Source organism: Zea mays, chromosome 4 (assembly GCF_902167145.1).
Source record: "Zea mays cultivar B73 chromosome 4, Zm-B73-REFERENCE-NAM-5.0, whole genome shotgun sequence".
NCBI classification, from domain to species: domain Eukaryota; kingdom Viridiplantae; phylum Streptophyta; class Magnoliopsida; order Poales; family Poaceae; genus Zea; species Zea mays.
This window is the reverse complement of record NC_050099.1, coordinates 43,833,169-43,904,802: the sequence shown is the minus strand read 5'-3', so window position 1 is coordinate 43,904,802 and position 71,634 is coordinate 43,833,169. Positions and strand designations below refer to the sequence as shown.

Here is a 71,634-nt window from a genome sequence, read left to right as displayed (position 1 = left end):
TGGTGTGTGCTTCTAGTTGGATACGCGGGTCTCGAAGTTCACCTATTCTTGTAACTGTAAGTGTATGGTGGCAATACTTGTAACTTCTAAGTGTTTACTTGGCATTTCAGTATCTGAATATGTGACACTCACTTTGTACATATTTTGTAGGGAGAAGGTGATGATGGTGACATCGAGTCCGTGGAATTTCCAAAGTGTGTGGTTGCAAGTAATTGTAAGTGTTGCTGATTTGTATTGTATGAGTTATATACTTATATCATTATATGAATGTGTTGACGTTTATGAGTTATATCATTATATGACATGTAGATGTAGTCATGTTTGTAGAAAAACATGGTGTTGTCCCTGATTTATAAGTGGTTTTGATTTATGTGTTGCTGATTTTCTGATGACTTGTAGAGGCACATGGTCACATACTCACATGGAGGAGATGGAGGAGAGGGAGACATAGGACCTGGGAGAGGAGACATGAGAGGCACATGGTCATTACATTTTGTTGGCTGTAACTGTAAGGCTGTAACTGTAAGCCTGTAATTATTGGTTGCAACTTGTAAGTTGCAACTGTTGGCTGTTGCTAACCTGACATATTTTGTTGGCTCCCTACAACTTTGTCCTAAACTCCTGAACTCCTGTAAGGCTGCATCACTGATTCACTGCATGTATTTTGGTTCTAGAATTAAAACTATGAAAGTATGGAATTATGGATTATGGAATGGAACTATTATTAACTATAAGTCTATAATTGGTTGCTGCATGTATTATACAATTATTTTTTGTTTGTTTAAGTGAATGAGATGGCTGTTATTTTGTAAATAGTTGTATCTGATATTATATATGTATGGTTGTTGGCTTTATGGCTTATGTCAATTTTGATAACGAGCTGGCTCACGAGTTAATTGAGTCAGACCGAGTTACCAAACGAGCCGAGCCGAGCAGCTTCTCCAGCTCGTTATCATAACAAGTCGAGTCGAGCTAACTCGTTATCATAACGAGCCAACTCGAGTCGAACCGAGCCGAGTCGAGCCAGCTCGATATCTAGCCCTACGCGTCGCGCGCGGCTGCTTCGAGCCAAGCTTTTCCAATTGAATTTTCTCAGATTCTAGCACTTAGACAAACATGTTAGTACACAAAAACCAATGTACTAAGTCTAGAATCATACCTTTATATTGATTTGCACCTTATCCACAATTTGGCATAGTTTATCACTTAAGCACTTGTGTTGGACACCAAATCACCAAAACACTTAGAAATGGCCCAAGGGCACATTTCCCTTTCAATCTCCCCCTTTTTGGTGATTTATGCCAACACAACAAAAAACAACTAAAGGAAGTGCAACATCAATGCAAATGAAAACACAAATTTGTTTTGTCTCAAATTTGGCATATTTGGATCATCCTTTGCCACCACTTGGTTTGTTAAACTCAATTCCCTATCTCTAAGTCAAATTCACTTGTTGAAGCATAGAGAAAGATATTCCAAGAGAAATTGATCACTGATTCAGAAACTCCCCCTATTTCCCATAATCAACCATTCTCCCCACAAGAGACCAACTTTTGATAATAAGAGACAAACAAGAGTATTTTGAAAAACAAAAACTCTAACTTTACTTTTTCAAAATTCTCAAGTGGTAGCTGATCCATTTGTTGCTTTGGCCCTTAATTTCTCCCCCTTTGGCATCAAGCACCAAAACGGGATCATTTTTGGCCCTCTAACCCCATTGCCTCACCAAAATCTTCAACTAAGAGTAAAAAGGCAATAAGAGTACAAAGATGAACTTGGAGTCAGTTACTCTTTCATCGGAGTGCAGTGGAAGTCTTGCATGGTCCAAGTCCACCTTTTCCCTTTCAAACCTCCTTTGAGACTAAATTAAGCAAACTCAAGCACACAGTTAGTCTCAAAGGGTCAAGTTGTAGCGCATCTCCCCCTAAATATGTGCTACACTTGCAAATGGACTTGTGAGGTCCGGGGAGTGCTTGTACAACTTGAGCACCATAAATAAACAACAAAATGCATTAAGGAACTACGCAGCTTGCAAAAGATCGACTCATCTAGAGGCTTGGTAAAGATATCGGCTAGCTGGTTCTCGGCGCTAACATAAAACACTTCGATATCTCCCTTTTGCTGGTGGTCTCTCAAAAAGTGATGTCGGATGTCTATGTGCTTTGTGCGGCTGTGTTCGACAGTGTCGGCGTTTCGAGACCGGGGGGTCCCTGGGCTGACGAGTGAAATGTCGCCGCGTGCCCCAGCCCAGATGGGTCGGCGCGAGGCTGAGCGCGAAGGGGGGAGAAAAGGCAGCCGGAGACGGGCATGAGAGAGGTGGAAACCCCGCGGCCTTCGTGTTCGTCCCGCGCCCAGGTCGGGTGCGCTTGCAGTAGGGGGTTACAAGCGTCCACGCGGGAGAGGGAGCGAGCGGCCTCACGCGAGCGCCTGTCCTGTCCTCGTCCCCGCGCGGCCAACCCTCCGTAAGAGGGCCCTGGTCCTTCCTTTTATAGGCGTAAGGAGAGAATCCAGGTGTACAATGGGGGTGTAGCAGAGTGCTATCGTGTCTAGCGGAGGAGAGCTAGCGCCCTAAGTACATGCCATCGTGGCAGCCGGAGAGGTTTTGGCACCCGGTTTGTGTGGTGTCGTGGCCATCGGAGGAGCGCTGGAGCCTGGCGGAAGGATAGCTGTCGGAGCTGTCGAGTCCTTGCTGACGTCCTCTTGCTTCCGTAAGGGGGCTGAGAGCCGCCGTCGTCACAGAGCGTGCGGGGCGCCATCATTGCTTATCTGGCGGAGCGAGCCAGATGGGACGCCGGTCTTGTTCCCCGTAGCCTGAGTCAGCTTGGGGTAGGGTAATGATGGCGCCTCCTGCTGACGAGGTCGGTCCGCGCCCTAGGTTGGGCGATGTGGAGGCTCCTCCGAGGTCGAGGTCGAGTCCGTCTTCCGTGGCCGAGATCGAGTCCGAGCCCCTAGGTCTGGCGAGGCGGAGACCGTCGGCTGAAGCCAGGGCTGAGTCCGAGCCCTGGGGTCGGGCGAAGCGGAGTTCGTCGTCTTCAGGGGCTGAGCCCGAGTCTGAGCCCTGGGTCGGGCGGAGCGGAGTTCGTCGTCTTCAGGGGCTGAGCCCGAGTCCGAGCCCTGGGTCGGGCGGAGCGGAGTTCGTCGTCTTCAGGGGCTGAGCCCGAGTCCGAGCCCTGGGTCGGGCGGAGCGGAGTTCGCCGTCTTCCGGGGCTGAGCCCGAGTCCGAGCCCTAGGTCGGGCGGAGCGGAGTTCGCCGTCTTCCGGGGCTTAGCCCGAGTCCGAGCCCTGGGTCGGGCGGAGCAAAGTTCGCCGTCTTCCGGGGCTGAGCCCGAGTCCGAGCCCTAGGTCGGGCGGAGCGGAGTTTCCTATGGTGCCTGAGGCCGGGCCTGACTGCCTATCAGCCTCACTCTGTCGAGTGGCACAGCAGTCGGAGCGGCGCAGGCGGCGCTGCCCTTCTGTCAGGCTGGTCAGTGGAGCGACGAAGTGACTACGGTCACTTCGGCTCTGTCGACTGAAGGGCGCGTGTCAGGATAAAGGTGTCAGGCCACCTTTGCATTAAATGCCCCTGCGATTTGGTCGGTTGGCGTGGCGATCTGGCCAGGGTTGCTTCTTGGCGAAGACTGGGCCTCGGGCGAGCCGGAAGTATGTTCGTCGCGGGAGGGGGGCCTCGGGCGAGACGGAGATCCTCCGGGGTCGGCTGCCCTTGTCCGAGGCTGAGCTCGGGCGAGGCGTAATCGAGTCCCTCGAATGGACCGATCCCTGACTTAGTTGCACCCATCAGGCCTTTGCAGCTTTGTGCTGATGGGGGTTACCAGCTGAGAATTAGGAGCCTTGAGGGTACCCCTAATTATGGTCCTCGACATTAGCCCCCGAGCCTCGAAGGGAGTGTTAACACACGCTTGGAGGCTTTTGTCGCACTTTTTTGCAAGGGGACCAGCCTTTCTCGGTTGCATTTTGTTCCGGTGGGTGCGCGCGAGCGCACCCGCCGGGTGTAGCCCCCGAGGCCTCGGAGGAGTGGTTTGACTCCTCCGAGGTCTTAATGCCTCGCGCAATGCTTCGGCTGGTCTGGTCGTTCCCTCATGCGAGCTGGCCGTAGCCCGGGTGCTCGGTCGGGTCCCAAGTTCTCGGGCTGGTATGTTGACGCTGTCAACGGTTTGGCTGGAGCCGGGTTTGCGAGAGCAGCCCCCGAGCCTCTGCACAGGGCGATAGGACGGTCAGGGACAGACTCGACTTTTTTACATACGCCCCTGCGTCGCCTTTCCGCAAGGAGGAGGGGGGGAAAGCGCCATGTTGCCCTCGGAGGGCGCCGAACATGGTGTCTCCGGTGAGCTGCTGGCGGGTAATCCGAGCGGACGTCCGTGCCCCATTTGCTAGGGGTCGGCTAGAGGCCCGGAGGCGCGCCCAAAAGTACCTGCGGGTGATCTGCCGGACCCGGTCCCCTGTCGACGGGGTCCGAGGGCTCGATGCCTCCCTCTGATGGGATTTCGTTACAAGATCGTTCCCGCTGGTCTCGGAAAGGTCCTAGGGTACCTCGAGAGCGTAGCCCGAGCCTCGGTTATGTATCGAACGTACCCAGGGTCATCCCTCGCTCTATGTCTGAGGCGGCTGTGAACCCTTCGAGGGCCAGCCTTCGAACCCTTGATCAGTAGTGGGCGCGGAGCCCGAGTGGCCTGAGGCGGCCGTTGAACCCTTCCGAGGGGCCGGCCTTCGAACCTCTGACCAGTAGTGGGTGTGGAGCCCACGCGCTCTGAGGCGGCTGTGAAACCCCTCTGAGGGGCCAGCCTTCGAACCTCTGATCAGTAGGGAGGCTCGGAGCCTGTTTCCTTCACGGAGAAGGGTCCTTTTCGAGGTATCCCCCTTTCCCGGTCCTTGTTGTAAGAGAGAAAGAGGAAAAGGAAAAGGACACGAAATCGAATGACGTGGCGTACCTTTTTTTTGATGCGGTCATTATGGCGAAGGCGAAGCGTCGCTCGCTTCCCCTGCCAGAGGCGCCGCTTGTCCCACCGTGGAGTTAATGCGACGGGGCGTGCGGTTCGTGGGGCGGCCGTTGCGCGTGCGCGAGCCATTCGAGGAACGGCCGTTTCGCTTCGGGTTTTTGAATCCCGCGGCAGGTCTGGGCGAAACGTTGAACGGCTCTCGCCTAGGTCTTTATATACTCGGAGGAGGGTCTGGCGACGGTTCTTTGCTCCGCTTCTCGCCTCCCCCTTAGGTTTTCGCAACCCGAGAGGTTTAGCCAGAGAAAAGGAAACCGCTTACCCAGTCCTTTCCGCCGCCACCCCTTTTGCTCGGTGATGGCCGACCAGGTGACCATCATCTCGCCGCGCGATCCATGGCCTTTCTCCACGGTCACGGCGGGTGATCTGGAGGATCTTGTTGCTGAGGGTTTACTTCGCCCTCTCTCTGATGAGAGGCGGCCGGAGTGGATTCCCCCTGCGAGCGGAGCCGCTCCGTCCCCGCCGCCGAGGTACGTCGTGAGCTTCGTCTCCTTCCACGAGCGGGGATTCGGTGTGCCGGCGAGCCGCTTTATGCGGGCGATCCTGCACAACTATGGGGTGGAGTTGCACAACCTTAGCCCCAACTCCATCTCGCAAGCTGCCATCTTCGTAGCGGTGTGCGAAGGGTATTTGGGGATCGCCCCCCACTGGGACTTGTGGACTCATCTCTTTTCCGCGGAGCTCTTTGCTTCGCCGACGGGGGAGAGAAGGGTCCGCGCGGCAGTGCGGGCCGGCAGCTGCATCCTCCAGCTGAGGCAGTCGCGGGCGTCGCTGTACATTCCCGCCATCCTTGCGTCCTCGAATAAAGGGTGGCAGCGCCGGTGGTTCTACCTCCGGAACGACGGCGAGATGCTCCCACTGTTTTCCCAGCGAGTGGTCACCGTCGCCGCCGATGCTTGGCGCCACGGGACCCCGCACGACAGACAGAAGAACCTCGAGCCCCTTCTCAAGGCCCTGGAGGCGCTGCGGAAAGGGGGACTCACCGCCGCGGGAGTGATTGCCGCCATCCACCGCCGGAGGGTGCTTCCCTTGGCGGAGCGGCGGTTGCCGCTTTGGGAGATGACGCCGGAGGCTGACTTGGAGGGCTCGCGGATGTCCTCGGATCCTCTTCCCATCGACGTTCTCCACGGGCGGGTGGCCGTCGCGTTGGGAAAACCGGACGCTAGCGCCTTCTCCCAGCCCTTGATGCGCCCCGACCAAGGGTGCGTGACCCTGGTGAGCGTCCGCTCCTTCCTTCTCCTTGCGTCGGGTTGCCCCTGGTTCTTACGATCGGGATTTCCATCCGTCTCCAGGAGGTAGGGTGGCACAAGCCTTCCCGACCACGGGTCCCGGAGGATGCGGTGGACCGAGCAGCGCGGCGGGTTGCCGCGGAGGAGAAGAAGAAAAAGAAGGACGCGGAGAAGGCCCGGGCCCGCGAGCCCGCGAGCGGATGCGGGCCCGAGACGCCTTGGAAAAGCTCCGTCGTCGGCAGGAGAGGGAGGGGCTCCCGAGGGAGCCGTCGCCGGAAACGCCTGACGACGACGACGATGAAGAAGATGATGACGAGGATGACGACATGGCTGCCCGCCTCGGCTTCAGCCCGGGCTTGAGGCTAGGCCAGGAGTCGTCAAGCCAGCCCCCGAGTGGGCTGGCGCCATCAGTCCCCGGAGTCGGGACGCGGAGGTCCCGGCCTGAAGAGCGAGGGCAGACCGAGACGGTACTTGACCCCTCGGCCGGGGAAGTTGAGGTGACCCCGGGGAGTCAGGCTGAGGCGTCTGTTCCCCGAGAGCTACCGCCCACGCCGGCAGCGCAGGAGAGCGACCCTCAGGTTGCCGTGGCAGCGCCTGGGCAGTCCGTCTCCCGGGCGTTCAAGGTGCCCAAGGCGAGGGTGGCGCCGAAGCTGGCGGCGAGGCGGACCTCGGCGGTGCCTTTGGGGGTCGAGATCCGAGAGACCTCTCCTCAGGCACGGTTGATCATGGCCCAGAGCGGGTAAGTATCTTGGAACGTCTTCGTCCTGGCTTCTCATTCGTATGTCCCGACCACGACTTTTCTTTCCTCCTCAGCAAGCGAAGCCATGGCCTGACCGATCTGGCTCCCCGGAAGGCCCTTAAGACGGCGTCGGCTTCCGCAGCCGGTGCCGCACCGGGCCTCGCTGTTCAGCTGACCTTCTCGCAAGGCGCTCCACAGCGGGGGGCTCAGGCGGCACCAGTCGCCGTGGAGCGAGTTCCCGAGGCTGGCTCTTCTGCCGAGGCGGCCATCGTGCTGGAGGAGGCGGCTGGCGCGGACATGGCCTCGGGCCCACCGGACATGCCACCGGTGCTGGCACCTGTTACTGCTGAAGCCGCTGCCGTCCCAGTCGGGGAGCGACCTGTTGCTGCCGACGCTGAAATGGCCGAGGCGTCGGCGCTTGGTGCCTCGGAGGAGGGGGCGTGGAAACGCGATCCGTCCCGCCGAGCGGCAGCCTTGTCCCTGCGCGGCGGAGCTCCGAGGGGCGGCGCCAGTTGCTCCGGTTCCGGAACCGTGAGGCCTCGGATCCCTTCTTCGTTCTTGACGATGAGCGGGAGGAGCAGTCTTGGGACGAGCTCCGCGAGTGTGCCAAAGCAACGGTGGGGTCGCTCCGGTCGTCGCTGGAGGTCTTCTACAGGGACGTCCCCAAAATCCTCCAGGTAATGGTTTCAGGCATACCTTTTTTTGTGACCAAGGCGTCTTTTGTGACGCCCCGCTTCCTTCCCTCAGGATCTGACGGATCTGAGCGCCGCCAAGTCGTCGTTCATCCGCCACGAGGTCGACATCTGGGGCTCGCTGCGATCCCTGAGGACCTCGCTCGCCGGGGCTACTGCGCGCCTCTCTCAGCAGGGCGCCGAGGTGGCGGACCTTTAGTTGCTCTGCGCCGATCTGAGAGCCGAGGCGGCAGCGGCACGCGCAGAGGCGGCAGCGGCACGCGCAGAGGTGCAACGACGGCAGTCGGAGTTCGACCAGGTCGCCAATGAGCGAGACCAATCTCGGGGCCGGGCTGCCGAGGCCGAAAGCCGGGCTGGAGCCCTTGCAGCAGACCTAGCCGTAGCCCAGGCCGCAGCCTCGGAGCAGCGTGCCCGAGCCGGAGGTATGTCCCGGCCATTTTCGGTTTTCGTTTCAGCTTGTTTCCTCCGCTTGTGTTTGAGGCCTTGCGTTCTGGCTATTCGCAGAGCTCGAGTCCGCCCTTGATGAGTCCACCAGGGCGCTTGCCGGGGCGGCCGAGCAGAGGGAGGCCGACCATGCGGCCATGTCCGAGGTCGTCTCGGACTTCTGTCGGGTCTTTGGCTTCGGTGATGTCCCCTCAGGGAGCTCCCCTCAAAGTCGCCTGCAGGCCTTGGGCGATCACGTGCGCGGCAGACTCCGCGAGGCGCTACACCACGGCGTCAGGCGGGCCTTCGCCGTGCTTGCTTCCCACTACGTCGTGGATCTGGAGCGGGTCAGCGAGGGATATTGTCTTCCTGACGAAGATGAAGCTGCCCTGGCTGAAGTCCAGAGGCTCGACGCGGCCGCCGCGGGCCCGAGCACGGTGCTAGCGACCACCTTCGAGGCAGAGATCCTCCCGCCTGCGCCGTCGTCCGAAGCCGGGGTGGACTTTTGCCGAGGGTGGGGACGAAGCCGAAGGCGCGGCTCCTTCCCCGGGCGGCGCCTAACTCTGTCGGGGCAGTTTCCTTTGAATGCACGTGTGTCTTTTGCGGCCGCTGAGGCTTGAACACTTTATTATCGTAGTATAAAGTCGTGCCCCTTTTCCTTTTCATTTTGCGTGTCCGGCTCCGCTCGTCAGTAGCAGGGTGGCTTGCCCAAGTAGGAGTCATTTTTCGTGGTAGGTGACGAGTGAGGTATCCGTAACCTAGAGGCATAGGAGTCCCTTGGCTCAGTCAACCTTGCCACTTACATGCACCCGCGTTCGCTTCTTGGGGTCCTGCTACCGACATAGCCGGGGGAACGTGGAAGCCTTTTTTGAAAATTTTGACGTGGAGGGGTTTCCCCCTTTTTAGCCCCCAAGGGAGGGTCGGGCTTTGCCGAGGCAAGGCTGACCCTTCCTTGATGACCAAATTTTGCGTGAGAACGAGGTATACGAACAACTTGAAAACGTCTTAAGGGTAGAAGCGACGTAGCTGTTGGATGTTCCAAGTGTTGGTGTAGACCTCGCCCTGACTGTTGGCCAGCTTGTTCGTTCCGGGCTTCGGAACTTTGGCAATGGCGAACAGCCCTTTCCATGGGTGTGTGTAGCCCCCGGGTGCCTTCTACAAGGGGCCGACGAGGTCCAGACCCCACACAGCAAAAGGCCAGGTGATGGGTATCGTCTGTAGAGCCTGAGCGGGCAGGTGGGTCTGCCTCGCGTAGAACTGACACCCTTCGCAGGTGCGGACAATTCTAGTGGCGTCGGCCACCGCCGTCGGCCAGTAAAACCTTGTCGGAAGGCGTTTCCTACAAGGGCTCGAGGCGCTGCGTGACGGCCGCAAGCCCCCGAGTGTATCTCTTGTAGGAGCTCCTGGCCTTCGGCGATGGAGATGCATCGCTGGAGGATGCCTGAGGGGCTGCGATGGTAGAGCTCCTTCCCATCTCCCAGCAAGACGAATGACTTGGCGCGCCGCGCCAACCGCCGAGCTTCGGCTCGGTCGAGGGGTAGCTCTCCTCGGTGGAGATATTGCAGGTACGGGGTCTGCCAGTTTTGATTAGGCGTGACCCCGCTTCGCTCCTCCTCGACGCGTAGTGCCTCACCCTCGGGGGCCGAGGGTACCTCGGGCTGAACCGAGGATGCCTCGGGCCGAGCTGAGGGTGCCTCGGGCCGAGCCGAGGGTGCCTCAGACTGAGCTGAGGGTACCTCGGGCTAGGCCAAGGGTGCCTCGGGCTTGGGCGAGTCATCGATCTTGACGGAGGGTTGATGCAGGTCTCGGGAGAAGACGTCTGGGGGAACCGTTGTTCGCCCCGAGGCTATTTTAGCCAGCTCGTCCGCAGTCTCGTTGTAGCGCCGGGCGATGTGGTTGAGCTCGAGCCCGTAGAACTTGTCTTCCAGGCGCCGAACCTCATCGCAGTAGTGAGAGCACCTAGAGGGGGGGGGGGGTGAATAGGTGATCCTGTAAAAGTTCAAAACTTAAGCCACAAAAACTTGTTAAGGGTTAGCACAAGTATGGCCAAGTGGCTAGAGAGAACTCAAAACACGATAACCACAAGAAAGCAATCACAGAGTTGACACGGTGGTTATCCCGTGGTTCGGCCAAGTACAAAACTTGCCTACTCCACGTTGTGGCGTCCCAACGGACGAGAGTTGCACTCAACTCCTCTCAAGTGATCCAATGATCAACTTGAATACCACGGTGTTTTTCTTTCCTTTGATCTTTTCCCGTTTGCGAGGAATCTCCACAACTTGGAGTCTCTCGCCCTTACAATTGAGTTCACAAAGAAATACGGAGTAAGGTGGGAATGAGCAACGCACACAAGACTCGAAAATCAGAGCAACAACACGCACACAAGTCGCAACAAGAGCTCGCAACGCAACACAAAGAGTTCACAACTCCACAAGAGCTCTATATGCTATCACAATGAAACGAATGCGTGAGATTGATGTCTTGGTGCTTAGAAGAGTTGTAGGAATGCTTGGTGTACTCCTCCATGCGCCTAGGGGTCCCTTTTATAGCCCCAAGGCAGCTAGGAGCCGTTGAGAACACATCTGGAAGGCTATCTTTGCCTTCTGTCGTCGGGCGCACCGGACAGTCCGGTGCACACCGGACACTGTCCGGTGCCCGATTTGTTTCCATAAACAGCGCATCCGACCGTTGCTGTCTGAGTCAGATCTGCGCACCGTTGGCGCACCGGACATGTCCGGTGCACACCGGACAGTCCGGTGTACCTTCCCGACCGTTGGCTCGGCCACGTGTCGCGCGCCGATCGCGCGCCCGACCGTTGGCTCGGCCGACCGTTGGCTCACCGGACAGTCCGGTGCACACCGGACAGTCCGGTGAATTTTAGCCGAAGTCGCCGGAGAAAAACCCGAGAGCGGCCTCTTCGGCCGAGGCGGCCTGGCGCACCGGACACTGTCCGGTGCACCACCGGACACTGTCCGGTGCACCACCGGACAGTCCGGTGCCCCAGACCGAAGCAGCCCCTTGGCTACACACAGCCAAGTCTTCTCTTCTCTTCTTCTTTCTGTTTCTAACACTTAGACAAATATATTAGTACACAAAACCAATGTACTAAGACTTAGAAACATACCTTTGCTCTAGATTTGCACTTTGTTCATCCATTGCATAAATTCACATTTAAGCACTTGAGTTGGCACTCAATCACCAAAATACTTAGAAATGGCCCAAGGGCACATTTCCCTTTCAATCTCCCCCTTTTTGGTGATTTATGCCAACACAACATAAAGCAACTAGAACAAGTACAAAATCACTTCAAATGAAAACTCAAATTGGTTTTGATTCAATTTTGGCATATATGGATCATCCTTTGCCACCACTTGGTTTGTTTTTGCAAATCAAACTCAAATCTCTATTTCTATGTCAAACACACATGTTGAGGCATAAAGAGAGTCATTCCAAAAGAGATTGATCAAAGATTTCAAAAACTCCCCCTATTTCCCATAATCAACACTTCTCCCCACAAGAAACCAACTTTTGACAATAGAGACAATAAAAGCTTTTGACACAACAAAAACTCTATTCTACTATTTTCAAAATCTCTCAAGTGGTAGCTGATCCATTTATTGCTTTGGCCTTTATTTTCTCCCCCTTTGGCATCAAGCACCAAAACGGGATCAATTGTGGCCCTTTAACCCCATTGCCTCACCAAAATCTTCAATTAAGAGTACACAGGCAATAAGATCATAGAGATGAACTTGGAATAAATTACCCTCTCATCGGAGTGCAGTGGAAGTCTTGCATGGACCAAGTTCACCTTTCCCCTTTCAATCCACCTTCGAGACTAAATCAAGCAAACTCAAGCAAATGGTTAGTCTCAAAGGGTCAAGTTGTAACACATCTCCCCCTAAACATGTGCATCACTTTGCAACGGACTTGTGAGGTCCAGGGAGTGTTTGTACAACTTGAGCACCACAGTAAGCAACAAAATGCAGAATGAACATGATCAAAGGCATAAACACATGTATGCTACAATTCAATCCAAGTTCCGCGAATCTAAGACATTGAGCTCACTACGCAACCTGCAAAAGGTCTTCTCATCTAGAGGCTTAGTGAAGATATCGGCTAGCTGGTTCTCGGTGCTAACATGAAACACTTCGATATCTCCCTTTTGCTGGTGGTCTCTCAAAAAGTGATGCCGGATGTCTATGTGCTTTGTGCGGCTGTGCTCAACAGGATTTTCCGCCATGCGGATAGCACTCTCATTATCACATAGGAGTGGGACTTTGCTCAGATTGTAGCCAAAGTCCCGGAGGGTTTGCCTCATCCAAAGTAGTTGCGCGCAACACTGTCCTGCGGCAACATACTCGGCCTCAGCGGTGGATAGGGCAACGGAAGTTTGTTTCTTAGAATTCCATGACACCAGGGACCTTCCTAAGAATTGGCACGTCCCTGATGTACTCTTCCTATCGACCTTACATCCAGCATAGTCGGAATCTGAGTATCCAACTAAGTCAAAGGTAGACCCCTTTGGATACCAGAGCCCGAAGCAAGGCGTAGCAACCAAATATCTAAGAATTCGCTTCACCGCCACTAAGTGACACTCCTTAGGATCGGATTGAAATCTAGCACACATGCATACGCTAAGCATAATATCCGGTCTACTAGCACATAAGTAAAGTAATGACCCTATCATTGACCGGTATGCTTTTTGATCAACGGACTTACCTCCTTTATTGAGGTCGGTGTGTCCGTCGGTTCCCATCGGAGTCTTTGCGGGCTTGGCATCCTTCATCCCAAACCGCTTTAGCAGATCTTGCGTGTACTTCGTTTGGGAGATGAAGGTGCCGTCCTTGAGTTGCTTCACTTGGAACCCAAGGAAGTAGTTCAACTCGCCCATCATCGACATCTCGAATTTCTGCGTCATCACCCTGCTAAACTCTTCACAAGACTTTTGGTTAGTAGAACCAAATATTATGTCATCGACATAAATTTGGCACACAAACAAATCACCATCACATGTCTTTGTAAAAAGAGTTGGATCGGCTTTCCCAACCTTGAAAGCATTAGCAAGTAGAAAGTCTCTAAGGCATTCATACCATGCTCTTGGGGCTTGCTTAAGTCCATAGAGCGCCTTAGAGAGCTTACACACATGGTCGGGGTACCGTTCATCCTCGAAGCCAGGGGGTTGCTCTACGTACACCTCCTCCTTGATTGGCCCGTTGAGGAAAGCGCTCTTCACATCCATTTGGTACAACCTGAAAGAATGGTGAGCGGCATATGCTAGCAAGATACGAATTGACTCTAGCCTAGCTACAGGAGCAAAAGTCTCCTCAAAGTCCAAACCTGCGACTTGGGCATAACCTTTTGCCACAAGTCGAGCCTTGTTCCTCGTCACCACCCCGTGCTCGTCCTGTTTGTTGCGAAACACCCACTTGGTTCCCACAACATTTTGCTTCGGACGAGGCACCAGTGTCCAAACTTCATTGCGCTTGAAGTTGTTGAGTTCTTCCTGCATGGCCAATACCCAGTCCGGATCTAGCAAGGCCTCCTCTACCCTGAAAGGCTCAATAGAAGAGACAAAGGAGTAATGCTCACAAAAATTAACTAATCGAGATCGAGTAGTTACTCCCTTGCTAATATCACCCAGAATTTGGTCGACGGGATGATCCCTTTGAATCATCGCTCGAACTTGGGTTGGAGGTGCCGGTTGCGCTTCTTCCTCCATCACTCGATCACCTTGTGCTCCCCCTTGATCAATCGCCTCCACTTGAGGTACCTGTACGTCACCTTCGGTTGGGGGATTCACCATAGTTGAGGAAGAAGGTTGATCTCGTTCATCTTGTTCCTGTGGCCGCACTTCTCCAATCGCCATGGTTCGTATGGCGGCCGTCGGAACATCTTCTTCATCTACATCATCACAATCAACAACTTGCTCTCTTGGAGAGCCATTAGTCTCATCAAATACAACGTCGCTAGAGACTTCAACCAAACCCGATGATTTGTTGAAGACTCTATACGCCTTTGTATTTGAGTCATAACCTAACAAAAACCCTTCTACAGCTTTGGGAGCAAACTTAGAATTTCTACCCTTCTTCACTAGAATGTAGCACTTGCTCCCAAATACACGAAAGTAAGATACATTGGGTTTGTTACCGGTTAGTAGCTCATACGACGTCTTCTTGAGGAGGCGATGAAGGTAGACCCTGTTGATGGCGTGGCAAGCCGTGTTTACGGCTTCCGTCCAAAAGTACTCGGGGGTCTTGAACTCTCCTAGCATCGTCCTCGCCATGTCGATGAGCGTCCTGTTCTTTCTCTCTACCACACCATTTTGCTGTGGTGTGTAGGGAGCGGAGAACTCGTGCTTGATCCCTTCTTCTTCAAGGAACTCCTCCACTTGAAGGTTCTTGAACTCGGACCCGTTGTCGCTCCTTATCTTTTTCACTTTGAGCTCAAACTCATTTTGAGCTCTCCTGAGGAAGCGTTTGAGAGTCCCTTGGGTTTCGGACTTTTCCTGCAAAAAGAACACCCAAGTGAAGCGGGAAAAGTCATCAATAATAACTAAACCATACTTACTTCCTCCTATGCTCAGATAGGCGACGGGTCCGAAGAGGTCCATATGCAGCAGCTCCAGGGGTCTTGAAGTGGTCATCACATTCTTGCTGTGATGCGCTCCTCCCACCTGTTTCCCTGCTTGACAAGCTGCACAAGGTCTATCTTTTTCGAAATGAACATTGGTTAGACCTATCACATGTTCTCCCTTTAGAAGCTTGTGGAGGTTCTTCATCCCCACATGTGCTAAGCGGCGATGCCACAGCCAGCCCATGCAAGTCTTAGCCATTAAGCATGCATCTAGACCGGCCTCTTCTTTTGCAAAATCAACTAAATAAAGTTTGCCGTCTAATACACCCTTAAAAGCTAGTGAACCATCACTTCTTCTAAAGACAGACACATCTATATTTGTAAACAGACAGTTGTATCCCATATGACATAATTGACTAACAGATAGCAAATTATATCCAAGACTCTCTACTAAAAATACATTAGAGATAGAATGCTCATTAGAAATCGCAATTTTACCTAACCCTTTTACCTTGCCTTGATTCCCATCACCGAATATGATTGAATCTTGGGAATCTTTATTCTTGACGTAGGAGGTGAACATCTTCTTCTCCCCCGTCATATGGTTTGTGCATCCGCTGTCGATAATCCAGCTTGAACCCCCGGATGCATAAACCTGCAAGGCAAATTTAGGCTTGGGTCTTAGGTACCCAACTCATGTTGGGTCCTGCAAGGTTAGCACAAATATTCTTAGGGACCCAAATGCAAGTTTTATCTCCCTTGCATCTTGCCCCTAACTTCCTAGCAATTACCTTTTTACCCTTTCTACAAATAGCAAAGGGAGCATTGCAGGCATAATAAATGGTAGAAGGTTCATTTGCTACTTTCCTAGGAGCATGAATAACATTCTTTTTAGGAACAACATTTTTCCTAGTAATATTTCTATCATACACATATGAAGAACTAGAAGCAGTCATAGCATAAGAGTCATAAGCATGTGAATCAAAAACATCATTACTTCCAAAAGCATTTCTAGAGTATCTCCTATCATAGTACATGAAAGCATGATTCTTCTTAACACTATTAGCCATAGAAGCCTTCCCTTTCTCCTTGGTGGAGATAGGAGTCTTATGGCTTGTTAAGTTCTTGGCTTCCCTCTTGAAGCCAAGCCCATCCTTAATTGAGGGGTGTCTACCAATAGTGTAGGCATCCCTTGCAAATTTTAGTTTTTCAAATTCACTCTTGCTAGTCTTAAGTTGGGCATTAAGACTAGCTAATTCATCATTCAGTTTTGAAATGGAAACTAAGTGTTCACTACAAGCGTTAATGTCAACATCCTTACACCTAGTGCAAATTTCAACATGTTCAACACAAGAGTTGGATTTTTGTGCTTCTTCTAGTTTAGCATTTAAGTCATCATTAATGCTCTTTAATTTAGAAATTGAATCATGGCATGTAGACAATTCACAAGCAAGCATTTCATTTCTCTTAATTTCTAATGCAAGGGATTTTTGAGCCTCTACAAATTTATCATGTTCTTCGTACAACAAATCCTCTTGCTTTTCTAAAAGTATATTCTTTTCATTCAAGGCATCAATTAATTCATTAATTTTGTCTATCTTAGATCTATCTAAGCCCTTGAATAAACATGAATAATCTACTTCATCCTCGCTAGATTCATCATCACTAGAAGAATCATAAGTATTAGCATTACGAGTGGTTACCTTCTTTTCCCTTGCCATGAGGCAAGTGTGATGCTCGTTGGGGAAGAGGGATGACTTGTTGAAGGCGGTAGCGGCGAGTCCTTCGTTGTTGGAATCGGATGAGGAGCAATCCGAATCCCATTCCTTTCCAATATGAGCCTCGCCCTTTGCCTTCTTGTAATTCTTCTTCTTTTCCCATTTTCCACTCTTCTTTTCCTGGTCACTATCATTATCGGGACAATTAGCGATAAAGTGACCAATCTTACCACACTTGAAGCATGATCGCTTCCCCTTTGTCTTGGTCTTGTTGGGATGCTCCTTGCGACCCCTTAACGCCGTCTTGAAGCGCTTAATGATGAGAGCCATTTCTTCATCATTAAGCCCGGCCGCCTCAATTTGCGCCACCTTGCTTGGTAGTGCCTCCTTGCTTCTCGATGCCTTGAGAGCAATGGGTTGAGGCTCGTGGATTGGACCGTTCAACGCGTCATCGACGTACCTTGCCTCCTTGATCATCATTCGCCCGCTCACGAATTTTCCAAGTACTTCCTCGGGCGTCATCATCGTGTACCTGGGATTCTCACGAATATTGTTCACGAGATGAGGATCAAGAACGGTAAAGGACCTGAGTAGTAGGCGGACGACGTCGTGGTCCGTCCAACGCGTGCTTCCGTAGCTCCTTATTTTGTTGATAAGGGTCTTGAGCCGGTTGTAAGTTTGAGTTGGCTCCTCTCCCCTTATCATGGCGAATCGTCCAAGCTCGCCCTCCACCAACTCCATCTTGGTGAGCATGGTGATGTCGTTCCCCTCGTGAGAGATCTTGAGGGTGTCCCATATCTGTTTGGCATTGTCCAAGCCGCTCACCTTATTGTACTCTTCCCTGCACAAAGATGCTAAGAGAACAGTAGTAGCTTGTGCATTTCTATGAATTTGTTCATTTATAAGCATAGGACTATCCGAGCTATCAAATTTCATTCCATTCTCCACAATCTCCCATATGCTTGGATGGAGAGAGAATAAGTGACTACGCATTTTGTGACTCCAAAATCCGTAGTCCTCCCCATCAAAGTGTGGGGGTTTGCCAAGAGGAATGGAAAGCAAATGCGAATTCGAACTATGTTGAATACGAGAATAATCAAATGAAAAGTTCGAATTGACCGTCTTTTTGTAGTCATTGTCACCATCCTTTTGGGAAGAAGTAGATTCATCACTATCGTCGTAGTAGATGATCTCCTTGATGCGCCTTGTCTTCTTCTTCTTCCCATCTTTGCGCCTGTGGCCCGAGCCCGAGTCGTTGGACTTGTCATCCCTTGGCTCGTTGACAAAGGACTCCTTCTCCTTGTCGTTGATCACAATTCCCTTCCCCTTAGGATCCATCTCTTCGGGCGGTTAGTCCCTTTCTTGAAGAGAACGGCTCTGATACCAATTGAGAGCACCTAGAGGGGGGGGTGTATAGGTGATCCTGTAAAAGTTCAAAACTTAAGCCACAAAAACTTGTTAAGGGTTAGCACAAGTATGGCCAAGTGGCTAGAGAGAACTCAAAACACGATAACCACAAGAAAGCAATCACAGAGTTGACACGGTGGTTATCCCGTGGTTCGGCCAAGTACAAAACTTGCCTACTCCACGTTGTGGCGTCCCAACGGACGAGAGTTGCACTCAACTCCTCTCAAGTGATCCAATGATCAACTTGAATACCACGGTGTTTTTCTTTCCTTTGATCTTTTCCCGTTTGCGAGGAATCTCCACAACTTGGAGTCTCTCGCCCTTACAATTGAGTTCACAAAGAAATACGGAGTAAGGTGGGAATGAGCAACGCACACAAGACTCGAAAATCAGAGCAACAACACGCACACAAGTCGCAACAAGAGCTCGCAACGCAACACAAAGAGTTCACAACTCCACAAGAGCTCTATATGCTATCACAATGAAACGAATGCGTGAGATTGATGTCTTGGTGCTTAGAAGAGTTGTAGGAATGCTTGGTGTACTCCTCCATGCGCCTAGGGGTCCCTTTTATAGCCCCAAGGCAGCTAGGAGCCGTTGAGAACACATCTGGAAGGCTATCTTTGCCTTCTGTCGTCGGGCGCACCGGACAGTCCGGTGCACACCGGACACTGTCCGGTGCCCGATTTGTTTCCATAAACAGCGCATCCGACCGTTGCTGTCTGAGTCAGATCTGCGCACCGTTGGCGCACCGGACATGTCCGGTGCACACCGGACAGTCCGGTGTACCTTCCCGACCGTTGGCTCGGCCACGTGTCGCGCGCCGATCGCGCGCCCGACCGTTGGCCCGGCCGACCGTTGGCTCACCGGACAGTCCGGTGCACACCGGACAGTCCGGTGAATTTTAGCCGAAGTCGCCGGAGAAAAACCCGAGAGCGGCCTCTTCGGCCGAGGCGGCCTGGCGCACCGGACACTGTCCGGTGCACCACCGGACACTGTCCGGTGCACCACCGGACAGTCCGGTGCCCCAGACCGAAGCAGCCCCTTGGCTGCACACAGCCAAGTCTTCTCTTCTCTTCTTCTTTCTGTTTCTAACACTTAGACAAATATATTAGTACACAAAACCAATGTACTAAGACTTAGAAACATACCTTTGCTCTAGATTTGCACTTTGTTCATCCATTGCATAAATTCACATTTAAGCACTTGAGTTGGCACTCAATCACCAAAATACTTAGAAATGGCCCAAGGGCACATTTCCCTTTCAAGTAGGCCTCCATCTTCGGGTCGCGGTAGTGGGAGTTCTTCATGACTTGGTCGATGACGAGCTGCGAGTCACCGCGAGCGTCGAGGCGTCGGACCCCTAGCTCGATGGCGATCTGCAACCCATTGACCAGAGCCTCGTACTCAGCCACATTGTTGGACACCGGGAAATGGAGGCGTAGCACGTAGCGTAGGTGCTTCCCGAGGGGCGATATGAAGAGTAGGCCTGCGCCGGCTCCTGTCTTCATCAGCGACTCGTCGAAGAACATGGTCCAGAGTTCCGGCTGGATCGGAACTGTTGGGAGCTGGGTGTCGGCCCATTCAGCCACGAAGTCCGCCAAGACTTGGGACTTGATGGCCTTCCGAGGGGTGAACGAGATTGTTTCGCCCATGATTTCCACCGCCCACTTTGCGATTCTACCCGAGGCCTCTCGGCACTGGATGATCTCCCCCAGGGGGAAGGATGACACCACAGTTACCGGATGAGACTCGAAGTAGTGTCGCAACTTCCGCTGCGTCAGGATCACCGCGTACAGCAGCTTCTGAACTTGTGGGTAGCGGATTTTGGTCTCGGACAGTACCTCGCTGACGAAGTAGACTGGCCTCTGGACGGGCAATGTATGCCCCTCTTCTCCTCTCTCAACCACAATCATGGCGCTAACCACCTGAGTGGTCGCGGCGACGTAGATCAAGAGGGCTTCTCCGGCAGCGGGGGCACCAAGATGGGCGCATTCGTGAGGAGCGCCTTCAGGTTCCCGAGGGCTTCCTCGGCCTCAGGGGTCCAAGTGAAGCACTCGGCCTTCCTTAAGAGGTGGTACAGAGGCAGGCCTCTTTCGCCGAGGCGTGAGATGAAGCGGCTCAGAGCCGCAAGACATCCCATGACTCTCTGTACGCCTTTCAAGTCCTTGATGGGCCCCATGCTGGTGATGGCTGCGATCTTCTCCGGGTTGGCTTCGATGCCCCGCTCGGAGACGATGAACCCCAAGAGCATGCCTCAGGGCACCCCGAAGACACACTTTTCGGGATTGAGCTTCACGCCTTTCGCCTTGAGACATCGGAATGTCACTTCAAGGTCGGAAAGGAGGCCGGAGGCTTTCCTCGTCTTGACTACGATGTCATCGACGTAGGCCTCGACCGTCCGGCCAATGTGTTGGCCGAACACATGGTTCATGCACCGCTGGTACATCGCACCCGCATTCCTCAAGCCGAACGGCATGGTGACATAGCAGTACATGCCGAAGGGCGTGATGAAAGAAGTCGCGAGCTGGTCGGACTCCTTCATCCTGATTTGGTGAGACCCTGAGTAGGCATCGAGGAAAGACAGGGTTTCGCACCCAGCAGTGGAATCCACGATTTGATCGATGCGAGGCAGAGGGTAGGGAACCTTCGGACATGCTTTGTTTAGACCAGTGTAGTCTACACACATCCGCCATTTCCCCCCTTTCTTTCTCACAAGCACAGGGTTGGCAAGCCATTCGGGATGGAATACCTCTTTGATGAACCCTGCCACCATTAGCTTGTGGATCTCCTCACCTATGGCTCTGCGCTTTTCTTCGTCGAATTGGCACAGAGGCTGCTTGACGGGTCGGGCTCCGGCTCGGATGTCCAGCGAGTGCTCGGCGACATCCCTCGGTATGCCGGGCATGTCCGAGGGACTCCACGCGAAGACGTCGGCGTTCACGCGGAGAAAGTCGACGAGCACTGCTTCCTATTTGGGATCGAGCTCGGAGCCGATCCGGATCTGCTTGGAGGCGTCGCTGCTGGGGTCGAGGGGGACGGACTTAACCGTCTTCGCTGGCTCGAAGTTGCCGGCATGACGCTTCACGTCTGGCACCTCCTTAGAGAGGATCTCCAGGTCGGCGATGAGGGCCTCGGATTCGGCGAGGGCCTCTGCGTACTCCACGCACTCCATGTCGCATTCGAACGCGTGTTTGTACATGGGGCCGACGGTGATGACCCCGTTGGGGCCCGACATCTTGAGCTTGAGGTAGGTGTAGTTGGGGACGGCCATGAACTTCGCGTAGCATGGCCTCCCCAGTACCGCATGGTAGGTTCCTCGGAACCCGACCACCTCGAACGTGAGGGTCTCCCTTCGGAAGTTGGAAGGCGTTCCGAAGCAGACGGGAATGTCGAGTTGTCCGAGGAGCTGGACGCGCTTCCCGGGGATGATCCCGTGGAAAGGCGCAGCGCCTGCCCGGACCGAGGACAGATCAACACGCAGGAGCCCGAGGGTCTTGGTGTAGATGATGTTGAGGCTGCTGCCTCCGTCCATGAGGACCTTGGTGAGCCTGACGTCGCCGATGACGGGGTCGACGACGAGCGGGTATTTCCCCGGGCTCGGCACGTGGTCGGGGTGGTCGGCTTGGTCGAAGGTGATGGGCTTGTCGGACCAGTCTAGGTAGACTGGCGCCGCCACCTTCACCGAACAGACCTCCCGACGCTCTTGCTTGCGGTGCCGAGCCGAGGCGTTCGCCGCTTGCCCACCGTAGATCATGAAGCAGTCACGGACCTCGGGGAACTCTCCTGCCTGGTGATCTTCCTTCTCGTCGTCGTCGCGAGCCCTACCACCCTCTGCGGGTGGCCCGGCCCTGTGGAAGTGGCGCCGAAGCATAACACACTCCTCAAGGGTGTGCTTGACGGGCCCCTGATGATAGGGGCACGGCTCCTTGTGCATCTTGTCGAAGAGGTTGGCACCTCCGGGGGGTTTCCGAGGGTTCTTGTACTCGGCGGCGGCGACAAGGTCCGCGTCGGCGGCGGCGCGTTTCGCTTGCGACTTCTTCTTGCCCTTCTTCTTGGCGCCGCGCCGAGTTGACGCCTCGGGGGCATCTTCCGGTGGGTGGCCCTGGGGCTGCTTGTCCTTCCGGAAGATAGCCTCAACCGCCTCCTGGCCAGAGGCGAACTTGGTGGCAATGTCCATCAGCTCGCTCGCCCTGGTGGGGGTCTTGCGACCCAGCTTGCTCACCAGGTCGCGGCAGGTGGTGCCAGCGAGGAACGCGCCGATGACATCCGAGTCGGTGATGTTGGGCAGCTCGGTGCGCTGCTTCGAGAATCGCCGGATGTAGTCCTGGAGAGACTCTCCCGACTGCTGCCGGCAGCTTCGGAGGTCCCAGGAGTTTCCAGGGCGTACGTACGTGCCCTGGAAATTGCCGGCGAAGGCTTGGACCAGGTCGTCCCAGTTGGAGATCTTCCCCGGGGGTAGGTGCTCCAACCAGGCGCGAGCGGTATCGGAGAGGAACAGAGGGAGGTTGCGGATGATGAGGTTGTCATCGTTCGTTCCACCCAGTTGGCAGGCCAGCCGGTAGTCCGTGAGCCATAGTTCCGGTCTCGTCTCCCCCGAGTACTTTGTGATAGTAGTCGGGGGTCGGAACCGGGTCGGGAACGGTGCCCGTCGTATGGCGCGGCTGAAAGCCTGCGGACCGGGTGGTTCGGACGAGGGACTCCGATCCTCCCCGTTGTCGTAGCATCCTCCACGCCTGGGGTGGTAGCCTCGGCGCACCCTCTCGTCGAGGTGGGCCCGACAGTCACGGTGATGGTGCTCGTTGCCGAGGCGACCCGGGGCCGCAGGGGCTGTGTTGCGCGTGCGCCCGGTGTGGACCGAGGCTTCCTGCATGAATCGGGAAGTCGCGGCGCGATGTTCCGAGGGGTACCCCTGCCTTCGGAAGGCGGAGCTTTCGGCCCGTCGGACCGCGGCGCCCTCCAGGAGATTCTTGAGCTCTCCCTGTATTCGCCGCCCCTTGGTGGTTGATGGCTCCGGCATCGTGCGGAGAAGCATTGCCGCTGCAGCCAGGTTCTGGCCGACCCCACTGGAAGCGGGTGGCGGCCTTACCCTGACATCGTCGGCGATCCGGTGCTGGATACCCTGGGGTAGATGACGCATTTCTCCGGCCGGAGGCTGGCCCGCCCATTCCTGCCCGACGTCCCGGCGGATCGGCTCAAGTGCTCCTGCTCCCTCGTCGAGCCTGGCCTGCACCCCGCGGATTTGCTCAAGCTGTGGGTGAAAGTTGCCTAGAGGGGGGGTGAATAGGCAAGTTAAAACTTTTTCAACAAAAACTAGAAGCAAACTGGGTAAAACTGAATTGATCTTGAAATTCACCCAGTTAACTTTGGAAATGAGATGTTCTAAATGATCCACAGGGTTCAAAGTAGTAGATCTGAGAAGGGCACTTCTCAAAATCCACACACCAAAAAGATATAAACAATTTTTCACGGAATGGTGAGAGAACGAAGAACACGAATAAGCACAATGAACAAGAACACAAGAGACACAAGATTTATCCCGAGGTTCGGTCACACCACCAAGGTGCCCTACTTCCTCGTTGAGGCGCCCACAAAGAGCCGGGTCTCTTTCAACCCTAATCCTCCCTTTGCCGACCACAAAGGTCAAGCCCACACACTAATCTTTGCTCAAACGAGCGGGTAATACAAACTTTCTTGTGGTCTTCCACAAGATTTGGAGACTCACAAGAGACACCTAGTCGTCTAGGAGCTAGAAGCTCCAAGAGTAATGAATCCACAAAGAACTCGATGTAGTACCAAAGCTCGAATGAAGAAGAGCAAGAAGGATTTAGAGATGAAGCACCAAAATCGCAGCTCTTCAATCTCACTCAAAGATTTCTCTCCAAAGATTTGAAATGGGAGAGGCAAGAGGTGTGTGAGAGAGAGTGGGAGGTGTTTCTCAGGTTGGGAATGAAGTTTTGTGCGTGCTCTCCTGTGGGGAGAGAGGTAGGAGTGAGTATATATAGGTGGGGCTCCAAAACTAGCCGTTTTTGACTTTTCTGCCCAAAAACCGGTTGAACCGGTCCCAAAACCGGTTGAACCGGTTTTCAAAAAGCTGCGCACAGCTTTTTGGCTGACACAGCAGACTGGCAGAAAAAAAGTGAACAGTGCAAAAACCGGTTGAACCTGTTTTAAAACCGGTTGAACCTGTTTCCACCAGACAAAAACCGGTTGAGTGTCCGGTTGAGTGTCCGGCTGAACTAGTATTTTGAAAAAAGGTGAACAGTGCAAAAACCGGTTGAACCTGTTTTTTCAAAAATCAATTTTGACCAAGATAGACTTAAAAAGGTTGTACTACATACTTTCACTAAGGATTAACAAGGGTAAAATGGAAGTTTTAGATCAAGGATTTTGAGCTTTAGTACCAACACCAACCTTCTTTTTGGATCCCCCTTGATAGTACGACGATTCCTATACTCAAGTTAAATAAAATATAATTAAGTAAACTCCTTGAGTCATTGGTGTCTCAAGTGTGATTTCTCCATGATGTTGCTTCATAAGGATCACAAACATCTTTGTCTCACCTTTTGAAGCAAACACAAATCGAGCCTGTGACTTGTGCCATTTCACCATATATGAGTTCAAATCATGGCTTCAAGTCACCTTACTGATGCATCAACATGTTGTAACTCTTCATAGCTGATTAGTTCATCGACTTAGTGCAAGTACTCCCTTCTTCACCTTAGCCATGGTACCTCGGTCTACAAGCCGTCGCTTGGCCTTCACCTTCGCTTAGTTCCTCGAAGCCCTTTCCTTGCTATCTTCACCCTATCAAGCCATTCTTGAGTCACATCCTATTGAGCATCCATTGAGAGAATCATTTCTTCAATATTGTGAACCTTGCTTGAATGTCATCTAGATATAACTGCTAAGATCAATCAAGCTCTAGTTTGATTCTCATATATTCATATATGGACTAATAGTAATATGGTCAAACCAATTCACGATTCCTCATATCTTATTCACTTTGGCTTGACCAATCCTCTTAATCACTTCAACCTCTGTTATGATCATATTTATGCATAGTGATTTCTCAGGACTTGTCCATATATTCAAACCAATATAGAGACCATATTATATCCATTTGCATTGTCTCACTGGTTATTTGACCTTGTGTTGAACCTTGTTCACTGATCATTATAGACTATTCAAGTATGTTCATCATACTGAATTCCCTGTTCAACACTTAGCAAACTTGTTAGACCTTTAAATGTGTTGTTATCCAAATCACCAAAACTCACAAAAGGGATCAATGCACTTTCAGTGGGTCATGACCCCCCGCCTGAACGGGGACCACAGCTAGCTCCCGTAGGATGTCAACGCGAGGCACAGGCCTAGGGAGATCACCTTTCTCCGGCATACCGAGATGGTTGCCTTCGGAGGGACCCCCTAGATCGATGTGGAAACATTCACGACTTGGGCCGCAGTCCTCGTCGTCGAGGCTGCGGCTACCGTCGGAACAGTCGGAAAGGCAGTAGTCGCATGCGGTCATGAAGTCCCGCATGGCACTGGGGTTACCAAGTCCAGAGAAATCCCAACAGAAGTCGGGCTCGTCATCTTCCTCGGACCCCGAGGGCCCGTAGGTCGAGACGTCCGTCAGCCGGTCCTAGGGTGACCGCATACGATACCCCAGAGGGTTTGGACTCACCTCTACGAGAGCGTCCGCCAAAGCGAAGCCGCTTGGCGGGTCGAGGCTGAACCCAAGGGGCGTGAGATGGGAATCGGTCGGTACCTCTTGGTCGACGAGCGGTGATGAAGTCACGTCAGGGACTGACTGCACCGTCGTCTCAGGTACGAGGGTGACGCCCAGCAAGCCTTCCGCGAGCGTGCTGGCGTCGTCCGTTTGCTCGGAATTGGTGTGTTGCGGGGAGACGACGCTCGTCTTCGTCTCAAACGCGAGGTCGATGCCCGACGCGCCCCCTATCGGGGCGCCGGCGCCGTCGACTTGCTCGACAGCCGACGAGGTGCCGCCTCCTGCTTGGCCTTGGTTGCCCCGCCTCCTCCTCCGTCGGCGGGGGAGAGGGCGGGGTGAGCTCGAATGTTGTTCTTCCACCACGCGGGAAAAACGTCGTCGATTCCGCCGCCGGCGGGCGAGCTGTCGGCCGCCATTATCGCTGTCGCACGACGGGGGAAGGAGTATCATGTCGTAGCTGCCGTCGAGGGACATGAACTCAAGACTCCCGAAACGGAGCACCGTCCCGGGCTGGAGAGGTTGCTGGAGACTGCCCATCTGGAGCTTGACGGGAAGCTGTTCGTCAACACGCAGCAGGCCCCTACCTGGCCCGCCAACTGTCGGCATTTCGAGACTGGGGGGTCCCTGGGCCGACGAGTGAAATGTCGCCGCGTGCCCCAGCCCAGATGGGTCGGCGTGAGGCCGAGCGCGAAGGGGGGAGAAAAGGCAGCCGGAGATGGGCGTGAGAGAGGTGGAAATCCCGCGGCCTTCGTGTTCGTCCCGCGCCCAGGTCGGGTGCGCTTGCAGTAGGGGGTTACAAGCGTCCACGCGGGAGAGGGAGCGAGCGGCCTCACGCGAGCGCCTGTCCCATCCTCGTCCCCATGCGGCCAACCCTCCGTAAGAGGGCTCTGGTCCTTCCTTTTATAGGCGTAAGGAGAGGATCCAGGTGTACAATGGGGGTGTAGCAGAGTGATATCGTGTCTAGCGGAGGAGAGCTAGCGCCCTAAGTACATGCCATCGTGGCAGCCGGAGAGGTTTTGGCACCCGGTTTGTGTGGTGTCGTGGCCGTCGGAGGAGCGCTGGAGCCTGGCGGAAGGACAGCTGTCGGAGCTGTCGAGTCCTTGCTGACGTCCTCTTGCTTTCGTAAGGAGGCTGAGAGCCACCGTCGTCACAGAGCGTGCGGGGCGCCATCATTGCTTATCTGGCGGAGCGAGCCAGATGGGACGCTGGTCAGCTTGGGGTAGGGTAATGATGGCGCCTCCTGCTGACGAGGTCGGTCCGCGCCCTAGGTTGGGCGATGTGGAGGCTCCTCCGAGGTCGAGGTCGAGTCCGTCTTCCGTGGCCGAGGTCGAGTCCGAGCCCCTGGGTCTGGCGAGGCGGAGACCGTCGGCTGAAGCCAGGGCTGAGTCCGAGCCCTAGGGTCGGGTGAAGCGGAGTTCGTCGTCTTCAGGGGCTGAGCCCGAGTCTGAGCCCTAGGTCGGGCGGAGCGGAGTTCGTCGTCTTCAGGGGCTGAGCCCGAGTCCGAGCCCTGGGTCGGGCGGAGCGGAGTTCGTCGTCTTCAGGGGCTGAGCCCGAGTCCGAGCCCTGGGTCGGGCGGAGCGGAGTTCGCCGTCTTCCGGGGCTGAGCCCAAGTCCGAGCCCTGGGTCGGGCAGAGCGGAGTTCGCCGTCTTTCGGGGCTTAGCCCGAGTCCGAGCCCTGGGTCGGGCGGAGCGGAGTTCGCCGTCTTCCGGGGCTGAGCCCGAGTCCGAGCCCTGGGTCGGGCGGAGCGGAGTTTCCTATGGTGCCTGAGGCCGGGCCTGACTGCCTGTCAGCCTCACTCTGTCGAGTGGCACAACAGTCGGAGCGGCGCAGGCGGCGCTGCCCTTCTGTCAGGCTGGTCAGTGGAGCAACGAAGTGACTGCGGTCACTTTGGCTCTGTCGACTGAAGGGCGCGCGTCAGGATAAAGGTGTCAGGCCACCTTTGCATTAAATGCCCCTGCGATTTTGTCGGTTGGCGTGGCGATCTGGCCAGGGTTGCTTCTTGGCGAAGACTGGGCCTCGGGCGAGCCGGAAGTATGTTCGTCGCGGGAGGGGGGCCTCGGGCGAGACGGAGATCCTCCGGGGTCGGCTGCCCTTGTCCGAGGCTGAGCTCGGGTGAGGCGTGATCGAGTCCCTCGAATGGACCGATCCCTGACTTAGTCGCACCCATCAGGCCTTTGCAGCTTTGTGCTGATGGGGGTTACCAGCTGAGAATTAGGAGCCTTGAGGGTACCCCTAATTATGGTCCCCGACAGACAGGATTATCCGCCATGCGGATAGCACTCTCATTATCACATAGGAGTGGGACTTTGCTCAGATTGTAGCCAAAGTCCCTGAGGGTTTGCCTCATCCAAAGTAGTTGTGCGCAACACTGTCCTGCGGCAACATACTCGGCCTCAGTGGTGGATAGGGCAACGGAGGTTTGTTTCTTAGAACTCCACGACACCAGGGACCTTCCTAAGAATTGGCACGTCCCTGATGTACTCTTCCTATCGACCTTACATCCAACATAATCGGAGTCTGAATATCCAATCAAGTCAAAGGTAGACCCCTTTGGATACCAGATCCCGAAACAAGGCGTAGGGACTAGATATCTAAGAATTCGCTTCACGGCCACTAAGTGACACTCCCTTGGATCAGATTGAAATCTAGCACACATGCATACACTAAGCATAATATCCGGTCTACTAGCACATAAATAAAGTAAAGACCCTATCATAGACCGATATGCCTTTTGATCAATGAACTTACCTCCTTTGTTGAGGTCGGTGTGTCCGTCGGTTCCCATTGAAGTCTTTGCGGGCTTGGCGTCCTTCATCCCGAACCGCTTGATCAAGTCTTGCGTGTACTTCGTTTGGGAGATGAAGGTCCCATCCTTGAGTTGCTTCACTTGGAACCCAAGGAAATAGCTTAACTCGCCCATCATCGACATCTCAAACTTTTGAGTCATCACCCTGCTAAACTCTTCACAAGACTTTTGGTTAGTAGAACCAAATATTATGTCATCGACATAAATTTGGCACACAAAAAGATCACCATCACAAGTTTTAGTAAAAAGAGTTGGATCGGCTTTCCCAACCTTGAAATCATTAGCAATTAAAAAGTTTCTAAGGCATTCATACCATGCTCTTGGGGCTTGCTTAAGTCCATAGAGCGCCTTAGAGAGCTTACACACGTGGTCGGGGTACCGTTCATCCTCGAAGCCAGGAGGTTGCTCCACGTACACCTCCTCCTTGATTGGTCCGTTGAGAAAAGTGCTCTTCACATCCATTTGGAACAACCTGAAAGAATGGTGAGTAGCATAGGCTAACAATATGTGAATTGACTCTAGCCTAGCCACAGGAGCAAACGTCTCCTCAAAGTCCAAACCTGCGACTTGGGCATAACCTTTTGCCACAAGTCGTGCCTTGTTCCTTGTCACCACCCCGTGCTTGTCTTGTTTGTTGCGGAACACCCACTTGGTTCCCACAACATTTTGCTTAGGACGAGGCACCAGTGTCCAAACTTCATTTCTCTTGAAGTTGTTGAGCTCCTCTTGCATGGCCAACACCCAGTCCGGATCTAGCAAGGCCTCTTCTACCCCGAAAGGCTCAATAGAAGAGATAAATGAGTAATGCTCACAAAAATTAACTAATCTAGAACGAGTAGTTACTCCCTTGCTTATGTCACCCAATATTTGGTCGACGGGATGATTCCTTTGAATCGTCGCTCGAACTTGGGTTGGAGGTGCCGATTGTGCTTCTTCCTCCATTAAATGATCATCTTGTGCTCCCCTTGATCACAAGCCTCTTCTTGATGAACATGTTCATCTTCTTGAGTTGGGGGATGCACCGTTGTTGAGGAAGAAGGTTGATTTTGCTCCTTTTGTTCCAGTGGCCTCACATCTCCAATCGCCATGGTGCGCATTACGGCCGTTGGTATGTCTTCTTCATCTATATCATCAAGATCAACAACTTGCTCTCTTGGAGAGCCATTAGTCTCATCAAATACAACGTCGCTAGAGACTTCAACCAAACCCGATGATTTGTTGAAGATCCTATACGCCTTTGTATTTGAATCATAATCTAATAAAAACCCTTCTACAGCTTTGGGAGCAAACTTAGAATTCCTACCTTTCTTCACTAGAATGTAACATTTGCTCCCAAATACACGAAAGTAAGACACATTGGGTTTGTTACCGGTTAGAAGCTCATATGAAGTCTTCTTGAGGAGGCGATGAAGGTACACCCGGTTTATGGCGTGGCAAGCCGTGCTCACGGCTTCCGTCCAAAACCGTTCGGGCGTCTTGAATTCACCAAGCATCGTCCTCGCCATGTCTAGTAGCGTCCTGTTCTTCCTCTCTACCACACCATTTTGCTGTGGTGTGTAGGGAGCGGAGAACTCGTGCTTGATTCCCTCCTCCTCAAGATATTCCTCCACTTGAAGGTTCTTGAACTCGGACCCATTGTCGCTCCTTATCTTCTTCACTTTGAGCTCAAACTCGTTTTGGGCTCTCCTTAGGAAGCGCTTGAGTGTCCCTTGGGTTTCAGATTTATCCTGCAAAAAGAATACCCAAGTGAAGCGGAAAAAATCATCAACTATAACAAGACCATACTTACTTCCTTCTATGCTTAGATAGGCGACGGGTCCGAAGAGGTCCATATGAAGTAACTCCAGGGGTCTTGATGTTGTCATCACATTTTTGGCATGATGAGAGCTTCCCACCTGTTTACCTGCTTGACAAGCTGCACAAGGTCTATCTTTTTCGAAAGTTACATTAGTTAGACCTATCATGTGTTCTCCCTTTAGAAGCTTGTGAAGGTTCTTCATCCCCACATGTGCTAAACGGCGATGCCACAACCAGCCCATGCTAGTCTTAGCAATTAAGCATGCATCTAGACCAGCCTCCTCTTTTGCACAATCAACTAAATAAAGTTTGTCATCTAGTACACCCTTAAAAGCTAATGAACCATCACTTCTTCTAAAGACAGACACATCTACATTTGTGAATAAACAGTTATATCCTATATTACAAAGTTGACTCACAGACAACAAGTTATATCCAAGCGACTCAACTAAGAACACATTAGAAATAGAGTGCTCGGATGAAATAGCAATTTTTCCTAACCCTTTCACCTTGCCTTGGTTCCCATCACCGAATATGATTGAATCTTGGGGATCCTTGTTCTTGATGTAGGAAGAGAACATCCTCTTTTCCCCTGTCATGTGGTTTGTGCATCCGCTGTCGATAATCCAGCTTGATCCCCCGGATGCATAAACCTGCAAGGCAAATTTAGGCTTGGGTTTTAGGTACCCAACTCATGTTGGGTCCTACAAGGTTAGTTACAATAGTCTTAGGGACCCAAATGCAAGTCTTGTCTCCCTTACATTTGGCCTCTAATTTCCTAGCAATTACCTTCTTATCCTTTCTACAAATAGCAAAGGAAGCATTGCAAGCATAGTAAATTGTAGAAGGTTCATTCATTACTTTCCTAGAAACATGAACACTATTTCTTCTAGGCATATGATGAATAATATTTCTTCTAGGCATATGATGAACAACACTTTTCCTAGCCAAATTTCTATCATGCATCATAGAAGAACTTGAAGCAAACATTGCATTTGAATCATAAGCATGTGAAACAATATCATTGCAACTTCTATCATGATGAACATTCCTAGAATATCTTCTATCATGGTATAAGAAAGCATGGTTCTTTTGAATACTATTTGCCATAGGGGCCTTCCCTTTCTCCTTGATGGAGATGGGAGCCTTATGACTTGTCAAGTTCTTGGCTTCCCTCTTGAAGCCAAGCCCATCCTTAATTGAGGGGTGTCTACCAACCGTGTAGGCATCCCTTGCAAATTTTTAGTTTATCAAAATCATTTTTGCTAGTCTTAAGTTGAGCATTAAGACTAGCCACTTCATCATTTAGTTTAGAGATACAAACTAGGTGTTCACTACAAGCATCAACATTAAAATCTTTGCACCTATTGCAAATCATAACATGTTCTTCACGAGAGTTTGTTTTACTAGCTATTTCTAACTTAGCATTCAAGTCATCATTTATGCTCTTTAAACTAGAAATAGAGTCATGGTATGTAGACAATTCACAAGAAAGCATTTCATTCCTTTTAATTTCTAAAGCAAGAGATTTTTGTGCCTCTACAAACTTATCATGTTCTTCATACAAAAGATCCTCTTGCTTTTCTAATAACCTATTTTTATCATTCAAGGCATCAATTAATTCATTAATCTTATCAACCTTAGTTCTATCTAGGCCCTTGAATAAACATGAATAGTCTATTTCATCATCGCTAGATTCTTCATCACTTGAGGAAGCGTAAGTACTAGTATCACGAGTGCTTACCTTCCTTTCCCTTGCCATGAGGCAGGTGTGATGCTCGTTGGGGAAGAGGGCCGACTTGTTGAAGGCGGTGGTGGCGAGTCCTTCGTTGTCGGAGTCGGACGACGAACAATCCGAGTCCCACTCCTTTCCAAGGTGTGCCTCGCCCTTAGCCTTCTTGTAAGCCTTCTTCTTTTCCCTCTTGTTCCCTTGTTCCTGGTCACTATCATTATCGGGACAGTTAGCGATAAAATGACCAATCTTACCACATTTGAAGCATGAGCGCTTCCCCTTCGTCTTGGTCTTGTTTGGATGCTCCTTGCGACCCCTTAGCGCCGTCTTGAAACGCTTAATGATGAGGGCCATCTCTTCCTCATTGAGTCCCGCCGCCTCAACTTGTGCCACCTTGCTAGGTAGCGCCTCCTTGCTCCTCGTTGCTTTGAGAGCAATGGTTTGAGGCTCTTGGATTGGGCCATTCAACGCATCATCAACGTATCTAGCCTCCTTGATCATCATCCGCCCGCTTACAAACTTTCCAAGTATCTCCTCGGGCGTCATCTTGGTGTACCTAGGATTCTCACGAATATTGTTCACAAGATGTGGACCAAGGACAGTAAAAGACCTTAGCATTAGGCGGACGACGTCGTGGTCCGTCCATCACGTGCTTCCATAGCTCCTTATTTTGTTGACGAGGGTCTTGAGCCGGTTGTACGTTTGGGTTGGCTCCTCGCCCCTGATCATTGCGAATCTCCCAAGTTCGCCCTCCACCAGCTCCATCTTGGTGAGCATGGTGACGTCGTTCCCCTCATGTGAAACTTTGAGGGTGTCCCAAATCTGCTTGGCGTTATCCAAGCCGCTCACCTTATGGTATTCATCCCTGCACAATGAAGCTAGAAGAACAGTAGTAGCTTGTGCATTTTTGTGAATTTGCTCATTAATAAACATGGGACTATCCGTACTATCAAAGTGCATTCTATTTTCTACTATCTCCCATATACTTGGATGGAGAGAGAACAAGTGGCTACGCATTTTGTGACTCCAAAATCCGTAGTCCTCTCCATCAAAGTGGGGGGGGGGGGGGGTTCGAGGGGAATGGAAAGCAAATGAGCATTGGAACTTTGTGGAATACGAGAATAATCAAAGGAAAAGTTTGAATTAATCGTCTTCTTTTTCTCGTGGTTGTTGTCGTCGTCCTTTTGGGAAGAAGAAGATTCGTCGTTGTCGTAGTAGACTATCTCCTTGATGCGCCTTGTTTTCTTTTTCCTCCCGTCTTTTCTTTTGTGGCCCGAGCCTGAGTCAGTAGGCTTGTCATCCTTTGGATCATTGACGAAGGACTCCTTCTCCTTATCATTGACCACCATCCCCTTGCCCTTAGGATCCATCTCTTCGGGCGATTAGTCCCTTTCTTGAAGAGAACGACTCCGATACCAATTGAGAGCACCTAGAGGGGGGGTGAATAGGTGATCCTGTAAAACTTGAAACTTAATGCCACAAAACTTGATTAGGAGTTAGAACAATGAAATCAAGTGAGTAGAGAGAAGAGCTCTTGTGAAGCACAATAGACACAATAAGGACAAGCACAAGAGACACGAGGATTTATCCCGTGGTTCGGCCAAGTACAAAACTTGCCTACTCCACGTTGTGGCGTCCCAACGGACGAGAGTTGCACTCAACTCCTCTCAAGTGATCTAATGATCAACTTGAATACCACGGTGTTCTTCTTTACTTTACTCTTTCCCGTTTGCGAGGAATCTCCACAACTTGGAGTCTCTCGCCCTTACAATAAGAATCACAATGAAGCACTAGAGTAAGGGAGGGAAGCAACACACTCAAATTCACAGCAAATACGCACACACAAGACCAAGACTTGAGCTCAAAAGAGTATCACAAGGTTCTCACTAGAACGGAGCTCAAATCACTAAGAATGTCGAACAAGTGTGCAAGAATGAAGTGTGAATGATCAACAATGCTCAAAGGTTGCTTGGTATTCTCCTCCATGCGCCTAGGGGTCCCTTTTATAGCCCCAAGGCAGCTAGGAGCCGTTGAGAGTATTCCAGGAAGGCAATTCTTGCCTTCTGTCGCCTGGCGCACCGGACAGTCCGGTGCGGATTTCTTTCCTTCTTTGGCGAAGCCGACCGTTGGCGGTCCAGAGCCGTTGGCGCACCGGACACTGTCCGGTGCACACCGAATAGTCCGATGCCCCCTTCTGACCGTTGGCTCTGCCACGTGTCGCGCGCGGATTACGCGGCCGACCGTTGGCCAGGCCGACCGTTGGCCCACCGGACAGTCCGGTGATTTATAGCCGTACGCCGCCGTCGAAGTCCCGAGAGCAGCTAGTTCGCAGATGCTAGCCTGGCGCACCGAACACTGTCCGATGCACCACCGGACAGTCCGGTGCACCCAGACTGAGCAGACTTTTGGCTGCTTCGAGCCAAGCTTTTCCAATTGAATTTTCTCAGATTCTAGCACTTAGACAAACATGTTAGTACACAAAAACCAATGTACTAAGTCTAGAATCATACCTTTATATTGATTTGCACCTTATCCACAATTTGGCATAGTTTATCACTTAAGCACTTGTGTTGGACACCAAATCACCAAAACACTTAGAAATGGCCCAAGGGCACATTTCCCTTTCACGGTCCTGGGTGGAGATGGTGTGGGCATCGAAGCCTTTCTAGCCTTTTTCTGACGGTGGAGGGTCTGAATTGAGAGGAGGTCACATTTGCAGGGATTGGAATTAGGTTGAAATGGTCAATTCAATTCCACGGACAGCCAAACAGACCAATTGTTGGAAAATGATTCAATTCAGACCAATTCTTGGGAGCCAAACAACCCGTTAGCAATATGTGTTTAGAAACAAAGTATCTTAAAGCATCATATTTAATATACATGTGCAAGGTTAGTCATAGACAAAAAAACTTTGGGTAAGTGTGGAGTTTTAAATACTCCAAAAATACAATGGTATCTATAAAACCATGATATTCAAAACAGAGTTTTTTACAATACAACCAAACACATCTTGGCAAGAAACAAAATGGTATTCTCAAATACCATAGTTTTGTCTCAAAACTCCAAAAAAATACTTTGTTTACAAACACCCCCTAACTCTCTATTTACCTCTTCATAAAGATTACACTCTATATATAACATCTCATTCCAACGGAATCTCTAACAGGTAAGTTAATTTGGATAGCCGGAGTGGCTAGCTAAATTTGGCCAGAGAGGGAGCCAATTTGGAGAGCTCGATGGCTTGACGAGTTGGATGGTTAGTCAGTTGAAGAGTTATTTTGCTGTTAAGTACTCAAATTTTGGCTTAACGGGTAATTCGGCTAGTCTTTTACTCAGTTCAATATTATTACTAAGAAAAAAATGCATGTATTAATGTGTGTATATACATACTAGTGGTCTTTCTGAGATTATAACAATGACAAGCGTTTTTAAAGATAGGTGACGAAAAGAGACAATATCGGAATAGTCCATCCGCTTCAACCAAATATATGTGTTAGTTGTCCAATGTACATAAGGCCTCGTTTGTTTCCTTTTTATTTTAGGGAATTGGAATTTAACTAATAGAGTTGGATACTTTTTTAAAATATAACATTTCACAACTTTCAAAAGTTTATATTTAAGACTATCTTAAATTTATGGGGTGAGAGATGGAAATTGATTCTATAGATTTACATGATATTTTTCTAATGTACAACTTATAGCATACTCTTCTACTTGCTTCTTTATAGCATAAATGTAGTGTATACCTATTTCTCTCATATGATTTAGGATGATATACAAATATACATATACTTCAATTCCAACGAAACAAAACAAACGGGGCCTAACTGGAAATTTACTCAAAAAAGCTATAGTAGCCCACGAATGTAATTTGATTAATGGCTGCAACCTATATGCTTATCTTGTCGATTGTCTAAAGTTGATGAACTCGTCTATACTTAAATCAAAAAGATTCAGCGCATGCAGACTATAACAAGAAAAATATGGGTGCGTAGTTTCATTTTTGTATGCTATAACTATATTTAGTTATGATAAGTTTTGGAAGCAACGCCTATGAGTTTCACTCTCTTTCCTTCAAAACTCCTATTTCACTCAAGTTGCTCTGCTTATGTGCAGCTTACTAAAGAAGAACAAACTCAGGGTAGATAGAATAATCCAATCACCTTCATTTAGAATAAACTATGAAATGATGCCCATGATAGTAATAATAATTTTCTTGACACGAGGAAAAAGTTTGTGTTTCATACATAGAAATCAGAACCTACGCTATTGTGTTCATTGAATGCCTAAGTAATTAATAATTAGTTATAGTGCAAAGCTAGTTGGAGTCAAATCAACCAATGATGAGTTAGAATTACTCATGAATGTTACCGTGGGCATGAAGCCATAAACTAACGGTTACGCATCAATGTTACAGAGGACACGAGGCCATAAACTAATGAACCACATATCAATATCATAACTATGCTAAAGATCGATTGATACCTATCTAGTGGTAACATAATAGGTTTAGAAAGCAATGCCTATGGGTTTCAGAAAACTCCCATGTCATTGAAGTTGCTCTGCTTTTGTGCAACTTTACTAAATCAGGGCAAACTAAAAGGATAATGAATAGTTAGTTATAGAGTGGTTGTCAAATCAACCATTAGGGAGTTAGAATTACTCAACAATGTTACAAAGGCCATGAATACACAGACTAACAATTACACATCAATCTTACAAAGGGCGTGAAGCCATAAACTAACGAACCATGTATCGATATCATTGCTATGTTAAAGTGTTCATCAGTTGATACCTACTAGGCTGTCTCCAACAGGTATCCTATCCCATCCCCTATTTCAAACTCTACTCTACAAATATTGTTATGTACAATACAAATCCCCTGTTTTACATGATCTGATGTGAACAACCTTACCCTCGTTGAGTGCGTTGTGCCAGGGTCACTGGGACGCGAACATCACCCCCACTAGATCAGCCTTGCTTGTGTTGATGTACATGTGTAGCCCACGATCACCCCTATATGACAATGTTTTGGCTTCGTGGTATCATGTATAGCTTTAATTTATATGTAGTCGGTCAAGGCTTGTGACTCCATCTGACCATCTCCATAGAGGCATCAAATAGGCATATATTATTATGGCAAGTTGCAACAACAAAATCTAGATGAGTCGGTGGGATTCTGAAATTTTGGTGGGTCTTATCATTGTGTGGAGTTGACACAGTTGCACTAGGCCATATAAAGTCATAAAACACCGCCTATGAATACACAAAGAAACATATACTCCATATGTCCCAAATTAAAATCTGTTTTAGGTAATTAATGGATTCATACAATACTTGATGTATGTGTTATATATATGTATAGATTCATCATCACCCATTTAAATATATACAAAAAACTAAGAGCTAAAACAAACACTATTTTAGGACATAGGGGGTATATTATAGATAAAAGGGATGAAAATAGCAATACCATATCATAAATAAAGGTGTAACATGACATTCTCTATCTCCTTGAAATTATTTTGCCTCCTTGCTATTATACCATCTATGTCTATAATTTGTGGTGTCTTGATTTATGAAGCCTATAAATTAATAATAATGATAAAAACTGCAAATAGATCCTCCTCTTAGCACATTGTATATTTTGCAAATGTCATGCTATAACATGACATTTGCCACCTTTGGCACAAAGAGCCACGATGCCACACCTCTTTGCCTAAGAAGGCTTAATGATAACTTTAAAAGAAGATGTAAACTTACTCCAAGAATAAATATTAGAAAAGAAAATGATTTTTCTTGCTTAACACTCTATTATTCTTCTCCTAAAAATTTCGCAACCCAAATTGATGTCCTCTCCTCCCGCAAAGATGGCTGCCTGGAGAACAATTTTTTATAAAAAAATTGAGCCCAGTTTTCGGTTTCTCAGTTTTTAAAGAATTTGTTCGAGTATACACAATAATTCATCTTTAAAAGTTTTTAGCCTGTCTTCAATAATTATTTTTTGGTAGCAACGTTTTAGCATCTTTTGGATTTGCTCTAAAGCAGTGTACGCGTAGCGAAAACAGCGCAGGATCCCTTGCCGTCCTAAGGTCCCCCGCACACGCAGAAGGCAGAGCGCCGCCTCGTGACTCCGCCTCGTTTCCATCCCCGCCGCACATCGCCTACCGGCACGAACCCCAAAGCATGCAGCGGCGGTCGCACACAGCCCAGCAGGTCGGTCCGAGGGTTTTAGAAGCCACCACCGATCGGTACGGCCGCACGCACCCATTCAACCGCCCGTCGCCCATCGTCTTCTCCACCGAGTCGCCAAAAGAAAAAGGGTAAAAGCGTGCGTGGCGGAGAGGTGGAGGAGGAGCAGCGAAGCAAAAGCTCACCGAGTGAAGAAGTGTTGTCCGAAGGTGTGGATAAGGCCGACGCGGTTGGAGGCTCCGGCGTCGCAGAAAGCGGGACGCTTGTCGCCGGCGTAGCTCCAGGCGGCGGAGGAGGACTGCTGGTGGACTTGCTCGGCTGCCTAGGGTTTCGGGCTGCCAGCCTGCCGTCTCGGAGGCCGCAAGGTCGCGCCTTTCCTCTCTCTGTCTGCCTGTCTCTCCCTGTTCCGTCACTTCCCCGGTTGACCTGTATCGCGGCTGTCTGCTAGCGCGCTTGCGTCTGCTGGGCTTCTTTGGGGAAATAATCTTGGGCTGTGGCGGGAGCCTTGGCCCTTGGCTGCTCGAGTGGTGGCAAGTTGCGTTTGGCTTCGCACGAGGGGAATGCGTGCGTCGTTGTGATTCTGGGGACTGGGGTTGTGTGTGAAGGGCTTCCTTAGAATGGCATGAACGGTTCTGGGCTTCCTTAACTTGTCCCTCTTCCGGCATTTCAGATGTTTTTTTTTTTGCGTTTGACTGGTTTGAGGAACTAGTCCAGTGGCTAACTCGTTCCACATCGAATGAAAAAAAGTTCTTTTCTCCACTAGATTGTGTGGGGATTTTTTTTTGGGGGTGGGGGGCGGATAGCTGGGGTAGGCAGGGGACGAGATCGGGGTGCAATTCGATGGATATCTCCATGATTACACCTTCCAACTCCCAAAGGCCTTGTCGTGTGCTGCCTTATCTCAGATGTAACTGCAGTTGGGGCGCTAGGTGCTATGCCAAATGGCCGGCTCACTTCGGCAACTTGTCCATTTGTCATTTACATACACCAATTGAGATTCTACCGCTATGTTTCTATCTTCTATTTGTTCTGAGGCCCTGAGCCATTAAGTTTGGTTACTATGGTATTTACTTACCAGGCCCAAGTAGCATTACCCTTTTGTGCATGTTTCTTTTTCTGTATGCTTGCTTTTTTATCTGATAAATAGACTGCTACAAATGAAACCTATAATGCATTTGCTTGACAAACTTATAGTTACTTGTTGCACTACCAAAAATTTATGCCACAATGACCAGTTGGGAAAGCAATAAGGGGTATTTTACTTGCAGATTTAGTCAATTGACAAGCGGTAACTAACCAATTTCTCATTGTTACCAAGAAAATTCGTTATGCCTCATTACAAACAATACTACTCACAGTACTAAAGCAACCATGTGTGCATGTCTAGATGAAAGGACAAAAATGACAGATTATTTTCACCTCATGTTATCATACTTATACGGATTATGATTACCTTTAGCAACCGTGTACGCAAATGATGCTTCATGATCCTGTCCATCTCATCCCTTCCGCACATCGCCTCCTGGCACAAACCCCGTAACACGCTTCTGCGGTTATATCCAGCCTAATGCCTGCAGACATTTTGAGGCTTTATAAGCGACAGACCGGTCCCACTCGCTCTATCGTCATCTCCACCAAGTCGAAAAAAAGGAAAGGGGCAAATCAGCGGCGGCGGAGCAAAGGAAAGCTTTTGGCAGATAGATGGTGGATAAGGTGAAGGTGGTTGGTGCCCCTGGAAAAAGGAAGAATGCCTTTTGCGGGGATAGCTTCGGAAGGATGACTGCAGGTGGTGGCGCTGGTGCTTGGTTGCCTAGGGTTTCAGGCCAGCCGGCTGACTTGGAGGCGGCAAGGTTACACACCTTTCCCTCTCCATGTTTGTTATCTCCCCTGTTGACTGGTGGAGGTGTGATGCTTGGCATGCTTGCGTTTGCTTGATTTTTGAGGCAGAGTTTTGGGCTTTGGTTGGAGCTTGACTAACTGAGTGTTGGCAAGTTACCCTCCTGAGAGAGGGATGTGTGCATTCTGCATTGTTGCGATTCTAAGGGTTCACATTGGTGGAATTGTAGGAATTAGTTCCAGCTGTAGATTGGGTCTGTGCATGTTCCTGAATTTAGTTACTCTTCCGAGTTTCATCTGCTTTTGGACTGCGTTGTGTCCTTGTGGGTTTGTTTGTGAGCAGAAGTGTCCTTTCTCTTGGGGAATTAGTCTAATGTCTAAATCATTTGTTCTCGCATTGAAATTTTCTTAATTTCCTCATTAGATCGTGTGACAAACTGGGAGGTGTCAGATAGCTGAGTTAGGCAGTGGCGTTGGACCGTTGGTTTTGTGCAGTTCGATGGATATGAGCATGATTACACCCCATAGGCCTTATATTTTCATGCCTTATCCGAGTCATTGTCGCAACTTTAGTTGTGGCGCTAGATGCTAGCAAATGTCTGATCAAATCACTGGCTCACTTAGTCACTTTGCAACTTGCCATTTACGTCGACTGAGATTCACTGCTATGTTTCTGTATTTAAATTGAGGTCCCATGCTGTCAAATTTCTGCATGTATGGTATTATCTGGATAAAGCAACATATTTAGTTACCCTTGTATATTTTTCTGTGAGCTTGTCTCTTTATCAAATATACATGGACCGCTAGACATGAAATCTAGAATGCATTTGCTTTACATTAATTCTTGTTACTTGTTACATTGGCAAACATTTAGGCTTCAATTATCTAGTTGAAGAAGTAACAAAGAATGTGCTTTTTATATATCTTATCAATTGATGAGCACTTATTAACCAAATTTCTTTCTCTGCAGTGTAATGGCTACTGAGAGTGCTGTCAGATTAATTGGTGGAACGGGAGCTAGGGACTGGAGTAAGGGATTTGGTGCATTCGACTCTTCAGTGGGTGCCCTTTCAGGGGAAGACTTGGGATTTGTAGATAATGATGCTGGGGTTTATGGGGGCTGGAGCAAATCTGTTCCAAATCGCAGTGGAAGCGCGCCACCTAGCATGGAAGGATCTCTTGCTGCTCTTGGCCATCTCATTGGCCAGCAGAGTGGGAGCTTTGAAGCTAGTTTGGCAACCTTGGATAACATAACTGACAGTTCCAAGTCTGAGGAGCAAGTACTTGCTGATCCAGCATATTTTGAGTATTATGGCTCCAAGGTGAATCTGAATCCAAGGCTCCCTCCCCCACTTATTTCAAGGGAGAGCCGCCGATTAATGAACCGTGTTGGCAAGGCCAAAGAGTGGAGGGTGGTCTCTCAAGATAACAGCAACAAAGACTCTATATACATTCCTCGATCCACATTGTCAACTCACAAAGAAGAACCTGAGGATGATAAATCTCCAAGATTGGATTTAAGTTCAGTGGAGGATGCCCAGATTATCTCCAGTGCATCCAACTTTCAGAGCCAGGATTTTATGCTGGTGAGTGCTTGACATGGATTAATTACTCCTTTTTTGTCACAGCCGTTGCATCCTACCTTCATAGTTATATGTACCATTTTTATAGTGTATGTACCAATTTTTTTTGCTTTGGACTTTTGCATGAATATGTGCCAGAGATTTTAGAAATTGTGGTTCTGAAACATGCCGGCCAGTAGTTATTTGGTATGTTGACACCTTAAAAAATATTGGTATGGTGGCATGGATTGTATTTTGATCGTATTCAACTTTTGATTTGCTTTAGGCACACATGAATTCGCAGGGATGCTATGGCCTTTTACTTGCTGGAACTTGAATTAATATATTAACTTTTCAACATACTTGTAATGGTTACCTTATTATGAGGGCACTGAATTTGTTGTATCAAAAGTAAAAATAGACATTATTGTTCTTATATGTCACATGCCAATATTTCAGCCTGCTTTAGCTGATACTTAGTGATCTTTCTATAGGTAAAAACTTTATAGTAAGGTTCCTTATAATAGGTAAAATGTAAGGTTTCTTTTGAACATTTAAAGGTATTGCTCCATTCTTACTCGATTTCTTACCATGTGACACCCAATTTCAGCACCTCAAGTCTATCTTAATACACTTTGAAGTGGTCTATTTTTTCAAGAAACATGGAAAATAACTGGCTAGTGGCTACTTTTACATCCTACTATAACAGCTATTATAATTAGTAAACCTATGTGAAAAGTGAAAGCAGTAAAAAATGCTTCCCAAAAGCAATTGCAACAGATTATTAGCCTTCAACAAGTTATGAAAGAGATCTGGAGTGATGCAACATTTGTGCTCTGTAGTATGTGATTTAGTCTTACTGTATTTGCCTTTTTCCTTCCCAATTCTTACTTCACTCTTTTCCCTTTTGCACTTACAAATGAAGTTTGGATTGATGCTTTTGTTTTCTCTTGGCGGTCACAAATGGTCTCATACTCTCATCATCTGTTTAATATTTCCTTAGGAGAGCTTTCGACAGAGTGCTGCTTCTTTGCCTAACAGTTCATCTTCTAACCCTTCAAATATCAATACTGGTGATTCTATGCCTGTATATTCTGACATAAATTTGTCAGTTGATGCTGTCAAGCAATCAGACTTGAACTCCTGGACACCAAAAAGGCCACTGAAAAGTACTGTTAGCAATGATGTTTCATCGCTGCCCCTTTCCAGTTCATCATCATATTCTGGTAGAAAACCTGGTATGCAAACTTCTCAGCAAGAAAAGGCGGCTGTAGACACCAAACATGGAAATGTTGTGCTTGGCAGTGGTGCAGCTGTTTCTGAACTTGATAATGTGGACTCCAGTATGAACAATTTGATGATAAGTTTGGATGGCCATGCATCCTCACCTGTCAAGCAGAAGTGGCAGGACAATGTCTTGTGGCAGTATGGCTCCTTTCTCCCAGCCCAAGGTGATCCTACTCAAGGAATCCATCTTCCCCATGTACCTTCTATTGATAACCTGTCTCATGCTCAGCTCAAGTTACCTGCTGGTGACATGCACCAGTTTTTACCGCAGCCTAGTATGACAACACCTTTCTATACACCAAATTCGTTTGGAAACCCTTATTATCCGAATTTGCACCCTGGTAATGCTTTTCCAACCTCAATTGGAACTGGAGGGTACGCTGTAAGTGGTTCCATTTTGCCACCTTTTGTGGCTGGCTTTGCTCCCCAAGGTCCTCTTGCTACACCTCTCGACAGTCCTATGACTCCAAGCTTTAGTGGTAGGCCATCTGGATTTTCTCCAGCAGGGAATCTTACAGGGGGAACAGAGTTTATGCAGTCATATAAAGTATACGGACAACCTGGGGCTGGTATGCAGCCATCCATTCCCGATTCGAACTTTATTCATTTCTTTCAGCATCCCTCTTTATTTCAGTATACTGGTGGAAATCAATACAATACAATGGGTCCAAGATTTACTGTTGTGAATCCAACTGAAAGCTTTGATCCACAAAAGATGATACATCAAGCTGCATATCCATCTGATCAGAGGCTTCCACTTCCAAGAACTGGCTTTCCTAATTCTCCTACATCCAGAAGAGGAGGGACTGTTCCAAATTATCAAGGCATATCATCCTATGTTGGAGGGCCGATGACTTATCCTACAAGTCCAGTGTTTCAGGGACAAACCTTGCCTGGAGTATTGCCTCCTGATAGGAGAAATGACCCTGTTGGATTTCAGTCCCCCTCAAGAAACATCACCGATAGTCCTGGGATTCAAAGGCAGCGAGACAGACAGAAGTTTGATGAATCAAAAACTTGCTCTTTCTTAGAAGAGTTGAAGTCCAACAGAGCCCGCAGGGTTGAACTATCTGACATCACAGGTCGTATAATTGAATACAGGTTAGTTCTCCGGTGTTGATTGTTGGTTTAGTCCATATTCTGTCTTAACATCCGTTCTAAGAAACAAATGTTTATTTGCTAATTTGGGATGTATTCTTGATCTTAGTGCTGACCAACATGGTAGCCGATTCATTCAACAGAAGTTGGAAAATTGCACTGCCGAAGAGAAGGCATATGTGTTTGCAGAGGTTCTTCCTCATGCTTCATCACTAATGACTGACGTTTTCGGGAATTATGTGATCCAGAAGGTATGCTGCGTGCCATGTCTAGTCATTACATTGTCAAGCATTTAACCCGTAAACATGAGTTAGCAATCACTGCAGTTTTTTGAACATGGAACTCGTGAGCAAAGGAGGGATCTTGCTACCAAGCTCGTTGGTCATGTTTTGCCTCTGAGTCTTCAGATGTATGGCTGCCGTGTAATCCAGAAGGTAGGAGTATTCTTTAATAAGAGCAAAGCGTACCTAAGTTCTTGAACTTTCCAGGATTCTCCTAAGTCCACAAACTATTGAAGTGAGGCTCTAGGTCCTTTGAACATTGCGAAAGGGCATCTAGCTGAGTTAGTTAGGTGGTCTGGGTAGTACTCCTCAGATCTTGAGTTTGAGTCCCCGTGTGAGCGAATTTCAGTCTGTGGTTAAAAAAATCCCCTCGTCTGTTCCATGCCAATACACAGGTCTAAGGCCCAGTACCGGTCTCTTCTCACATGGGCTACGATGCCATTGTGTATGGGTGGGGCAGGGATTCAGGGGTTTTCTCGACCTGCGTGAGGTCTTCTTCTTAATATAATGCATGGGGGCAGGTCGAGTGTTTTAGGTCCTTGGAACATTTTAAGTTGTTCACTCCAAATGAGAAACAGGTCAGTATTTGGTCCTTGAGTGAGCACTTTAAAGTTGAAGGACCCAGATTCTCACTTTGAGAGTTTATGAACCTAGATGAGTATCCAAGGTTAAGTTTAACTATCCAGGTGCATCTTTTGTAACAATTATGGAAATGCAGAATATGTTATTCTATTTCTCAATTCTGTTTGCACATAGCATTTTGTTTTTCATCAACATGTGATGCTTGTAAGTCTCCAACTACTTCAAAAGCTGCCTCTGCCTGACTTTAACATTAGCTGATGAATGAAGTGTTAGGCTGTTAGCTGTCTTTGGTGATACTAATTACATGTGCCAGTGGTAGATGGCTACAGTCTTTGTAAAATTGAGTGCCATTGTGCGATGTCTTTCTGATCTTGACTGCATGTACATTGTTAGTGGTTCATATGAGAACTTCAGTTAAGGTTATATGAGCATACCTGCAGTACTAGAGTGAGCATCTGAAACATGTGGTGTTTTAGTATTCTATAACAAGTATCTTTGGGATCCATTCCTTTTAGTTTATGTTCTACAGATCAGTGTTTTTTCTTGCTAGTTTGTCTCTATACATTCCTCCCCCTCCCCCCCTTCTATTATTGCAAAAAAGCAGCAGAGTTCTATCACAATATCCATCATTCACCGCATGTCATTGTTAGAGGGGTATCTTTTCGTAATCACTATGGCATTCTGAGGGGAAAGTAGCTATGATAAAAACTAATCTATTTTATATACATAGAATTCTGTTAATCTGTTAATGGTACGGTGGGACTGGTGATGCAGTGCAAACAACATAAAACTTAGTTTCTCATGTGATTCTTGATATCATGCAGCTTAGTGTGAGCAACTACATCCATCATTATTGATTATTGCTTCCACTGTCTTCTCTCTTAAAACATGTAGGCTCTTGAAGTTATGGAACTTGACCAGAAAATAGATCTAGTTCATGAGCTTGATGGACATGTTATGAGATGTGTTCGTGATCAAAATGGAAATCACGTTATACAAAAGTGCATTGAGTGTGTCCCTACAGAACATATTGGTTTTGTAGTATCTGCTTTTCAGGGACAAGTTGCTAGCCTTTCAATGCACCCATATGGCTGCCGTGTAATTCAGGTGAATTTACAGTAGTAATCTATTAGAATTTGGTGATGGATTCTGGTGCATTCTTTAATGATTATCATTCTGGGCAGAGAGTTTTGGAGCACTGCGGTGGTACCTCACAAAGCCAGTGCATAGTAGATGAGATATTGCAGTCGGCGTGCGTCCTTGCGCAAGATCAGTATGGCAACTATGTTACACAGGTAAATTTGTTTGTAAGTTAATATAGTTCGACACCGTTTCTCCCACGATCCAGCGTTTGATATTTTTCAGCTTCGCTTGGCAGCTTACTGTTCTCTATTTCTTCCGCAGCATGTTCTAGAAAGAGGAAATGCTCATGAGAGGAGCCAAATTATTATTAAATTGGCTGGGCAGGTTGTTACCATGAGCCAAAATAAATTTGCATCAAATGTGATAGAGAAGTGTTTTCAACATGGTGATATGGCGGAGCGGGATCTCTTGATCAGGCAGATTGTGGAGCAGACAGAGGGCAATGACAATTTGCTGGTATGTTTGGTAGTGTTTCTTCCATCATCCTTCCCTTGGTCCCTTCCTTTGCCAAATAGGCTGAAAATAAGGCTAAGGGGGTGTTTGAATGCACTAGAGTTAAGGTGTCGTTTAGTTCACGAAATGTAACGTAAATGGCATTGATAATAATTCACACTCGAATACCAGCCCGGGTGGTGAAGGCGGCGACCCCCTGATTTCTAACCAAAAAATCCCCTCGCTGCCCTCGCCCGCTCTCGGGGGAGCGACTTGGCTGTGGCCGCCTCGGGCCTGGGTGAGCCTTTGCAGTGTGGGCAGCCTGTGAGTCGACCCGTTAGTGACGGGAGGGCAGGGTTCGGGGTTTCTCAGTTGGGACCGTTCGTTGCGACCTTCTATCCGTGGAAAGCCGTGAGGGTGGTCTTACCCTCTCGATCGAGTTTTTTTTAATAAATTTGAATAGGCTGGTATCACTATCACTTCCTAGTGTGGTATCTGATTACGGTTAGATTTAAACAAACATGGTTTACCGTTATCAGTTACCCATCACATTACAAATATGTGAACCAAACAACACCTAATAGTTAGTTGGTAAAAATTTGATAGTGAAATTAGCTAGCTAACTAGTAGCTAATTTACTAAAATAGCTAATACCTGAACTATTAACTACGATGTTTGGATATCTTTAGCTAGTTTTAGCTACTAACTGTTAGCTCTAGTGCATTCGAACACCCCCTAAGACACTGTGAGCTGATCTCAGTTCGGTACATGGCCAATCGGATAATTCCATGTGTCTTTCAGTTCTATTATTCTAGCTTCTGAGAGCTGAAAATCTAATGGATCAGCTAAAGGAGTCTCTTCTCTTTATGTCTTGATGTTAGGTTATACTCCCTGTTTCAAAATAGTATTCGTTTTAGCTCTTGATTTTTATGTCTACACATATATAGAACACATACACTAAGTATTGTATGAATCCTCTAAAAAGACATAACAGATTTTATTTTGGGACGGAGGGAGTATTTGCTAACTACCTTTTGCATTCAATTAGGCAATGATGAAGGACCAGTATGCGAATTACGTGGTCCAGAAGATACTCGAAACATGCAATGAGAACCAGCGGGAACTCCTGGTCAGCCGTGTCAAGGGCCACATGCAAGCATTGAGGAAGTACACATACGGCAAGCACATTGTAAGCCGAGTTGAGCAGCTCTGCGGCGACGGTAAGTTCCATCGCTGGCTAGCACTTACACAGATTTTCTTGAGACTGTTGGCCACAGCGTCACGAGCTCATGACCAACGCCTTCCAATTTGCCACAGGAACCGCCGAGCCGGATTCTTGAAATGAACCCGCCTAATTCTTCCCAGGCCAGGGGTGTGAGGGTGTCTTGTTCTTTTGCTCAGTCCATCAGTGGAGAAAGCAGAACAGATCAAGTCCACCTCTGGTGCTTCCAAACAGACTAACAAAACTGTCATCGAAGATTGTATAGGTGTGACTCGCTTCAGGATAGTCTTGAGGTTCTAGAACAGGAACTTAGTGGTGTGCATCAGTGTATCTATGTTAGGGTGTGCCTATTTACAGAATAACAGTGGTTGGCTAGCTGTGTGCAGAAGGGAGTTTAGCGTTATGGTTTGTATGTGATACATATTATGCCTGGTAATGTATTTGCTTTCTTGCATCGCCAGTTGTGGGGTAAATGCAATGTTCACGCATTGTCCTGATATCTCGTTCAGTTCAAGTTGCGTTTTCTACATGGCAATGGAGGCCAGCTGCATCATTTTTTTTGGTTTGGTGAAAAAAGAAAGGTTGTACCTTCGCACCAGTTAGGCATGACAACGACTGTTATGCAAGCAGTCTTTCTGTGCAAGCGTGCAAGCAAATAATCTCATCCATTAGATCGTGATCCAACCGTAGGTTACATTTAACACTTAAACCCTTCCACCACTAGCTTAATAAATTTTATAAAAAAACACTTTACAAACCATGGTTGTATCTATAGTTGGATCATAATCTAATGGATTAGATGGTTTGCTTGCACGCTTGCACAAAAGGACTACTTGCATAACAGTCATTGCCGTTAGGCATGGAGATGAGCTGTGTATTTTTTTCTTCTAAAAACATATCAGCTGGGATTGAGCCCATTGAGTGTCCTATATAGATGAGGCCAGTGAGTGTCACGGCGTTATGTCAGGCCCGTCACCACTCACCAGGGAGTGTCACAGCGTTGGAGTTACGTCAGAATTTGACCATAAGTTTTATCTCAATAAATTTTTTATAAAAAACTATCTTTTTTTATAATTAACCTATCAAATCATGAAATCTACTAAATATCACAGTATTAAATTCAGATGTAATTTAACTAAGACTGATCCTAATAGTATGTTACTAAACATTAGTTGTCGCGGTTAATAAATCGAGCCATCTCTACTATTATATAATAGCACCTGTTTTCATGGTCATGATTCTACGGTCGTAAATTTTTTGAAACTCACCTCAATTTTGCTTCAATCTATCCACTATTACAAAGCACCACTTTTCATGATTCAACGGTATAAAACTTTTAAACCCTCAATTTTGCTTCAATCAACATGCGGTCCTCACACCTCCGTGACCATCTAAATCATATCTTAACCAAGAGGCAAGCAAAGAGAGAATAAGAACCCTCAAATTAGGGATGCCTAAACCCCAATACCCTTTCAGGACACTGATACTCTACCAATTTGCCAAATGATACTCATGAGAACTCGAGTTATCATTCCAAAGGCAAATAGGTATACATATAATAAAGATAATAAATACATAGGTATACTTGTTAAGCAAGCTCTAACTATCTCTAACTATCTCGAAAGAATCTCCAAGTTAAGCGTGCTTGGCTTGAAACAATTTAGCATGAGTGACCGACCAGGATATTTTCTCGGGTGTGCATGAGTGAGGACAAAGTGCGCACAAAAGACTCATGTTGGTCTGTGTGGACAATACATGATCTTATATAGCTGCTAGGGGTAAGTACTGTCGGTCTGGAAGTGGACGGGGTGTTACAAGTGGTATCAAAACAGACCATCGCGGTTTCACGGGCGTGTGTGGGTTAGAGGTTGGGTATATGACGCATGACACATGTGGACCCGGAGTGATCACATGGCATGACATACGACGACACTAGACACACAAACATGTCTAAGAGGGAGGTTACTGGATTAGGGTTGACCGACGAGGATGTTGGTCTTCTAAGTAGGATAGATTGTGATATCCTGACCCTGGTAGATAGTGATATGTTGGACGAAGGCTTAATAAAATTAATAATGCACTCATATTAACAAGGTGCATCTTTTTTTGGAAGCATATCTCGAAAGAACTTACAAGTTAAACGTGTTTGGCTTGGAGTAATTTGTGATGGGTGACCGACCGGAAAGTTTTCTCGGTTACACATGATTAAGAACAAAGTGCGCATAAAACTTATATTGATATGTGAGGACAATATATGATCACAAAGAGCTATAAGGGCAGCTCCAATAGTCATATAAATTTTAGCTCTCTAAACCACAGATTTAAGAAGTTGCTAAATAGCTCTGAGAATAAAAAATATGAGTTCTCCAATAGTTCTCTAAATATAGGTTGTAGTTTTATTTTGTATCTATCCATATTTAAAAAATAAGTTATAAATATCATCAATTACATTTATTATCTACATAATGCAGTCAATTTTTTTGTTTAGCGAGTTGCTAAATAGTTGCCAAATATAGAGAGAAAATGAAGTCAAATAAGAAGTTGCTAAATTTAGAAAGTTTATTTAGAGAACTGTTGGAGATAAATCTTTGTATCAACTATCTAAATTATTGATTTAGAAAGTCGTTTAGATAAGAGCTGGAATTGCTCCGGTCATCGTTTTTCTCGCGACGCCGTCTCCATCCTTCCTTTTGGAGGTGCGCCCCTGCGACGGAACGAGGAATTTGTCAAAACGGGTCGCTCTATCTTGCCGCTATGCAAAATACACCGTTTCAAGCTTAACTCGTCAAAAAGGGTCGCTTAAGCCTGCTCGCTCGTCAAAACAGGTCACAGATAATTTTAGCGGACCTGGCAGGTGGGCCCGCGAAGCATTATGCCGATTATGCCCTTACAACCTCACGCATGTCGTCTCCTCCATTTCCATTCTGTCTTCGCATCCATTTACTTCTGTGTCGTCGCAGTGGCCGTCGGAGGCGAACTGGCCGGCGACGGTGATGACGACCTCCCCCCTTTCCATGTGATCTTCCCCCTTCCCTCTGTAACCTGTCCCCTGCCCTATCCCCTACCCTCTGTAACTTATCCTGCCCTGGCAGATGTGCGCCGGCCGTGAGTGGGTTCATCCAGGGGGTCGTCCAAGCCTGTGATATCCGGTGACGACGACGTTTGCCACTCCCCTTTGCAGGTAACCTTTTCCCTCCCCTCTGTCGCGGCATCACGGTGCCCCTCAATCATGGCGGCTCCCAAGGTCTATCGTCGCCGCGACAACACCATATTTTCAGCATATGTTTGATCATTATGTGTAATAATTTGTGCTAACACTAGAAATAGGCGGTGACAATTTCGTGCTCGCATCATGGATGGTAATGATGATGACACCATGTCTATTGACTGGAGTAGCTTTATTATTGAGAATGCTGAAAATAAGGATAACGGGGAGACTGGTGATATGTTTAGAATCTGTGATGAGGATGAGATGTATGCGTTCTTGGGACTTGGAGATGAGGAGGAGGAGATGAATCGAACCCACCCGGAACCAAGTAACTTTGCATCTCATTTTTCATCAGAAAGTAATAGTTTTGATCCAAGTGATCTAGATGCTACCATGCCAGTTGATGATGAAAATGCAGAAATGGTCAATATATTGCACGATGTTGATCACCCTGATCTGAAGTTGGGTACTCTCTATCCATCGATGAAAGAGTTTAGGCTAGCTGTGAGGCGATATGCTATAAATGAGGAGTTTGAGCTTGGCATAACAAAGTCGGATAGTAATAGATATAGAGTGTACTCCAAAGGGAATGATTGCACATGCCCTTGGAAACTGAATGGTTCTACAAGACCAGATTCTAGTGTTATGGTACTAACCTTTCTTTTGTTTCTCTCCAATTGTATAATTTTGTTCACAAAAGTTGGTGTTACTTACATCTTTATTTTGTTTTGTAGGTTACCGTCCTAGTGAATGAGCATAAATGTGCTTCAAGCAACCGGATTAGTTATGGGAATGCCAATCAAGCATGGGTAGCATAGAAGGCCTTGCCTTTACTAAGAAATGGGCCTTCACTTGGTGCTAAGGCTTTGCAAAAGAGGTTACAAGACACTTACAACTGTAGGGTCAGTTATGATGTGACATGAAAAGGAATGCAAGAAGCTCTAAAAGAGATGTATGGCAATTGGGATGATAGTTTCAGTATGTTGTATAGGTGGAAGGAAGAAGTTTTGATAAAAGCCCCTCATAGTGTGGTGGAGATAGACACCCAAGTTGTAGATGAAAAGGTCTACTTCCATAGATTTTTCTGTGCACTTGAGCCTTGTATAGAAGGGTTTCGTGCTGCGTGTAGGCCTTACCTTAGTGTGGATTCAACTGCACTCAATGGTAGATGGAATGGTCACCTAGCAGCTACAACAGCGTTAGATGGACACAACTGGATGTACCCGGTTGCGTTTGGGTTCATGGATTCTGAGAGCAAGGATAATTGGGTTTGGTTTATGACATAGCTTTGAAGGGCCATAGGGAATATGGAGAAACTAGCTATTTGTACTGATGCCAGCAAGGGTTTGACGACTGCTGTGGAACTAGTTTTCCCACAAGCTGATAAGAGAGAATGTTTCAGACATTTGATGCAAAATTTCATCAAAAGATTTCATGGAAATAGTTACAGAGGAATGTATCCTGCTGCAAGAGCATATAGACAAGCTGAATTTGATAGACATATTGGGCCCATTTTGCATTCTGACCCTAAAGTGATTACCTGGCTAAATAGAGATCACAAGTTCAAGTGAATGAGGAGTACTTTTGATCCAGATATAAAATGCGACTACATCAATATTAATTTAGCAGAGTGTTTCAACAACTGGGTCAAAGATCACAAAGACCTGCCAGTAGTTCAACTAGTAGACAAGATTAGAGAGCTTATTATGTTCCTTTGGGAGAAAAGGAGGAGAATTGGTGGCAAACTTTATGGAACTATCTTGCCAACTATAGTGTCGGCGTTTCGACCCCGAGGGGTCCCTGGACCGACGAGTAAATTGTCGCTGCGTGTCCCAGCCTAGATGGGTCGGCGCGAGACGGAGCACGAAGGGGGGAAGGAGACAGGCAAAAGGGGAAACCCGCGGCCTTCGTGTTGTCCTGCGCCTAGGTCGGGTGCGCTTGCAGTAGGGGGTTACAAGCGTCCGCGTGGGAGAGAGCGGGAGACTTACGCGTCGGCCCGTTCTCCCGCGCGGCCAACCTTCTCGTACGAGAGCCCTGGACCTTCCTTTTATAGGCGTAAGGAGAGGGCCCAGGTGTACAATGGGGGATGTAGCAATGTGCTAACGTGTCTAGCAGAGAGGAGCTAGAGCCCTAAGTACATGCCGTCGTGGCAGCCGGAGAGGTTTTGGCACCCTGTTCACGTGATGTCGTGGCCGTCGGAGGAGCGCTGGAGCCTTGCGGAAGGACAGCTGTCGGGGCTGTCGAGTCCTTGCTGACGTCTCCTTGCTTCCGTAAGGGGCTGAGAGCCGCCATAGTCATGGAGCACGCGGGGCGCCATCATTATTTGTTTACCGGGGCGAGCCAGATGAGACGCCGGTCTTGTTCCCCGTAGCCTGAGCTAGCTAGGGGTAGGGTAATGATGGCCCCCCCTGTGACGTGGTCGGTCCGAGCCATGGGTCGGGCGAGGCGGAGGCTCCTCCGAGGTCGAGGTCGAGTCTGTCTTCCGAGGTCGAGGTCGAGTCCGAGCCCCGGGTCGGGCGAGGCAGAGACCGTCGTCCGAGGCCAAGGCTGAGTCCGAGCCCTGGGCTCGGGCGAGGCGGAGTTCGTCGTCTTCCGGAGCCGAGGCTGAGTCCGAGCCCTGGGGTCGGGCGAGGCGGAGTTCGTCGTCTTCCGGAGCCGAGGCTGAGTCCGAGCCCTGGGGTCGGGCGAGGCGGAGTTCGTCGTCTTCCGGAGCCGAGTCTGAGTCCGAGCCCTGGGGTCGGGCGAGGCGGAGTTCGTCGTCCGAGGCCGAGACGGGGGCCGAGCCCTGGGGTCGGGCGAGGCGGAGCTTCCTATGGCGCCTGTGGGGGATAGATATCCCCCGGGTCCACTAAAAGAGTAAAAGACCTCACGAAAGGCCCAAGGGCCCAATAAATCGTAAGGTCATTCTTTCGTGGGCCTGAGGAGGAACAATCAGCAAAGCAGATCGACATGAGGCCGGATTGATGCAAACCTGGACGGCCCACAACGTTGAGCGAGCGACAACAACAGAGATCCGACTTTCCCGCGCTGGAGCCCCCATGCAACGGAGCCATGCGAGGATAGGTCGGCAGAACTACAGGGAGATAGACTCAAACAGTTCACTATCTTTTAGCTACACATTGTTATCATATCCACGTGTATTGCCCCACGGTCGAGTATATAAGGTCTAGGGGGCACCCCTTCATAACGATCGACCCTATTACTTAGCCACCCACTTCAACTCTCTGCATTCTCAATTCAGAGAGCTCTCTTGTAACCTCATTCACCAAGCATACTCACCAGGACGTAGGGTGTTACGCATCTCTAAGCGGCCCGAACCTGTAAACATTGTCCACTGTCCCTCGTGCAACTGGCACGAACCATTTTGCTACAGTCGTCGACACCGTCCTACTCCTAAAAACACCTTGAGGGGCAACCCTGGGTGTGCGGTTGGACCCAAAACACCGACAGCTGGCGCGCCAGGTAGGGGGTGTGTCGACGATCCAAGGTAGCTCAATGGTCGTCACCTTCCACAGCAAGATCACCCTCCGTCCCGGATCCGTATTCTGCTTCGGAACAATCTCATCCGTAGCAGATGAAGAGGGAACTCTACACCGCATTGCGGATCCGCCGGAAAAGAAGTCTCCTCCAACAAACTCCGAAAATGTCGGAGAAGCGCAACCTCCAGCTCTCCGGAAAAAGATCGTCTCCGGAAAGTCAGGAGCCGAGGGCCCGCTGACCCGGAGAACTCCACTGTCTACTTCCCCGACAAAAGAATGGACACAGATCGCGAGGAAGAAGGAGACCAAGGGGAAGCAAGTTGTTCTTTCCGTTCCTCCGCCCTCAGAGGAGAACGGAAAGAAGGTTGCCACGACAGCAGTGCCATTCTATCCCGACGTCCTCTTCATCGGGAGAGTGGAGTCGCCTACCGTCTCCGACGACGAGCCGACCGCACCCGGAGAGGAACCACCTCAACGAGAATCCCGCCGACGGAGAAACCGGCGCAGGAACGTTCGACGACATCACGCGGCCGGAGAACGGGATCTGGAGCAACCTGTCTCGCGAGACGAGGTCTCGGAGATAGGAGAAACTCCGGAGGAACGCGTCTTCAGAGGACGAAGGAACTCCCGACGACGTGATCGCTGCCGGGCTCAGGAACAAGCCGAGCAAGATGCAAGGCAACGCCGGGAGAATCCATTCTTCGGACGCAACCTGAATCCCGACTTCGCCCGAGCCATGAACACACCGAGCGAAGTTGGAGGAGTACTAGCTCGGATAGCTGATGGACTCCCTCGGACTCCCGACGCCGAGGGCTACCGATGACTGTTCACCCAGGCAGCCAACCATCTTCTACCGCTTGCTCACCCGCCGAACGATCTACGACACGCCATCAATAGTCGCCGAGACGCGTGAAGCTCCATCAATGCTTCGCGTGAACGATGGCATGAGAACGAGATCCGCCGCCGGGAGGAGTACGACAGGGATCATGGCATCCCAGCTCGGAGCCAGGCCACCAGAACTGAGTCGGCAATGGCCTCAACTGGCGGTACTACCCGGGGTCGGTCGAGGAACCACAACAACTACTCCCCTCCCCAGGACATACATCATCCCCGACGACAGGAGGACACATGTGGAGTGTCTGCTCTTACTCCGCGCCTTAGAGCCATCCAATGGCCTCCTAACTTCAAGGTATCCAATGTCGACAAATATGAACCTAAGCAGGATCCAGGGGGCTGGCTGGCCGTCTACACCACCGCTGCTCGGGCTGCCGGGGCGTCCGAGGACGTGATGACCGCGTACTTACCTATTGTCCTCAGGCAAGACGCGCTGCAATGGCTGCGACATCTACCCCGACACTGCATCGACGACTGGAGCGACTTCAGTCGACGCTTCACCGCCAATTTCCAGTCCCTCTCCGACAAACCGGCGCAACCGTGGGATCTCAAATCCATCAAGCGTCAGGGGACAAAACTCTCCGGTCGTACCTCAAAAGGTTCCAGACCATGAGAAATCGTATCCTCGAGGTCACGGAGGCAGCCGTGATCGAGGACTTCTACAGAGGATCCAACGACTCAGCCTTCGTCCGAGCCATATTACAGAAGGCGCCGACTACCTCCGAGGAGCTGTTCTGGGAAGCCGACCTCTACATCACCGCCGACGAGCGAGCCCAGGACCTCATCGGAGGAGCAAAGCCCGCACCGGCGGCACCATGACGCGACGCGAACCAGCAACCCGACAAACGCTGGGAGAAGAGGCCCCGCGAAGAAGTACACGCCGCCGGGCCACCAGCTTCTCGCGCCCGAGGAGGACCTCGCGGAGGCGAGCGCATGCTGGACGACATCCTCGACGCCCAGTGCCCGTACCACAAGGACATGCGCCACACTCTTCGTAACTGCCGGGACTTCAAGCACTCCGTCGGGCACGACCGACCCTTCCAACCTCTACCTCCCCCTCCGCCGAGGGGAGGACCAGATGAACCACGACAGCCCCATCAGCAGGAGGAGGGAGGAGGAGGAGCCTTCCCGCGCGTTGACAGGGAGGTCAACGTCATCTTCGACGGACACGGGTTGCAGGAGAACAAAAGGCAACAAAAGCTCAACGACCGCCAGATATTGGTGGCGACCACCGGTCCTCCCGCCCCATACCGGTGGTCGGAGCACCCGATCACTTTCACTCGGGAGGATCAATGGCTCAACTTCGACCACCCAGGCAAATACCCGCTCCTCGTCGATCCGGTGATCCGAGAGAGCCGGGTGAAGAAGGTGCTAGTGGACGGGGGGAGCAGCATCAACGTCACCTTCCCCCGGACATTCCAAGGCTTGGGAGTTCACCTCAAAGAGCTCCATGAGTCGGAAACTCCCTTCTTCGGCATCGTGCCGACTGAAGGGGAATACCCGTTGGGCCACATCTACATGCCTGTCACCTTCGGAACTCCGGAGAACTACAGAACCGAGTTCCTGAGGTTCGAAGTGGCGAACTTCGACTGCGGGTACAACGCCATCATCGGGAGGCCGGGATTGGCCAAATTCATGGCCATTCCGCATTACACGTACATGATACTGAAGATGACAGGACCGCAAGGAATCATAACTGTGCGCGCCGACTTCCAAGGCGCCGCAGAGTGTTTCCGAGTGGCCATCCAAGCAGCCCTCACCACCAAGCCATCGACGATTTCTTCAACACAGGTGAACTCTAAGCCTGAGGAGGACCTTGAAGTACCGGCAAACGAAGCTCAGGCCGCGACCTCTATGCGACCGACTGAAGAAACTAAAAGGATCAACCTGGGGTTCGCTGATGAACGCAAGACTGCCATCATCAGCTCCAGCCTGGACGACAAATAGGAAAGCGCGCTCGTCCAGTTTCTGCAAGATAACCGAGACGTATTCGCGTGGCAACCTGCAGATATGCCGGGAGTCCCAAGAGAACTGGCCGAGCACCAACTGAAGGTCTATCCCCAGGCTAGGCCGATCCGGCAAAAACTACGTCGTTTCACGCCCGACAAGAGAGAGGCCATTCGCGCCGAGTTAGCCCGCTTGGTCGCGGCTGGATTCATTAGAGAAGTGTTACATCCCGAGTGGTTAGCCAACCCTGTTCTTGTACTAAAAAAGAATAAAGTGGATTGGCGCATGTGCGTCGACTATACTGATCTCAACAAACACTGTCCGAAGGATCCCTTCGGGCTCCCGAGGATAGATCAAGTGGTGGACTCCACCGCTGGATGTTCTGTGCTGTCTTTCCTGGATTGCTATTCCGGATACCACCAGATTAGTTTGGCAAAGGAAGACAAAGAAAAAACAACGTTCATTACTCCGTTTGGTGCTTTCTGTTATACCTCCATGTCGTTCGGCCTCAAAAACGCTGGAGCGACTTATCAGAGAGCCATTCAAACGTGCTTAGCCGATCACTGGGGCAAGCGTGTGGAAGCCTACGTAGATGATGTGGTAATCAAAACAGAGAATTCGGAAAACTTCATCGAAGACTTACACCTGGTTTTCAACAGTCTGAGACGGTATAGATGAAAGCTTAATCTCGAAAAATGTGTTTTCGGGGTACCAGCAGGAAAGTTACTCGGGTTTATTGTCAGCCACCGGGGAATTGAGGCTTATCCGGATAAGATTGAAGCTATCATGAAGATGGAAGCACCTCAATCACAAAAGAAGGTTCAGCGACTTACTGGATGTATGGCAGCTCTGAGCAGATTTATATCCAGGCTGGGGGAAAAAGGTTTATCATTTTACAAGCTACTCAAGAAGGTGGATAAGTTTCAGTGGACTTCAGAGGCACAGGAAGCTCTAGATGCACTGAAGAAATTCTTGACAACACCACCAGTACTGAAGCCACCACGACGAGCTACGTCAACTCAACCAGCTGAAGACCTACTACTGTATATCTCTTGCACGACTCACGTGGTAAGCACCGTGTTGGTAGTCGAGAGAGGAGAAGAAGGACATGCCTACCCAGTGCAACATCCTGTTTACTTCATCAGTGAAGTTTTGGGTCCCTCGAAGAAAAAGTATCCTCAAGTTCAGAAGCTATTGTATGCAATACTTCTAACTGCCCGCAAGCTACGTCACTAATTTGACAACCACAAAGTCATAGTGGTTACTGGTTTCCCAATAGGAGATATTCTTCACAACAAGGAAGCTATTGGCCGAATAGCCAAGTGGGCTTGCGAGCTGGGATCTCATGACATCGAATTTCGACCTCGCACTGCCATCAAGACTCAAGCATTGGTTGATTTCGTATCAGAGTGGACTGAACAACAAGTACCAGACAACCCAGAGACTGCGGAAGTATGGCGAATGTATTTTGATGGTTCGCTGAAGCTGCAGGGAGCAGGAGCAGGAATCCTCTTCACCGCACCTGGAGGCGAGCACCTCAATTATGCCCTCCAGTTGCTGTTTCCGGCCTCCAACAATGCAGCCGAATATGAAGCTCTGATCCATGGATTGAACATCGCCATATCACTGGGCATCAAGAGATTGATGGTATACGGGGACTCTCTGGTAGTCATTAGCCAAATAAACAAAGAGTGGGATTGTTCAAGCGATTCAATGGGAAAGTACTGCACTGCCGTCCGAAAGCTGGAAGATAAATTTGAGGGTCTGGAGTTTCATCATGTAGAAAGAGATCGGAACACAACAGCCGATGTGTTGTCCAAGCTAGGATCCAGTCGAACTCAGGTCCCACCAGGAGTCTTTGTGCAAGAAATACTACAGCCGAGCATCTCAATGGATCAAGCAGAAGAGTGTAATATTATAGATCAACCCGAGTCAGACTCTGATGACTGGAGAAGGCCAATCATCAAGTATATAAAGAATGAAGAGGAACCAGATGACAAGAATTCAGCCGAGCGCATTGCCAGACAGTCGGCTCACTACACACTCATTGGGGAGACATTGTACAGAAGGGGTGCATCAGGCGTCCTCATGAAGTGCATTCTCCCATCTACTGGGAAGCGACTTCTGGAGGAGGTCCATGCTGGGCAATGTGGAATACATGCAGCATCCAGAACACTAGTCAGGAAGGTCTTCAGGTCAGGATTCTATTGGCCAACAGCGAAGAGTGATGCAGCCGAGTTAGTTCAGAGGTGCGAAGCTTGCCAATACTTGTCAAAACAACAACATCTACCAGCACAGCAACTGCAGACCATACCAGTAACTTGGCCTTTCGCATGCTGGGGACTGGATATGATTGGACCTTTCAAGAAAGCTCAAGGAGGATACACTCATGTATTGGTAGCAATCGACAAATTCACTAAATGGATAGAGTTCAAGCCCATTGCCTCTTTGACCTCAGCTAAGGCCGTGGAATTCATACAAGACATAATATTCAGATTCGGGATACCAAACAACATCATAACTGACCTAGGATCCAACTTCACAAGTTCAGAGTTCTTCGACTTCTGCGAGCAAAAAAGCATTCAGATCAAGTATGCTTCTGTAGCACACCCAAGAGCCAACGGGCAAGTTGAGCGAGCCAACGGGATGATACTGGAGGCACTCAGGAAAAAGGTCTTCGATAAGAATGAAAAGTTCGCAGGAAAATAGATAAGGGAATTGCTCTATGTCGTCTGGAGCCTAAGAACCCAACCTAGCCGAGCTCTGCATGGAAACACTCCTTTCTTCATGGTCTATGGGTCGGAGGCAGTGTTACCCACCGATCTCAAGTTCGGGGCACCAAGGTTGGTCTTCGAAAACATAGCAGAAGTCGAGGCCACCAGGCTGGAGGACATTGATATACTCGAAGAAGAACGGCTGAATGCGGTAATCCAATCAGCACGGTACCAGCAGACTCTAAGGCGCTATCACGACAAGGCCGTGCGACAGCGGTCCTTCTCAGTAGGAGATCTCGTCCTCCACCGAATTCTAACGGGGGCAGGACGACACAAGTTATCGCCCTTATGGGAAGGACCCTTCATAGTAGCAGAAGTCACTCGGCCAGGATCATATCGTCTCACTCAGATGGACGGCACAGAGGTCGGGAACTCCTGGAACATAGAACACCTCAGGAAGTTTTATCCCTAGCTGAATTTCAAAAGCTATCGGGACGACGATGTACTCTGTAAAATGGAAATATGTCATCAATAAAAAAAGGGCTTCCAAGATACTCAGTTTGTTCATGATTGACTTGCATTCTTACTTAACTCGGGGTGACCACTATGCCCTGCTAACGGAGCAATCGGCTTAAGTCGGCAACGACTTAAGGCGGTGCAACATGCTCGCGCTTACTTAACTCGGGGTGACCACTATGCCCTGCTAACGGAGCAATCGGCTTAAGTCGACAACGACTTAAGGCGGTGCAACATGCTCGCGCTTACTTAACTCGGGGTGACCACTATGCCCTGCTAACGGAGCAATCGGCTTAAGTCGGCAACGACTTAAGGCGGTGCAACATGCTCGCGCTTACTTAACTCGGGGTGACCACTATGCCCTGCTAACTGAGCAATCGACTTAAGTCGGCAACGACTGAAGGCGGTGCAACATGCTCGCGCGTACTTAACTCGGGGTGACCACTATGCCCTGCTAACGGAGCAATCGGCTTAAGTCGGCAACGACTTAAGGCAGTGCAACATGCTCACGCTTACTTAACTCGGGGTGACCACTATGCCCTGCTAACGGAGCAATCGGCTTAAGTTGGCAACGACTTAAGGCGGTGCAACATGCTCACGCTTACTTAACTCGGGGTGACCACTATACCCTGCTAACGGAGCAATCGGCTAAAGTCAGCAGCGACTTAAGCCGGTGCAACATGCTCACGCCTACGCAATTCAGGGTGACCACTACGCCCTATTAACAGAAGCAATCGACTTAAGTCAGCAGCGACTTAAGGCGATCCGACGTGATTACAATTACTCATATAAGGATGACTTCTATATCCCGCAAACAAATTTCAAAACCATCGCACATCATTTTACTACTACAAATTTATGAACTGACGAATTCTGAAACAATATGAAAATAACACTATCGTCTAAGTACTGAAATGACGTCCTCTAACAAATGTTTGACCATGCTAACCGCGCGCTCAAAGCACGCAAAATGTCTCTCTATTTTGTGATATTTTTCTCAGGAGCAATCGATGAGGAAGGACGACTCGAGGAATCAGGGGCAGCATTCACATCAGCCCTTATATCTTCGGGAACAACCACGCCAGGTCTCCTCATCAAGATTCGCCCTGCTCGAATAGCCTTGTCCATGGCTCTATCGCGCTGGGCTCTGAGAGTAACAGAAGTTTCTTCGGCAACCTTGGCAGCCAGCCGAGCAGTTTCTAACTCTTGGGCGATGGATTTCTTGGAAGCTCGGAGTTCTTTGATAGTAGCGTCCTTCGCTGATATCAACTGCTTGAGCCGGGTCACTTCATCCGTGGATTCCTGCAGCTTACAGCGTTGGTTGTCTAACTCTTCCATGGTGAAGCGATGACTCCTCTCCAGGATAGTCAGCGAGTTGCTAGAATCACGATACAATCTGTCAAGACTGTCGCGAGAAGCAGCAAGGATACGTTTTTCTTCCTGCAAACAAAAGTCAACTCCCTCAAACACCAAGCAAGTAATAGGAGCACAACAAGGCAAAGCACAATCTCATAAATCACCTTTTCAGAATTGAGCTGAGCGTGAAGAGAAGAACTCAATGCATTGGCGTCATCTAAGGCAGCGGATGTGACGGAACCTCCCAAGTAATTAGGCCCACCTACAGTTGTCCTTGTCTCACAGACATCAGACAACCCTGTAGGTGCCCCTGAACTACTTGACAAGTTCGGTATCTTTCCTTACCTTACCAGGAACGTCTCACCCATCTTGTAGACATTACAGAACATCGGAGATAAAGAAATGCGGAAGCGAATTACATAAACTTACATTTTATTTCAACAGCAAGCTTGAGTTATTTTTATTACAGACCAGCCTAAAAGTGAGTGCATAGAGTAATATTATACAAACCAGGGAGGCAAAAACTCCTCCCGAGAAGACAAAAGCAAAAGATCTTAAGTGGAGGACCGAGTCCTCCCGCACTTCAGTCTTGATTTTCTTCTTTTGGAACCACCTTGGCACAGAAGCAGCAAAAGTCTGCTACTTCCTCACCTAAAAACAACAAAGGGATAAACCCTGAGTATGGAATACTCAGCAAGTCTTACCCGACTAAAGAAAAGACTCTCAAGGGTATGCTGGTTATATGGGAGTCAAGGTAAGGCTTTTCAATATTCAAAGACTCTGTTTTTGCAGAAATGCTTACTAAAGTGGATCCTTAAAAATCCAGTTTTATTTGTCAAGTTAAGTAAAATTACCTGCACTAGAGTTCTTTCTACCCTAGTTCAATCACTGATCCTGCACTAGCCAATTTCTTAACAAAAACCCATCATCTTTAGTGGAATGCTACGTGTAAGTCAGTGGCCAAGTCTCCATAACCGCGGAGGTACGGCGATCCGAATCGATTATACTCAGCTGAGGATCTCCAATCACACGACATATGTAGCACTTAACCCTTGCATATGTCAACCCGCCACCGGGGTTCTTAAGACCGGATCAGGTTCACGCAGACCGAGAGCACAGATACACCACCGTCCAGCCTCTTGCCACAGAGGGTACACGCTACTCTCGCCACCGCTCCACGCCCATCTCGTGTTGTCTTATTCCGGCCTTAGTCTGCTCGAGGCAAGGCTTACCCATGACGAGGCATGTGACCAGTTAAAGGGTCCTCGGTCAGCAGGCCTACATCGAGACGGTCCTTATTCGACTCAGACGGAGACACTACACCGAGACTCTCTTTCTCGTGCAAGTCACCCGCCCGGTCTCAGCTTAATCTTTTTAACCCAAAAACTTGGTACCTGGCAGAGGTACATCTTTTCCGATGTTGAATCCATCACGGCCATGATGGATCCACCATCAAGTTTTATTTTCGAAAACATCCCTCCCACTTTGCCAAACATCTTTTGTAAAACAAATCCTTTTGTTTTTCTAAAGCAATACTAAGCATAGTAAAACCTTTTTGTAAAAACAGGGTTTCAAGGAGGGTAATCAAAATCAAGGAAGGTAATGCAGGAATTGTTTAACAATCAACTCCTATAACTTAATGCAGCAAGCAAGTGAGAAAGATTTTAAAAACATCAAGGGAGGTGGCAAATGCACCGGGGCTTGCCTTCGTTTACAGGTGATTCAGGCTCGGATCCACAAATGTCGAAGTAGAAACTATTCCCGGCCTGAGTATCCAAAGGTGGTTGCACTTGCTCTTCGGGGACTTCTATTTCTTCTTCTCGTTCTAATCATAACCATACGTATGTATAAGAATGGATGCCATGGGATGCTCATGAGGATGCAAAGACAACATAAACTTATTATTTATGTCTTGAATACAACTTGCCTTCACGGAGTTCCGGGAACTTAGGGTTTCCGGAGTCGGTAAAGGAGTTCATAGGGCAGGGGGGGTGTTTTGGGGTTTGGTGATCAAACAAGGTCCAAATCAATTCAAACTTTACCCAAGGCTTCTAAATAGTATATAACACTCATATAAAAATTTTGAGCATTTTAGGACTTATCAATTATTTTCTAAAAATCTATAATCAAGACTTTTAACTACTTTAAATACCCTAAAATTTCTTACTTCCACTAAAAATCATAAAACTATTTTTACTAAATACTACAGGAAATTAGGGTTCTAAGAAAATTGGTCTCATATTTTTAGGATTTTTCTACAATTTATGACAGATTTCCAAAGCCTGCTAGAAATAGAAAAAGAAAAATAATAAACAGACGCGGGCCGAAATCAGCCCAAGTCGGCCCAACTAGCGCAGAAACGCGCCAGCGCGCGCGCCGCGCTGCGGGTTTTGCAGAAAAGGCCCTGACAAACAGAATAACTTAAAGCGGGGTCAGAGCACTATTTCGGTGAGTCGCTGACATTTGCAGATAGGCCCTCAATCTTCTATTTCTTCACCTTGACTGATCCCCGACGGCGAACCGCACGGGAGCCATGCTCCGACGAGCTGGAAGGGGCGGAGCACGCAAGGATTGGTGCTTACCGACGACTGACTCCAGATTCCGACCTAACCGGAGGTTTCCCCTCACTCAATTTTTGAATTGGAGCTCTGGAACAACGGGTTCATGGTGACAGGCGGATGGTTATAGGAACGAACGCGTTCCGACCAAACGACGGCGGGGACGACCAAATTGAGGCTGAGGAAGGATTCACGGGTTCACCAGGAGTTATGCACACTCTTGGGTTTGGGCAGAATACGAGCCGAAGAGCAGGTCGACGGTGAGGGTGGGCTACGGCGGACACCGAGCTTGGGAGCATACGTTCCCGCCAAACCATGGCCGACTAGAGCAACCGGACGCCACCATGAGTTTCGCAAGTATGTAAGGGCACTAGAACAACACAAGGATCGGATAGTGACTTACCAGAGCAAGCTGGCCACGGGCGGGCTGTTTTGGGTGGCGCGGCGAACTGTTTTGGGGAAAATTGGCAATTCTTCGGCCAGGGCGGCTAGTGGAGGTCAGGAAGGGTTGCTACTGCTTCGCGATTTGGAGACGAAGGTCAGGGCTTGGTTGATTTGAGAAGGGAGGGCGAGGTCGGGGTGAATTTATAGCCGCGGAGAGTCACAATCGTGGTCACGGTGATAACTATTGCCAGCCCGAGCTGGCGATCAACGATGGCATCGAACACGGCATTCCCCCAGAGCTTGCCACGTTCAACCATGGCCGGAAGACCGTTAAAACCGTGATGGCGTGGCCGAACAGAGGAGAGCGGCGCCGGTGATCGGACACGGCCGGAAGGAGGAATGACCGCGTGGCAGCCGGAGTTAGTGCCTTCCACCGCGGCGGTCCTATCCGGAAGAAAAAGATCTTCGGGGGAAGATGCTCGCCGCCCGAACATCTCAACTCCGGCACCAATCGTGGCGCGGATAGGTCGTCGGCGGTGAGATTTTTCCACCGCGGCGATCGGACCCATATCTGTTTTCCCTGAAGCACTGTACCATGGCCACTCCATCAGACAACCTGACAGAGCGTTTTGGAGCTTCATTTTCTCTTAAACTCCTATGACAACATAAGTTCAACTCTGCAGCAAAAGTGTATATCAATGCTCCATCTACAACTTTGTAATATTAGGATGCCACGAAAACCCATTGGATCATACTTGAATTTAAGCTTGAAGTTGATGTCAGTTCACTGCTAAACAGAATTTCAGTTCAAAACAACCTGACAGTCGAACTTTGATGGGGTTTTTCTCTAAGTTTCTCATAACAACTATGCTTGCACTCTTTAGCAAAGTTGTTCTCCTATAATGGGTCTTCAACTTTGATGTGGTGACCTAGGGCAAAAACCCTATGCCCTGCAAGTTACAAAGTCCCAAAGTTGAGCCCATTCCCTAATTTTTCAGACTTAGAGCAAAACTCAAATGAGGTCCATTTTGCATTTAAGTCCAAATCTTTGGGTTTTGCTTTCAAGTCCACATTTTTGTGAACCAAAGGACTTAAGAAACCTATTTGGCTTGGTTTTTGCACTTTAGCCCAAAAGTGGGCTAATTTTGCACAGAAGCCCCTAGGGTTTGGTTTAGGGTTTTCCAGGGTTCCAATTAGGGTTTCTGGTATCCCAGGGGTATAAAAGTGATTCAAGTTTATTCTTAGGGTCATTTTATGACTTTTACCCTAAAGTATTTAGGTTTTCTCAACTTGGGTTAAGTTTTACCCCTTTAACCACTAGTTAGGGTTAAGTTCTTTAACCAGGGTCCTATTTGCAAAACACTTAAAACAATACAACTTGTTTGAAATTTTTGCCTAGTGAATGCACTCTAGGTGTGTCAAACATATGCAATGCCAATGCTCATGATGCCATGCTCAAGTTTTAGTTATAGTAACACCAGGGGTGTTACATCCTTCCCCCCATAAAAGAATCTCGTCCCGAGATTAAAAGTCCTAGGGTAAATAATGGAAAAGGAAACACATCACATTTTTATTTCCTTATTTTTGGTACAAGACAGGGGTGATGTGGGGGTTACTTCTTTATTACAACAGCTATACATGCTTTACAATTTACATGAGGCTAAGAAGCCTGGGAAATTCTTATTCAAAAAATCTTGGGTTTCCCATGTAGCCTCATCTTCCGAATGCTGGTTCCACTGTATCTTGTAGAACTTGAGAGTCTTTCTTCGGGTGACCCTGTCCTTTTGATCCAGAACTCGAAGAGGATGTTCCGAGTATGTTAAGTCTGGTTCCAGGACAACATCAGTCACTTCAACGGTTCGATCAGGAACCCGAAGACACTTCTTTAATTGTGATACGTGGAACACATTGTGCACAGCAGACAATGTTTCGGGGAGCTGAAGTCGATACGCCACTGGCCCATATCTTTCTAGAATAAGAAAAGGACCAATATATCGTGGTGCAAGTTTTCCTTTAACTCCGAAACGCGATACACCCTTCATTGGTGAAACTTTTAAGTAGACATAATCGTCTACCAAAAAGCATAAGGGTTGTCGTCGTCAGTCTGCATAACTCTTTTGTCGAGTCTGAGCTTTCTTCATATTATGAATAATTTTCTGAACCTTTTCTTTGACCTCTTTCACCATATCAGGCCTAAAGAAGTACCTTTCTCCAGGTTCAGACCAATTTAACGGAGTTCGACACCGTCGTCCATATAAAGCTTCAAAGGGTGCCATCTTGATACTTTCTTGGTAGCTATTATTGTACGAAAACTCCGCTAAGGGCAAACATTCATCCCATTTCTGTGGGAATTCCAGAACACATGCCCGTAGCATATCTTCCAGTATTTGGTTGACCCTCTCAGTCTGACTACTGGTTTGAAGATGATACGCCGAACTGTGGAGCAACTTAGTACCCAGGGATTTATGAAGTTCTTCCCAAAATTTGGATACAAATTGCGATCCACGATCCGACACTATGGTCTTCGGAACATCATGCAGACTAAGAATGTGAGCAATGTTCAATTGGGTATAGACAGTAACTGTGGATCGGTCTTGACTGGCAGAAAATGAGTAATTTTCATAAGCCGATCAACAATAACCCAGATAGAGTCATACCCTTTTGTAGTCCTGGTTAATCCCACAATGAAGTCCATACTAATGTCTTCCCATTTCCACGTGTGCAACTTGCTTTTTCTGATGACACTGTACTATCTGAGTCTGTTGGGTGGCAATTATGCAACTTTACCCAAATAGAATCAGATGCACCATCTTGGGTAAAACACACAAGAAGAGGTTTACCAACAAGTGTGAGTCTCAGTGAGTTCATAGCACACGAGACGAGTGTGAATGTCGAGTAACATCACGGTCAACTCGTGTTAGCCAGGGAATCCAAATTCACGAAAGGTGATATTGACTCAAGAAAAATCACCAGTGGAGGGATCTAAAAATGCGGACTTTGCAACTAGTCCATTTTATCGGGCACTAGACATGGCTCGACCCAACCACTTATGCTGGAAAAGCATACATGGGACAATCGAGGCACGACTAGAGCGATGGTTAGGTGGTTATTGACCGACTTAATCTCGATTCTTGAAAATTCTTCCTTAAGAGGGGTTGTACAAAAGTGAGCTTAGACAATTCGATAAAACGATCTCTAAACTCAACCTTCGTTCACCAGGCAGTTGCACGTTAGTGAAACCAACTTGTTGAACTACTTTTGACATTGAGCAAGTCCTCTCAGTACCATCGGTAAACCAAGGGTTGAGAGTTCACGGTTGCAAGCCAAAGGTCATGCATTTGGATAGAAATTCATTTGGTCAGGTTGTTCATCCGTTTCTTCAAGCGAGATAAATTATCCACTTGGTTAGGGAATACATAGATTAATTAGGAAAGCGAATGAACAAACTCCTGCATTTCAGCAGCGGGGGAAAGTCAATCTCCAATTTGAGAGCTAATTAGTTGTTTTCTTACACTAAAAAGCTCCAAGGCTTCACCTTTGCACAAAGGATGCAAAGGGAACTTGGGTGAGTAGTCACTACCAAGATCAAAAGAAATAAGACCACACATGAAAGTGGTATGCCCTTTTGATCCAATGGAAATGACAGATGTTGCTTGATCTCTTCAAGACAACATAGAGAGTGTTTCAAGTAAAGGTCAATGGAAGACAACACATCAGTGTAATTCCATAATGGATCATGACTAGAGACCTTGATACCGACATGCGCCAAGCAGCAAAATCCTGGGTGCACCTTCATAGGAGCCTCTCAGCTTCGCCGCGGTACCATAAGTTCTTAACCATGTCCCCAACAGATTGAGCAAGGGTGATTATACACAACGAAATACTCCACTTAGTAAAGATGGTTACAAGTAGAGAGCCAAATAGATCATGGCCCAAGGCATGGCCATAATCTAAACTTGATAGAAGGAGTACGATGGGAGACTGTTAATTCAGCCCAATCATATTTCTATGCCCATCGCAGAGATAACAAGGTCAAGGCTTAAGTTGGTATGCCTTCGATAGATATGAAGAAACCAAAGGCATCAAATTCAAGGAAATGGTCGGACATGTCTTTCCTAGGTTGGGTTAATAAAGTAACCTGACAATCCACAAGGAGAGGCCAACTATACTAGAGACTTCAACCTGCATCAGCTGATCAAGAGAATGGCTCTAAAAGGAGGCACGACTTGAGATCCTTGTTTGAAGTCTAGGTATACTCTAGGTCCGACAAAGAAACTATCTAGGCATTTACTTGTACGGGTGTGGTCGTGAAATGATAACGGAAAATTCGACTTTGGGTCGGGTCATGGTTCACTAAAGCCTAATTCTTGGGTTTAGGCAACCAAGTCATCAACTCTCTATTGGTCATAACTCAACCTGATGGTTCTCGGATCAAGGTTGAGAGTTGCTTTTTGCTGGGCTAACCAGTTCATGCCCAAGATGACATCCATGTCTTGGCTTTTCAGAACAATCATATTAGTAGGAAAGTCCTGTCTGGCCAATGTTAAGGGCACCTGATAAGCCACTTCTTTTCACTTTTGGTAGCTTTACTGTCGGGCGTAGAAGACCATTCGTCAACCAACTTCATAGAGGGAGGGGGCCTGAAAAGGTCCGGTTCACCATCACGTGCTTCTCCCGCTACATGAGAAGGTCCGGCTTCTGTCCCGACAAGATTTGCAGGGACGTTCGGGTGCAGTTGTGAATACAACACATGCACTTCTTCATGTAGTGCATTACAACAGACCTGCAAGTTATCCATGGCTAAGCTAAGCTCCTCCACACGGGCTCGAGCTTTGGCTTTCTTAGCCCAGACGAGTAAACGAGAGTTAACCACCCAATCGAGTGCTAAATCTCGTTTCGCGAGTTGGTCTTGCAAGTAGCGGATGGCTACATCCGCGATCCATAGATCATTCCTGTGACGGAGTTCTGATTGAAGCAGTTCGACTTGTGCTTCAGATCCCCGATAGGATCGTTGCTACCACAACTACTTTCTTCATGTCTTGGGGCAAGTTAATGGCAGGGTACGCCAATGGGTCTAGCAGATTTGCGCGCGGTCTTTCTGATGCGCGACAACATTTCTCTAAGGGGGAAATTTTATTAATATAGTGCTTAGCATGATGCATGAGTAAGTACAGAATCAACCTTAGTCGATTCAACCTTCTATATGTTGCACTCTTCCTATCTGGTCTTTAAGATAGACTTCTTCAGAGTACTTAGGTAAGAGGAGAAAAGAATTTTTAGGTAAGACTCTTAAAAATCCTTTTGAAGATGCTTCATAATATCTGCCAAGAAGGGCTACGCTCCGATACCAGCTGTGACGGAACCTCCCAAGTAATTAGGCCCACCTACAGTTGTCCTTGTCTCACAGACATCAGACAACCCTGTAGGTGCCCCTGAACTACTTGACAAGTTCGGTATCTTTCCTTACCTTACCAGGAACGTCTCACCCATCTTGTAGACATTACAGAACATCGGAGATAAAGAAATGCGGAAGCGAATTACATAAACTTACATTTTATTTCAACAGCAAGCTTGAGTTATTTTTATTACAGACCAGCCTAAAAGTGAGTGCATAGAGTAATATTATACAAACCAGGGAGGCAAAAACTCCTCCCGAGAAGACAAAAGCAAAAGATCTTAAGTGGAGGACCGAGTCCTCCCGCACTTCAGTCTTGATTTTCTTCTTTTGGAACCACCTTGGCACAGAAGCAGCAAAAGTCTGCTACTTCCTCACCTAAAAACAACAAAGGGATAAACCCTGAGTATGGAATACTCAGCAAGTCTTACCCGACTAAAGAAAAGACTCTCAAGGGTATGCTGGTTATATGGGAGTCAAGGTAAGGCTTTTCAATATTCAAAGACTCTGTTTTTGCAGAAATGCTTACTAAAGTGGATCCTTAAAAATCCAGTTTTATTTGTCAAGTTAAGTAAAATTACCTGCACTAGAGTTCTTTCTACCCTAGTTCAATCACTGATCCTGCACTAGCCAATTTCTTAACAAAAACCCATCATCTTTAGTGGAATGCTACGTGTAAGTCAGTGGCCAAGTCTCCATAACCGCGGAGGTACGGCGATCCGAATCGATTATACTCAGCTGAGGATCTCCAATCACACGACATATGTAGCACTTAACCCTTGCATATGTCAACCCGCCACCGGGGTTCTTAAGACCGGATCAGGTTCACGCAGACCGAGAGCACAGATACACCACCGTCCAGCCTCTTGCCACGGAGGGTACACGCTACTCTCGCCACCGCTCCACGCCCATCTCGTGTTGTCTTATTCCGGCCTTAGTCTGCTCGAGGCAAGGCTTACCCATGACGAGGCATGTGACCAGTTAAAGGGTCCTCGGTCAGCAGGCCTACATCGAGACGGTCCTTATTCGACTCAGACGGAGACACTACACCGAGACTCTCTTTCTCGTGCAAGTCACCCGCCCGGTCTCAGCTTAATCTTTTTAACCCAAAAACTTGGTACCTGGCAGAGGTACATCTTTTCCGATGTTGAATCCATCACGGCCATGATGGATCCACCATCAAGTTTTATTTTCGAAAACATCCCTCCCACTTTGCCAAACATCTTTTGTAAAACAAATCCTTTTGTTTTTCTAAAGCAATACTAAGCATAGTAAAACCTTTTTGTAAAAACAGGGTTTCAAGGAGGGTAATCAAAATCAAGGAAGGTAATGCAGGAATTGTTTAACAATCAACTCCTATAACTTAATGCAGCAAGCAAGTGAGAAAGATTTTAAAAACATCAAGGGAGGTGGCAAATGCACCGGGGCTTGCCTTCGTTTACAGGTGATTCAGGCTCGGATCCACAAATGTCGAAGTAGAAACTATTCCCGGCCTGAGTATCCAAAGGTGGTTGCACTTGCTCTTCGGGGACTTCTATTTCTTCTTCTCGTTCTAATCATAACCATACGTATGTATAAGAATGGATGCCATGGGATGCTCATGAGGATGCAAAGACAACATAAACTTATTATTTATGTCTTGAATACAACTTGCCTTCACGGAGTTCCGGGAACTTAGGGTTTCCGGAGTCGGTAAAGGAGTTCATAG

General features: G+C 48.7%; 1 protein-coding gene across 4 annotated transcripts; it reads left to right on the top strand.

Moving 5' to 3' along the window:
• Nucleotides 1-35,045: 35,045 nt before the first annotated feature.
• Nucleotides 35,046-47,972, top strand: LOC103653177 (pumilio homolog 3). Of its 4 annotated transcripts, XM_008680137.4 has the most exons (11): nucleotides 35,046-38,397; nucleotides 39,596-39,882; nucleotides 40,839-41,454; nucleotides 42,434-43,818; nucleotides 43,925-44,066; nucleotides 44,142-44,249; nucleotides 45,573-45,785; nucleotides 45,863-45,973; nucleotides 46,083-46,277; nucleotides 47,302-47,473; nucleotides 47,571-47,972. In XM_008680137.4, the coding sequence occupies exons 2-11, from the start codon at nucleotides 39,734-39,736 to the stop codon at nucleotides 47,591-47,593; spliced, it is 3,114 nt and encodes a 1,037-aa protein (XP_008678359.1). In that variant the 5' UTR covers nucleotides 35,046-38,397; nucleotides 39,596-39,733; the 3' UTR covers nucleotides 47,594-47,972. The 4 variants fall into 4 exon arrangements, with proteins under 4 accessions (XP_008678359.1, XP_035823149.1, XP_008678360.1 ...); XM_008680138.3 differs by lacking the exon at nucleotides 39,596-39,882 and having other exon boundaries at nucleotides 37,955-38,397; XM_035967256.1 differs by lacking the exons at nucleotides 42,434-43,818; nucleotides 43,925-44,066; nucleotides 44,142-44,249.
• The last annotated feature ends 23,662 nt before the right edge of the window (nucleotides 47,973-71,634 follow it).

What these genes read in the sequence shown, in the direction of transcription:
- LOC103653177 (XM_008680137.4), top strand. Translation starts at nt 39,734, where the DNA reads ATGGTGGATAAGGTGAAGGTGGTTGGTGCCCCTGGAAAAAGGAAGAAT. An exon ending in GCTGCCGTGTAATCCAGAAG is followed by an intron (nt 44,250 to 45,572) that starts GTAGGAGTATTC and finishes TAAAACATGTAG; the next exon opens with GCTCTTGAAGTTATGGAACT. An exon ending in TGAGCAGCTCTGCGGCGACG is followed by an intron (nt 47,474 to 47,570) that starts GTAAGTTCCATC and finishes AATTTGCCACAG; the next exon opens with GAACCGCCGAGCCGGATTCT.